Source organism: Ceratotherium simum, chromosome 3, assembly GCF_057802395.1.
Source record: "Ceratotherium simum simum isolate JZ-2026a chromosome 3, ASM5780239v1, whole genome shotgun sequence".
Classification (NCBI taxonomy): Eukaryota; Metazoa; Chordata; class Mammalia; order Perissodactyla; family Rhinocerotidae; genus Ceratotherium; species Ceratotherium simum.
Window position 1 is genome coordinate 86,557,938 of NC_141902.1, and position 72,089 is coordinate 86,630,026.

At 40.4% G+C, this 72,089-nt stretch overlaps 1 long non-coding RNA gene across 2 annotated transcripts; it reads right to left on the minus strand.

Moving 5' to 3' along the window:
• Positions 1–16,370: 16,370 nt before the first annotated feature.
• On the minus strand, positions 16,371–53,965 carry LOC147917675 (uncharacterized). 2 transcript variants are annotated; one of them, XR_015551624.1, is made up of 5 exons: positions 53,629–53,965; positions 49,388–49,523; positions 19,453–19,760; positions 18,766–18,814; positions 16,371–18,224 (listed from the first exon to the last, which is right to left on the minus strand). It is a non-coding gene; the product is annotated as an uncharacterized LOC147917675 (long non-coding RNA). The 2 variants fall into 2 exon arrangements; XR_015551623.1 differs by lacking the exon at positions 53,629–53,965 and having other exon boundaries at positions 49,388–49,607.
• Positions 53,966–72,089: the final 18,124 nt, after the last annotated feature.

Genomic DNA, 72,089 nt, shown 5'->3' on the forward strand with positions numbered 1-72,089 from the left:
AATTCTTGGAGACTTTGTGGGCCTTCAAATTGTTGAGTTTCTCCCATCCTGAAAATTACTCTTTTTACTAAGACCCCTGAGAACAAACTCTGATTTATTACCTGATACTAAACATGTATATCAGCTAGATCATCCTGTCCTGTTCCCTGAAAATAACACTTGACTCCTGGTAGTCAGTGCTGCGCTCTAAGCCACACCTACTGAATTAGACCCTGCGTTTTAACAAGATCTGGGGCTTGTGTGCACATGAGTCTGGGAAGCGTTGGTCTAGACTAAGTAGATCCAGACCGCTCCCTATCTCAGGACCTCCACAGCAGCAATTCTGTGCACAGGAGGAATCGTGGCCATATGAATTGCTTGGAACTCAGCAAACGTTGTATTCTTAAATTGAGGCCTTTAAAGTGAAAAATCTTGGCCTTTACATCATCTGCATTAATACCAGGCTTTCTGGCAGAGGCTCACCATCTCAAAAATATTTAACGTCTCTGTTTGGAGAAAAAGACATCTTTTTTCCATTTTGCCTTTGGCTCAGGAGTGACTACCCTGCGTTACATTGTGTGACGGTCTAGTGTGAACACCGGGGACTGAGAGCGCGGGCCCAAGGCTCCATCTGGACAGTTGCTGTGAGTCCCTCTTGCTCTAAAATAGTAAAGAGAGAACTCCCCTACATGAAGTCTAGGAGGGAAAGACCAGTGAGGGGGGTGGGGTGGACCAAGTCCTTGGCCTGGACACATTTCCCCTTTTTCCAAACTATGAACTCGGCTCCTTTAGATAATCTCCAACATAGACAGCCCTATTAAGAAACACAAATTTCCAAGGTTAGCATATCAACCAACCCATCTGTTCTGCTCTTCCCAATCTTCAAAACTCACTTTATGAGAGAAATCAGAATTGTCCCTTCTGCACCCACCATTTCCTAACCCACCTCCCAAAATCCCATTACACAATAATTTTTACTGGCTCTCTAAGGCTTTCAAAGCATACTCTTTGTTCAGCTGTAGAATATCACCTGCCAAAATGGTATTATTTCTTTGGATTTTGTAAGAATGAATGGCCTTGAGCAGGGGATGTGAACATAATATTAGGACATAATATTAGGAAATTTCTATATTCCGAAATAGAAGATAAATTCATTTCTGAAATATACACAGCAGAGCTTGAGTCTTAATTGCTTCTGAGTATCTAGCTGTCCAAGTATTTGCAAGAATACTCCATTAGCAGTGCAACAAGGATCAGCGAGAATCAGAAAATGTGCTTAAATCTATTATACATAGATGCTCCATCACCCATAAAAAGAATATGTCTTTGTGTTATGATGCCAGAACCTTTGTAATTAGAATATTTTTGTTTCTGAACATGAATCTTTGTAATTGGAATATTTTTGGTTCCAAACATGTTAAGACATTCCTTCTTCTACCCTCCATGCTTAAAATACATGCCAGTTAGTATTTGGGAAGAATTAAATGAGATAATACATGCTGTGTTCCTAGCATAGTTCCTGCTACAGAATTGGAGATCAGTAAATGTTGCCCCTCCCTTCCCCCTTCTCAAAGGTAGAAGATGGAGGAAAACTTCATGGAGGAAGGGGCATTTTAGTGGAAACTTGAAAGAAAGAAGGATTTGCATAGTTGGAGAAGTTGGGGATGAAGGGAATCCCATGCTGGCCAAGCATAAGCAAATTCAAGTAAGTATGGAAGTAAGCAGAGACCAGCAGGAAGTATCATGTGGCTGAATGCATTTAGAAGTACAGTGAGGGGGCCGGCCCCGTGGCTTAGCAGTTAAGTGCACACTCTCTGCTACTGGCGGCCCGGGTTCAGATCCGGGTGCGCACCGAGGCACCGCTTCTCCGGCCATGCTGAGGTTGCGTCCCACATACAGCAACTGTAAGGATGTGCATCTATGACATACAACTATCTACTGGGGCTTTGGGGCAAAAAAAAAAAAGGAGGAGGATTGGCAATAGATGTTAGCTCAGCGCCGGTCTTCCTCAGCAAAAAGAGGAGGATTAGCATGGATATTAGCTCAGGGCTGATCTTCCTCACAAAAAAAAAAGTACAGTGAGAAACAACTCTAGTAAGACAGGCTGGAGGTAATTGGTGAAGAAAATGTCTCTTGTCACAAAGCAATCTTTAATCAAACTATGTATTATGAAGACGAATTTTTTTACATCCTAACAATATATGGAATGTTCCAAGTCATATTTTTCTTTATGCTATGAAAGTTCATACTGAGAGACTTCTATTTGCCTAAGAACACGGTGAACCACTATTTAGAGTTGAGCAAGTCTGTTCTGCAGCAAAGCAAGAGAGGGCTTTTTCACCTCACCTTCCCGGGAGCTTAGAAGCTGGAAAACTCCAGCAGTGATCGTCATTTCATCTCAAGGCTGTTCTTTTCCACAAAGCTTGCCACTCTTGGGGATGTTTGATGAAACAATATGGAACAGACCAAGCACTGGAGTAGCATAGACTAGGACCTCGCACCTAGAAAGGGTGTCGTAATTTATTTTCTTGGACATAGACTTGATTTTAGTCCTGATCCAGCAGTCCTGGCCCATTCTTATTGCTAACTGACTGAATGCCTTTGGGTAAGTCTTGTAAAAATAAAACCTCTAAGCCTCAGTTTCCTAATTTGAAAAAAAGAAAGGGGGGGGGTATTATAATCCCTATTTCATAAGGATGCTGAGAGAATCATGTTAGATGGAATACATGAAAGAGCCAAACCCAATTTCTGCCCGTAGAGGATGGGCAGACAATGAAAGCTGACGGGCCCTGATCCCTGATTCCAAGGTCAAACAATGCTCTGGGTTGGAGCTCCTCTCTGACCCACAACACCAACTCATAGCCAGCTGGTCTTGAAGGATTCTGTCAAGATAAGAAGTTTTCTTTCAATCGTTCCTCTCTTTTTGGTTTGGACACTGCTGATGAATTTCTTTTATAAATCCATTCTTTCTGACCTAGCTCAGAGAAAGGATATATGGTGAAAATAACCCTTGACCTCTATTTTCTCATCTGTGTAGAATGGGGAGTATAATCAAGTGGACGGCCAAGCACTTTCCAGCTCTAATTCTCTGAGCCACATTTGATGGTGGACAAGACATGTACATGGAGCCAAAAGAGTTATATTCATGTCCTTTTCTTCTTCAGTATGTATGTATTTTTTTAAATTACTGTGTTGTAAAAAAATTGTACTTTAAGTTTACAGATTTCATCTTACTTAATGCTCACAAAAACCCTGTAAGGAGAGATTTGCAATCTCCATTTGTTTTAGATAAAGAAACTGGGACTCAGAGAGGTTAAGTGGCTTGCCCAAGGTCACACAGGAAATGAGTCACAGAGCAGGAACATGGATACAATTATGATATTCTGACCCAAATTCTTTCTTCTGTACTGTGTCCCTGGAACTCAACATTTTGGGATCATTTGTTCAGGAACCTTTTATAATTTTAAGAAGTTGCTTTGGGTGAGAAAACTGAGTTCTCAGGTCTGTTTCTTGTTTGTTTTTATATTTTTATATATCTCTTCCTTTCTGTCAAGCAGAAAACTATCATTTCCCTTTCCTATCAATATGCCTACCTATAACAGTCGCATCTCTCTGATCTTCTTTTTAAACTACTGGGGCTTGAAAAACTGCAAAACAGAGGTTGTTAGCAGTGCGTGGAGAGGAATAGATCTCAGAGGCAGAGGCCCCAGGGTTTCTCCCGTGGTAAAGTGCACAGACTTGAGCTTCCTCAGACCTCTGTTGAGGAGGCTCACAGGTCTATTCTCATTCCTTGGTGCTCAGAATAAATTAGATTAACAGATAGGAGAATGCCTAGTAGGTGAGGTTTTATTGTAAAATGATTGGTCCTCTGGTTGTATGTTTGCTTTGTTTATTTTGCTATTGCTTTTCCTCCACTGGAATCACTAGACTGTGAGCTCATGCACAGAATGTATCTGTCAGTCACTTCTCTCTTCTGCCCAGCTCAGAGACAGCAGCTTTTATTCATTCATTCATTCTTCCATTCAACGTACATATTTTGAGAGTCTGCTATATGCCAGGCGCCATACTAGATATTGGGGATGCCTGGATTAAGAGGAGACTCAGATCCTGACTGCTGACAATTTAGAAGGGCCATGGATAGGAAAACAGACACTATAATGAAATGGACTCTGCATGGTCAAGATATGTCTGAAAGACACTGGGAGGGCTGCTGATATCTCACCAAGGGAGTCTTGCATCTTGTATTAGCAGTAGGTGTTTTTCAGGAACACTACATAAAAGAAAATATTCTAGGCAGAGTGAGCATCCCGTGCACAGGGGGCAGACCTTGGGGAATGAGGCTGGTTTGATTTGTAACCGCAATTATCTTGCTGTCACTAGAGTGTAAACGCGCCATGTGCTGGCAAACTGGCTCTCTGAAATTAAAAGCCCTGATTTGCAGTGTTTGCTGATGTCCAAGGGGCAAATCCTCCCTCTATGGCCAGTCTCAAGCTACCTATGCTTTGATAATGACCTTACAAAATTCTTAAATATTTAACAATTGCCTCTTAGGTTGGGCTCCAGCACATGATTGAAAAAAAAAATCACTCTCTCCAAAGAGGGTAAAATAAAGTTGTTCCAAACTTGCTATCCTACATCTGCTTGAAGTCCAGTTGTCACCTACTAGGGGCCTGGAGAAAGTCAAAGGTGGGTTTGGAAGCAATTAACTGCTTTTCCATGTTGTTTCTTTTCCTTTTGTGTGTTAAGGAGATGTAACCACCAGCCATCCTGAAACTGGCCAAGTAAGGCACTCAAGGGAGATGTAAGCCCAGCCATCCTGAAACTGACCAAGCCAGAATGTAACCACCAGCAGTCCTGAAACTGATCAAGCCTCACCACAGGAGCTATGCCCATGACCTTCGCCGTAACTTGAATGCAAGGATCTCTCCAGGAGGAGCTGAGGCCTCATTATGTGGAAGCATGTTCTCCAACTGAGCCTGTGCAAGCGAATACCCACCTCTCTCTTTTGAATATTCATTCCCCAACCTAATAAAATTTCCCGCTTTCCTTTGTTCAGGGACACCATGACCTTGGAAATGGTTCTTCATGGCCTCCTATTTGCTGCAAATACACTTGACTTTGTGAGACAACTTCCACTGGTGTAGAGTCTTATTTAACTCACCAGGAGGCAAGGCCACTTGGTTCAGTATCACAGTGACCTACCCTGGTTTGCGCCCTGCCTCAGGGTCTTAGTATTTACATGCCTGTTCCTCACAAGGCACACAAGGAACTCAGCTCTTCCTTATTTTCCCAAGAACAACACATTCATGGCACTTATAAGTATAGAGATTTCTACTGAAGATTTAAAGTTCATCTTGCAGGAAAGCAAATAACCTAGAAGTCGATATTCGATCTTGTTCTTTACAAGTCCGTTGGCCACCCCGTATGATGGAAGTGCTGGGCAGGTTTCTCTGCGGCCTCCAGGTACCTTGTCCATCTCTCTCAAGTCTTTCCCCACGGGACTGCACTGGTTCCCTTCTTTTGGCTTCTCCAAGAAATTCAATCTCCCCCACTCAATCAAACAGAGCATTTTACCTCCCTAGGCTATATACTTCATGGCCTACTTTGCATACTCAGATGCTGGGTTGTGATCCTATCAAACTAGCAATACAGGGCAAGCAAAGATTTTGAAAATGCAATCTTCCCTTTCTCATGCCTCCCCCAGTCTCTGTACATGGAAGAGTGATTGTTTCAAAAGGACAGTTTCCCACGTATAAAAATGATACATACCTTACTCTTTAAGTCCATCATATTTATAAGCAATAAATTCTTAGCCATTGTTACATTACTTGACTACACTAAAATTACAAGACAGTGAGCACCAAACGAGAGAGTGAACAGGTACGTAAGAATACCAAAGACTTTAGTAGTAAATATTTGTCAAATGTACTACCTGTTGTTGGACTCCTAGAGAGGGTCTTATAAGGGAGGGCAAATATGAACTTAGCCAGTGCCTGTCCCGTTAACAACAAAAAATGTTTTTGTTTTATTTCGTTTTGTTCTGGACACTTCATGTAGACCTGGTAAGAGAAAACACTGATTTGAAACCAATATTTTAATAAATTTTTTGCAAGGTCAAACCAGTTCCCTGATCAATAAAATAACTTCCATGCTTGCCTGTTCTGGAAGATCCCTTTCCAAGTGACGTAAGTGTCCTGTCTCTCCCAGAGAGCGATGGTGCAGCCAACAGCCATCTGGTTTGATTAAAGGAGCATCTTTAAACAACTTCGAACATTTCGAACATTCGAGTGCTAGAAATGCTAAGGGACATTTCCATTTTGCTTACAAAGAGGTGGAACTTGACTGGAAGAAAAGACGGTTCTTTAGCAGGAAAAAAATTTAAAAATCCCCAAAGCAGTGCTCACTGAGATACTTCCACAGCAATACACAATGGACTATTGCTTTGAGGCTAATAGCATGGATTGGTTTCTCTGCGGACTTTTCACACTTAGCAAACCCGAAGAGTAAGATGAATTCCAAACAAAATTAAAGGCGTGCTTGGGGAGTTCCCTGGGATGTAACTCAACGCTGTCTTAGTTCCTGGTGACATCTATGGAGCTATCTGGGAGAAGAGAGCAGCTTAGCGATGGGGCCCGATGTACTTCGGGTCCATCCTGCGTGGGCCGTGTCTGGTGCCTGCACACATAGAGGGGGGCTTTGTGCACACATACACCCCCCCACAGACACCCACACTTACAGAACAGGTTGCAAAATAACACGCCAGCTTCTCATAACGTGCTTTGCTTGGCTTTTGGAGCCCAAAAGCACAGCCAGGACACAGCTCAGTTCAGATGGTTTTTCCTGCAGCTTGAGAAGCAATCCCTTCTAAATTAAATGCCAGGTGTGAAACAAGTTTTCTTCTTTATGCTCCTCTACTGTGAATAAACAGAAATTCTTGTGCAAGTGCAAGATAATCCGTGCATAATTCATCCCGGGGCTCCGTTTTCCAGATGTGCAGCCTCTAGCGGATTCCCATGTCTGCGGGGCCTTGTTTCTTGGAGATGCAATAGTCCATGCAGCCGGATCTGACTCCGGAACACCAGCCTCCCTGGCAACCTCAGCCCAGCTCTGCCATCTCACCTTCCCCGGGCCCAGCCACCCAAGCTCCCCAGTGTGCTGCTGTCTGAGATGCTCTGCTCTTTGGCTAACATTGACTTTTCCTGCTTCACTTTTTATACTTCAAAGCTGAAATTAAATTTACCTTTGTAAAGTAAATATTTCTTGTTCAGTGTGGAGGATTTATGGTTTCCTCTTACTTGCCTGTGGAAAGCCTCTTCCAAGATTGAGAAGGAACTTCTGAGGTTTTCAAGATTATTATTTATTTTTATTGTGAAGGAAAAGAGCTATAGAACTGGCTTCCCGCAACTCTCATTTTTGTGTCTACTCTGTGCCAGGCACAATGAAGCATTTTACATGTGTCATTTACATGTAATATTTCCGGGAAGACAAATGTCGAATGCTTAGTGCTGTTCAGCATTCTATCCATATCTGCGGTGAATGTGCTGCGGAAAGGATCATAGACAGTGCTAGAGGCTGTGTGGGTTTACATTGCTGCCCCAGTGTTCACTAGCTGTGCGACCTTAGGAAGCTAACTTAACCTATCTGTTCTTTTTCCTTGCCTGTTACATGAGAATTGCAAAGGTTGGTATGACGGTCAAAAGAAGACGTGTAAAGTGCTCAAAGCAGCGTCTGAAAATAGTAAATATTTCATAACTGTCCTCTATTGCTATTTTATCCTATTTAGTCACTGAAAGTTTCCATTTGCATCCTTGTTTTCACCTATAAAAACCTTGAATCTTGGGGGCCGGCCAGGTGACGCAAGCAGTTAAGTGCGTGCGCTCCGCTGCGGCAGCCCGGGGTTCGCCAGTTAGGATCCCGGGCACACACTGATGCACTGCTTGTCAGGCCATACTGTGGCGGCGTCCCATATAAAGTGGAGGAAGATGGGCACGGCTGTTAGCCCAGGGCCAGTCTTCCTCAGCAAAAAGAGGAGGATTGGTAGATGTTAGCTCAGGGCCGATCTTCCTCACAAAAAAAAACAAAACAACAACAAAAAAACATTGAATCTTGGATTTTCCCCATGAACTACGAGCCCAGGGACCCAGCTAAATTCATAGGCACTATGTCTGAATCCGAATCCTGTGGACTTCATGCTAACCTACACCACCCTTCTCTCTGATTTTACCTCTTCTGTATTAATCTTGGAACCTTGTATTATTTCCAAGTTGGCAAGGAAAGCAACAACGAAACAAGCTGTATTGAGAATATAATTTTCACCAGTGCAACATCTGTCTCCTTGGGATGGGTGTGTAGTTATTCTTCTAATGTTTTGGCAATTTAAATCATATTTTGTTTGTTTGGATAAAACATTTCCATGCCTTTCTAAAGTAAGTTCAATCCTGGTAAAATTAAACTGTCTGCCTGGCCACACTGTTCATTACTCCACTGGATATCACAGGTGCCATTTCAAAGGGACACTGGCCAAGTGTGATTGTTCAGTTCATCCTTCCTGGCAATATTAATAGGCATCAGTTTGGCATACTCTCTCGATGACCATTTCTAATCTTTGACTTCCCTTCCCCTAACAACCAACAATGAGCTTTGCATTCCCATTCTATGCCATTTGTTTCAGATTTACTCTTTGACTTTGTGGCAACCAGTGTATGAGAACATTCTGCATGTAGAATGTCTGCTGGAAACCCAGGAGGCCACATACCATCACTCCCCTCAGACTGGTTTCACTTTAAATTGACGACCCCGAGCTTTATAAGGGTACTCATCACTGCCCAGACTATTTAAGGCTATATAAATAGAATCAATCAGAAATACTTCACTTTATGCAAAAAAAATTAGTTGGAATGAGTCTCATTGAAAATTCACAACAATTCATGATATTCGGTTTATCCTCATTCTATTGATTAGAAAACTGGGGTTTGGAAACATTCAGTACACTGCCAATTACCCACAGCTACTACAATGTGGCGAGGGCCCCCCCAGCCAGCCTGGCTCCAATTCCACTCTCCTTTTTCATGAGAGCGTTACTCACTAAGGTCGTAGGTTTAACATGAGCCTCATCATTTTAGAATATGACCCAGGGTTTGATTTCTTGAATAAGCAAAGTGAGAATTCCAAAACTGGTAGGGAATGGAGGAAGGGAGGCGCTGTTTTCTTTTATTTTGCAGAGGGTGAGAAAGACTGACTTCTACCACAGAAAATAGGGCGGGGTAGAGCCCTAGCCTCTTACTCAGCTCTTAACATAGTGCTCTGCTCCCCAGGGAACACTACCTCGACAAAATCAAATGAGGGGGTTGCGCTGCACCACACAAGGAGGGCCTTTGCCTCTGGGAAGACAGAAAGGCAGAAGAAGCCTAAGATTTGGAGCCAGATGAAACTACCCACTATGTGATTGCTGTAAGTCAATGAACTCCTCTGAGTTTGCCAATTACTTCATGTATAAAATGTGAGTAATACCACTTACCTCTAAGAATTAATATGCAAATTAAATTAAATAATATGTAAAGTGTCTGGCATAAAGTAGTCACTCAATATTTTAAAATTCTTGTGCCTGTGACTTGCCTAGACTCCTGAAGACACTGTCTGCAGAGGAATCGGTTTGGTCTTCTGAGCCAGGACCCTAGACTACCATCTTGCTATCAGCCATTACTATTTGTCATCACTATTGATTTGTCTGTCCAGAAGACCCCTTCCGGGAAATGCTCTTACCTCCACTCTAACCTTGTGATTTGAATGGGGTATTCTTGTTGATTGGGCCAAGGATTGGCACTTACTCAAATCAGAGTGTTTCTGTGGGATTTGGAACTTGGGATGTGGAACAGACTATTGCTGGTGGTAAAGCTGGCAGACAGGAGGGGAAGGAACTGAAGTTGCTGTTACCACTTTCCCGCAAGTGGAGAAAGAGGGTCTGAGAGGCAAAGCAGAGACAAGCCTGGGAGAGGGAGTCCCTAAGCCCTGCTGCCCCTGCCTTTTCTTGCTTTCTGGAAACTTCCAACACCTCACAGTCCCTCCTCTTCTCCTAAATCCTTGAATAATCTAGTTCAACTTTGGTTGCTTTAACATGCAACTAAGGGAATCTTAAAACAATATTTTCCCCAATCATTGAGGGTGGATATTGTTCTCATTTACCAGTCGCAAGTCAGGTTGTCACCTGTGCTTCTGACTGACCAGCTAAAAGCTGGAGGTTCCAACGACCCCCTCCTTGGGTTTTTTTAATTTGCTAGTGCCGCTCACAGAACTTAGAGAAACATTTTTCTTACTATATTACTAGTTTATTACAAAACGATGTAACTCAGGAACAGCCAGATAGAAGAGATGCACAGGGCAAGGTATGGGAAATAGCATAGAGCTTCCATACTCTTTCTGAGCACGCCACTCTCCCAGCACGTCCACATGTTCACCAACCCGAAAGCTTTCCTACTCTTGTCCTTTTGGGGTTTTATGGGCTGATTCAACCACCAGCCCCTCTCTCTTCCCTAGAGGTCAGGTGTAGGACTGAAAGTTTCAACCCTCTAATCACGTGGTTGGTTCTCCTGGCAACCAACCCCAATCCGTAGATGGGTCCCAAAAGTCACCTCATTAGTATGACAAAAGACACCTTTTCTGCTCCATCACGTAGGAAATTCCAAGGGTTTTAGGAGCTCTGTGCCAGAAACTGACGAAAACCAAATATATATTTCTTATTATACATCACAATATCACAAACATGTATGCGTGTTGAGTATCTGTGTACCAGTTGTCTTGCTAATCATACCATCTAAGAGGTGTTTCGCAATCTTCACCTGAAAGTTCTTGAACATCACCTATTCAGGCACCCAGATAAGAAGCAGAGGTCTAGTACTTCTTGAAATCCAGACTCCTTACCAAGAGGTCAGAACCAGAGCTACTGGCTACAGTCCAACTTTTATGACACTTTTGCCTTGTGCTGATTGGAGGAAGTTCCCCAGCTAATGTCACTGGAGAAGGATCCAGCTTGGAACGGCAGTGCCTTGCAGAGAAGGGTCTCCTTCCTCTGTTCTCCTTGCCTTCACCTTCATCAGGACCTCCCGTTGCTTGCCTGATTGTGTCTCAAGGCATGTTCACTTTGTCTCAAGTACAGCTAATTCATCGCCTCAATATTAACATTGCCCTCGACATAAAATTTCAAGGGGAGAAAACTAAGAAGGTGGGTGGAAGACAGGATGACATGACAAACTACACATAGCTGACTTCTTGTTGAAAAGGTGCCCCTGGAGGAAAATTTTAGATAGAAATCTATAGTCCAGCATCAATGTGTATATACATCATTTTGTAATTAATTTGGAGAGTTGAGAAGAAACATTAACTATTGATTCCAATTAGCTTTGGGGTCTAAATTAATTGTTTTCCTACTTGAAAATTCCTCAGCTAATGGCTATGTGGGGGGGGGGGGGCAGCAATGCTATGGACCCACAGTATGGAGTTAGAACAGGAGCTCAGAGGATTCCTTCATCTGATTTTCCAACTGCTTCCTGACTGCCAACCCACTCAATGTTAGTTCTTCATAAAGTGCAAAAGATTAAGAGACCTTAGACCATGTTGCAGCCACAGTCCCTGCTAAAGACCAGCATATTCAAAGTCATTTAGAATTTAGTGGATTTTGCCATTTGTAGAAAATTAGCACATGAGAGTTAGTGATCATTGCAGTGAGATGCTTATGAAACATCCTTTCTTACTTCCTAGGCTCTGGAAAAAACTATATTTGGAGGCAGATCTAGGTCTCTGGTGTCTTGAGGGCTGTTGTACTCAATATGTCCCCTTGGTTCCAGGCGTGAAGTTCACCCAGCCCACTGAGGCCCCTACAGTGTTGCTTCCCCATGTCCACAGCCACTCCTTAAGCCCAGACACCCTGACATCTACCTTAGTGAGCTTCTTCCAAAGGCCTTTATTTGTGGTTTACAAATACGCATTTCTCCTCTCCTGTTTATCAGTCAGGGATCTTTTCCACTTCTTTATTGTCAAGATAATAAATTTACCCCAGACATAGAAAATAATCAGATATTGACACTTATCATTTGCAAATACTTAGCTTTGTTGAGGGAGAAATGGATTTTCTTAATACTTCTAAGGCTGACCTTTTTGTATTAGGAGCCGAGTCAGAAAACTGGAGCAAAGAAGTTCTCTATGTAATAATAAATATATAAAACTTGAGGAATGAAATGTTAGATTCCTGCCATATTGGAAAAAACCCTTCATGATGCTCAAGGGAAAACCCAAGAGTCAGCGAGAGAAGGAGGAGGGCAAGGATTCCAACCTGAGGGTGCTGGCTTCCCCATCAGAATTCAAGCACAGCAAGTAAGGGCCTTGTTTCTTTGGGCATGTGCTGCCACTGGAGACAGAGACCTCCAGCGAAGGCCTGGTTCCAACTCCAGTAGGGTTCCCAGTGACACGTGATGATGGCTGATGGAGTTTCTTGGGCTGGTGGGCCTAAGGCAGCAACACAGGGGGCTGCTTGTTTCTCTGTAAGACAGAAAAGGTCACCCAGAGTTACTGAGACCCCGAGGAAAACACAGAAGGACTAAGCAGGCTTAAGGACTGGAAGGAGTTGGCACAGGAGACCACAGAGCACAGGGATGTCGCAACCTGAGGCAGTAGCAAGAGTGGCTGTCGGCGATAGGCATTACCTGCACGGCGCTCAGGTGCGCATCAGCAGATAGAGCAAGGACAGAGGTTGAGGGCTAGAAATGAAGAGGGGATAAAACCCTCAACTGGAGGCTGGCAGGACCAGATGTCTCTTTTCCGATATCCAGCAACTTGGGTCACTCCTAGGGAAAAGGCAGGAGAATGGTCAGAAGAAACTGTGGAATTGAGTATTTATTAAAAGTGACTGAAAGCAGAACTGGACAGCATATGGGTTAATAACATTGTGATTTGCTGAAGAATCAGCCTATCAGTCAGAATAAACCAGAATGGGATAGATCAAGCTGACTTGTTCAAGGGTGGATATGCCCAGTGCTCAAGCGGAAGGTCAAGGTCAGGCAGAGAAGGATGTACCAGGAAGCCAAGGATGCCTACCCCTCAGGGCCTCACTTGCACAGCCCCCACCATCACCTTCTGCCTCCTTTTGTGCTTGTCATTTTATATCCTTTTTTTTCAAGAGGGCTTCGCAAAATCAGGATCAGCCTCTGAGCTCAGATGCAGAAATTAAAGGTAATTCTTTTTAAATATCTGAGCTTCAGTGAGAAAATTGGGACTCTCACTTCCTATCTATAATATTTGATGAGAATTTCAGGTTGTTTTGGTTCCTGTCCCATGAGCTTCATGAAGTCAGAGGCTTTAACTTGTCTATGTATTCCCCTGTGCTTTGCACAGTACACAATTCTCAGTACGTAGTAGAAGCTTAAATGAGTTGTAAAGGAGGAGGCTAGGCTTAGGCAGAGCAATCAGAAATGGTTTCTTGGGGAGAAAGGCTTAAGTTAGCTTTGCTATTGGCATTCAGACACCTGAGAAGTAGCACAGAACATGCTAGGTGGAGAGACCAACAAATTCAAGGAGAGGCATGTAACTGGCCAGAATGGGAGGTTCTAAACAAATGTCATCTAGTCATGATAGGATGTGCTCGTAAAGACACATCATATTCTGGAGCTAGAGGTGGTCAGAAAGGAGATTGATCCACCGTATCCACAATCTTTAATATCCACTTAAATAGGGTGTTCAGATAATACGACAGAGAGGACTTAAGCTTCCTCTCTAGGTCTCTTTGTTCGGATCACTCAGCTTTCAAGAAAACTATTCAATAATTTTCCCTGGAGAAGCGAAATTGAAAAAACAAACTAAGTAATACCTAGAAATCACTTTCAAAAGTAGACCTTGTTTTATTAAGGAAAAAATGTGATATATAGAAAGCAAACATCCCAGTGACAGGTTTATGTTTCCTTCCAAATTATAAAATAACTAAAATTCAAAAGGATATTGTATATCTCAATAGATTAAATTGTTTAACTTTGCTGACAGACAGCCGTGCTGGAAATTCTTCAGCATGTACGAGAGGGTTCCTCACCTGCTGGGAACCGACCTGGACAAGCCAAGCCCTGAGCACCGAGTGACAGGCCACGAGCAGGGCTGTGCCGGGGTTTCCCCGCAACGTGGAAGCCCAGTCCTCCACTCACACATCTCTACACAGCAACACGGTGTTATTTATCGGCTCACATCATCCTAGGAAATAAAAATAAAATGGAAGGACTGCTCTTTAGGTACGTTTTCTCAAAAAAGAGCTAGGACTGTAACTACTGCTCAAACTCCTGACTTACCTGGGCTCACAATTCAGCTCTGAGGAAATCCTAGGAGGTTTGAAAGGCACCTTTCCCGCTTCTCAGTGGAGGTCATTTCAGGAGGTTCAGTGAGCACTGAGAGAAAATTTTCCCAGCAGTGCAAATGGAGAAAAGTGTGTGTGATTGTGTGCTGACAGCCAACAGGTCATATCTAAGATACATATAATATTTTTGATCTAAGGGACTCAGGGCAATCATTTTATACTGTAGAAAAAGAAATTATACTCTGCCTTCTTTCCAATATCATTAAATCCTTCGCTTGCCACAGTCAGGGAAAAAACAAAAACACTTTGCCTCTGAGAACTCTGAGATAAACCAAAAATAGAGAGGTCACCCTGACTGGTTCTATTTCCCCAAATAATAAACCCTTGAATATTTCCCATTAACCCAAACTCAATCACCATGTAAATCAGTTACTCTTTTCCAACCGTGAACAGACTAAGATAAATTTAACAACCTGGAGAATTTAACTTTTTTTTTCTTTAAATACTTGTAGGGTTTTTTTAATTTGGTGATGGAATATTTCACTCTTTCCAAAGTCCTACCCACTTGCACACACTGAAAATAAACTTTCTTAATATTTCTGACTCTGTCTTCCTTTTACAGTGGTTCCCAGAGATGCCACTGAGATAAAGTCTACCTGAGTCCAACCAGTAATAATTTACCCTCTTTCCTAACAGAATATAATTGGATAGGTGTGATTTGTAAATATAAGCAAGCCCAAAAGCTCATTTAAATAAGTTGGACATTGGGGCCGGCCCCGTGGCTTAGCGGTTAAGTGCTCGCGCTCCACTGCTGGCGGCCCGGGGTTCGGATCCCGGGTGCGCACCGACGCACCACTTCTCCGGCCATGCTGAGGCCACGTCCCACATACAGCAACTAGAAGGATGTGCAACTATGACATACAACTATCTACTGGGGCTTTGGGGGAAAAAATAAATAAATGTTGGACATGCTCAGTATTAAGGAATAAGGGATATGCTTCTCACGTAGAAATTATATCTACAAAGTACTCCAAGGGAGAATTGACTGATACTAGCCCCATGCTTACGAAAGCTCCTCACAGGGAGTAAATAATGTCATTTCCTGACAGGCCAGGGAAATTAATACACACGGGGGTCCCAGAGGAAGAGGACATCCCTGTCCTTAGAGGGACACAGGTGCCACCTACAGAGGTCAATGAGATGGTTCCTGGTGCCTAATCTCAATGAAGCTGATAAGGACACTAAAATACTCGTGACACATAAAACTAAATTACAAATCCAGGGTCTTTTTGAACTTTCAGAGAGAAATTAATGTTTAAGTTCAATATCATACATCCCTAGTTTTGTTAACAATACAAAAGTATGTATTAATCAACATTTCTTGTTACGCCTATATAAAAAACTATTCAAAAACCACAATATCAAATTAATGATACAAAATCAAAAAATTTCTGAGGGACTTTCGTGGTCAAATCCACATCTTGATGGCAGGAAATTGACTGCAAGAAAGGATTGTACCGCTTCCAACATGACTAAGAAAATCGTAAACCACAGGTAGACAAGAAATAAAACATTTTGTGCCTGAGATAAACCAAATATAGCAGGGTCACCCTGACTTGGTCTGGACCCCAAATAATAAAACCTTCACTGTTTCCCATAAATCTGAACTTTACAAAAGCATCTTAATTCCTGATGCTGCTGTGCTGATACCTGAAGATATGTCTTGACACTTCTAAATTTGATAATCATGTGAGAAACCGTTGTGTTTTTTCCTTGAACAAATCAATATAACTTGGAAACCACAGTATTTTTTGTTTTTGTCCTTTTAATTTCTGATTATTTGCTGAGTGGTTCTTTCTGAATTCTGACTCTCTTACACTCATTTCCTTCATAAATGTTTCTGTCTCTGAGTCTTCCTTTCACAATACACTCTTCCTTTCACAATACACTAGTATGAGCTCAAGTATTTCGTGAATGACTTTAAATGGAATCCTGCCAATTATCCACTATCTAAAATAGGTTACCTAAAATAATTTTAGATTAGACTATTTTTCATAATGGAAAATTTTTATTTTTCTAATTAAAAACATGTTGCATATTCATTTTAAAATCAGAGAACAAACAATTATTTTTTCAAAAAAAAACTATAAACTGGGGCTGGCCCAGTGACATAGTGGTTAAGTCTGCATGCGAAGCTTCTATGGCCCAGGGTTCATGGGTTCAGATCCTGGGTGCAGACCTATACACCACTCATCAAGCCATGCTGTGGTGGCATCCCATATACAAAGTAGTGGAAGATTGGCACAGATGTTAGCTCAGGGACAATCTTCCTCACCAAAAAAACTTATAAACCAAAACCAGAAAAAAAAATTACTGATACATATATATTTTATATATTCAGATGTATATATATTATATATATACACACACACACTTATACAGTATGTATATACTGGTATATATGTATAGAATATATAAGGAATACAGAGAGAGAATATATTTATATTCCATTTAGCAAAATCATATTGGTGGACATATATGTTGTGTTCAAATTTTTAGTGTAATAGATTACGCTATTATTAATTCTCCCGTATCTGAACTTTTTCTCTCACTTTTTATTATTTTCTTAAATTACATTTCTAGAAATAGAATTGCTGAGACTATTCACAGTGTTAAAGTATTTGAAACACACTGTCAAATTGTCCTGCATAAAGATAAAGGCTGCAGCAATTTATATAATTTATGAAACATTATGTTTCCCCATCTTTTCATCATAGGTATTAGAAATTTAATTTATTTTTTCCAGTCATACGGAATCTAAATAAATTAATTATGACATTAACTTTTTAATGCTAGCATTTAACTGTGTTGAACAAAATAAAAAACATGCTTATGTTTGGTTTTACTTGTATGTCTACTATCAAAATTTACTATAAATAAATTCTCATGCATTGATTGGCAGTGTTAACACTCCAAAGTATTGACTAACATTCAAGATTTCGTGTTTTCAAACATTTACAGAAATTTCAACATATTTACCAAAAAAAGTCATAGCTACTAATAAGCACTTTAAGTCGTGACTATCATTTAAGGAAACAATTATTTTTTGAAATAGAAGTTTTAATCAAAACCACATGGGTGAATTTGCAAGTTATTCTTTCCTACCATGTATGCCAATTGCCACTTGAGTTTTAGCTCTGACATATATTAGGCCATATGTATGCCATGTATAAATACACAAATCATAGTCATGGTAATACTAATTCAATCCTGAATTTTGATTCTCTAGAGATTTAGCTTTGTAGTTGGAGTCCATATTTGTGCTAAAGGTCATACAAGTTATGGGATCGAGTAATAAATATTAACTCAATTTCCTGGTTGCCCCTCTTGTACTAAAGACCTGTTGATAACCGGTCCACACAGAGGCACCTTGGTGCGCTGATATTTCAGGAAGGCATGGTCCCTGTTCACTCCTCCCACACTAACACGGACAGGCCACTTTAAAAGGAACCAGATGTGGCGTGCGTGGCTCGGGCCCTCCAGCAGAGCCTGCCCATTCTGGAGGCTCGCTTCACCGGGTGTCTCACAGTTTAAGAAGGGGCAATCGATTTCCTCACAGCACTATGCAAAGCACCATGAAATGCCAGGGAACTGGTTGATCTTCTTTCTGTAATACCACGTCCACACGTTTTATAAAATACGACTTTAATAAAACACATGACGGCGTGACAGCAGTGGTCAGTAAGTCACCCACGTGGTACGGGGTCATTGAGATTCCATGTTAGGAATTCACGTGGCCCATGCCTGGAACACCATCAGTTAGAGAGCTCGCTGAGAAGCACGGAAGGATGAAGAACGCGTGGTGTCCTCGTTCACCCACTGGCACTTCAATTTTTTTCAAAGTCCCCTAAGTGGTTTCCTAAAAATGCAAATTACGTCTCAAATTAAAATGTGAGAAGAACCCCAGAGACACACTTAGAGGCTAGACTGAAGTATTACAAATGGCTTATAAATGCCTCACATTGATTAATTAACAGATTAATAAAACAAATAAAACCTGATAATTGAGGAACAAATATGCTACAATTTTAGACACAGAGGGCATTCCTATTTTGAAAAAATTAGGGAACTATGCTCCTAATTAATAGGATTTTTGAAAAATTTTCACTTGTATTCTTTTATTAATTCTTTTTTTTTTGTTTAATTTTGTCTTCATTTTATTTTTACTATATGGAAGGTTCTTGGTAACGAATAAATTTTTTCCTTCTAGTTTTGGCAGAATTCCCTGCTCTCTGTAAGGGATCAATAAATATTGCTTCTTGCTTTTGAAGATAATGTTCATCCCTGTGTCCTATCTGGGGGGGGGTCAGGGAGTCTCCGGAACAATACACACACACACACACACACACAAACACACACAGACATCGTGCACACACACATACTTTATCCTTTATCTTTACCTGACATTGACTGGGAAAGCACTAGGGATGTTGTTCACTTTTACACCTTCTGTAAGATAAACGGAGTAAGATTTATTAAAATTTACTGGATACCCTGAGGGTTATTCAAGGTTATCAGGCTAGGTAGATAACCATCAAGGTTGGGCTATTAAGCCTGATACCCACAGGCTTTTCCAGACTTGACCCTCATCACCAGGTGGATCAGGCACCTCCATCGCCCACACCTGTGGTTCCTCAGATACTCCCTTCCCCATCCTGGCGCAGTCTGGAAAGCCCTCATTCTCTCTGCTAAAACACTGCTGTGAAGCTCACCCCTCTCAGGAACCCCAGAATTACACCCCCAAGGGCACATCTGATGGTGCCAGGCATCTGACCCTTGACAAGTCCCAAACTAAAATCATGACCTTCGCCCCAAATCTGAATGTGCTTGTCCTTCTCTGGTCCCTTATGCTGGTACATCACGGTCTGGTCCTGCCTCCCATTACAGGTGCACTTCCTGCTCCTTGCCCAGCCATGCCACCTGCAGGCCTGCTGAAATTCTGGATCATCTCCGAGTAGGCCACTGTGTTCGAGATGCCTGCATTTCGGCCTGGGGAACTCCTGGTTGTCTATCCACGCTCACCACCAGGAAGTTCCTGCCTTCTCTTGGTGAGATGACTGAGCTTCCAACTCGACTTAGTATCTTACCTCCAACACAGCATGCCTTTGTTTACACATGTCTGTTACCCTCTGGAAAGTGCTTTCTGCGGGAACACGCCATGTCTTATTTATCTTTGTATTTCCAGCACCAGACACAATGCTGTCACTTAGAAGATGATCCAGAAGCATCTTTGAAGTTTTTTTGTAACTTTCTAAACTATCCCTCTGCTGGGCTCCAAAGGGTGAGTTTGACTTCCTTAAATTCTCTTCATAGCTGCTTTATGTTTGTTGTATACAAGTTGGTCAAGAGAAGAGCAAACTCACTCTCCCAAGGCTTAGCATAACATCTTGCTCACCTGTAAAATGACAAATTAAAATAACCAGTATCATGTCAAACCATTGTTTTGGGTATTAGAGATAATATGTGAGAGAATACATCTTTTAAAATGTATTATAAAACATTGACTGAATAATTAATTATATTATTGATTAATAATTAAATTTTTATTTATTATTATTAAGTGAAACACTTTAGATTATCTTTATTATTGGGTGTTATTACTGTTCTCCCAGGAATTATTCTGAAAATATTATTTTTTCCAAATAGAGAAACTGGAGATACATGTCATTTATTCTTTCAAAAAATATTTTTTGCATCTCTGTTAAGTGTCAGGCTCTCTCCCAGACACTGGGGAACCAGCGGTGAATGATTCAGATCCAGTTCTGCTCTCGGGAGAGTGAGAGACTGGTTAGAAAACCAGGACATTAAAACACCATGGAGTTGGATTAATGGAAACAGACAAGAGGAGCATAAACAGGTCAGGGAAGGTATCTGCCATGTAGAAGTCACACTAAGTTAAATCCTTAAAGTGTGACAGGACAAAAATCTGGCACTCGAGGGGCCAGCCCAGTGGCATGGTAGTTAAGTTCATGTGCTCTGCTTCAGCAGCCCTGGGGTTTGTGGGTTCAGATCCCTGGCGCAGACCTACACACTGCTCATCAAGCCATGCTGTGGTGGCATCCTACGTACAAAATAGAGGAAGATGGGCACAGATGTTAGCTCAGCGACAATCGTCCTCAAGCTAAAAGAGGAAGACTGGCAACAGATGCTAGCTCAGGGCCAAACATCTTCACCAAAAAAAAAAAAATCTGGCACTTGAAAAAAAAAAGTCAACTTTGGGGAAGTCCAAATCTCCAAGGTAGCTCATCCAGCCTATATATCCTTCAGTGTGACAGTATAGAGCTTAAAGCAAGTTGAGTCAGAGCAAATATTTGACAACAAATTCCTCATGTACGTGCCTGCCTGACTTCAGGTGTCCTTCAGGTTACCTTTATACCTTGAAGAAACTAAAGAAAGAAATCATCTTACAAATCACCTTCTTTAATAGAATATTACTATCATTTACATTATTAGGGGCTAAAAGCAATAATAAATATTTTTGCGTGCATTATTTCACCTGCGTGGTACAGTTCTATCCTGTCACTTTTTAAATGCTCTTGTTTAAGATCATACGAAAAGTTACTAATAAAATCAGGACTTGGACGTAGGCCTGTATGATCCCGAAGCCTTCAAACTATATTGCCTCCTTCTAGTGAGTGGAAATTGTGACTTGCTCCCTCTTATTAAATGCACACTCAAGGAGCAATATAGCTTTAAAAAGAAGAGTCAAGATGTTTAAACACACATTTAATATTTAAATAGGATATTGAAACAAGGCCTAAAATTTTGGATAGTTAACATTTATAATTGATTAACTTCATTTACATAATGGTTTAATCTCACATATGTTTGCAATAAATAACTCAAACCAGGAAAACATACCATCTAAATGCAATTAGAGTTTAAGAACTTTAGCTATGTCAATTGTAACATCATAAAAAATATATATTTGGTTTCTGCTCCCTGATCCTGGCACAGAGCTCTGAAAACCCTTGTAATTTCTTGAGAAATTGAGGTGCTAGGAGCATCTTTTGCTCTAATATTTGGTCTTTGACTCCAGTTCCTGACACAGAGCTCTTAAACTCCTTGGAATTTCCTGGAGGACAGCAGCATCTTGTGTTCTAATGAGACAACTTTCAGTGGGCTTCAGGATAGGGCCTGGTCACCAGAAAGACCAAGCCATGGTTAGAAGCTTGGAACTTTCAGCCCCATTCCCCATCCTCCAGGGAGGGGAGAAGAGCTGGAGATTGAGTTAGTAACCAATCATGCCAACACGTGATGAAACCTCCATAAAAATCCCTGAAGTACAGAGTTCAGAGAGCTTCTGGATTGATGAACACATCCACGTGCCAGGAGGTTGGAATACCCCAACTCTACAGGGACAGAAGCTCCTGTGCTCAGGACCATTCCAGATCTCATCCTATGTATCTCTTGCTGTTCATGTGTATCTTTTGTAATATTCTTTGTAATAAACTAATAAACATAAGTAATTGTTTCCCTGAGTTTTATGAGCCATTATAGCAGATTATCAAACCTGAGGAGGGGGTTGTGGGAACCCCTGATTTATAGCTAGTTTGTCAGAAGCACAGGTAACAACCTGGGACTTGTGATCAGCCTGTCAAGTGAGGTTAGTCTTGTGGGACCGAGACTTTAACCTGTGGGGTCTGACGCTAGCTCCAGGTAGACAGTGTCAGAATTGAATTGTATTGTAGTACACTTAGCTGGTGTCATACAGAATTGGACAATTGCTTGGTGTAGAAAAAACCCACACATTTGGTGTCAGAAGTGTTGTGAACGTATAGGAAAACAGTTTTTCATATATTAATTCACAAAGCAAAGAGGATTCAGGCTATTCAAAACAGAAGGAGACAACGTTAACACAGGTAACTATAAATCCGGGGACAAAAGGAAAATCTTGAAAAGGAAGACTCCTTTTCTTATTCTGCAAGATTCCACACATAGACTCCAAGCAAATATTAAGTGATACATGCCCTCTATGAATATTAATTTTAAAATTCAACATTTTAATCTTGGTATTGGTCCAAAGTCTGTACTTCCCTTGATGCAATCTGGAGGTGATGAACACATTATGCAAGCTTGCTAAAGTTTGGTTTATCCATTTATAAACACTCTAAGTCATAAAAGAGTAGACATTGCTTCTTTCTAAGGTTGTGGCTAATTACAAAAATAAAACTCATCATTTTTTCCCCAGAATATGTTTCTCTTCCTAGCAATCGAGCTGCACACAGCAGTCCACATTTGCTGTCACAAAGACACTAATTGCAAGTCATGAGTGCTTCTTTCTACCAACACCCACTCACCTGCCAAGTCAGGCCGACGTACCTTTATAAGTCTCCAACACCAGTCAGCTCCCCTCGGCTCTGGGTGCTGCAATACCTCTGCTTGTGTCCCCTGGGAGAGGAGATTCTCCGTCTTTCTTCTGCTTCTCTGATTCCAGGAGGAATGGGATTCTCTGAGCACCTCAGATGCTCTCCCTCACTTTACTGTACCTCCATGGGCATGTGGAGTGACTCTGATGATAGGTACCTTTAGGAAGAATCCCCAAGTTTGTGTGGCTCAGTCAAGATCTTCTTTCTTAGGGAAGTGAGCTGCTTTTCAGGGAGCCTCTGAGCCTTGCTCCATCTCTGTGGATGGCTGTGCTGGTTCAGCTCCATGGGGACCAGGGAAGTTCACTTAATTCTACTAGTTACCAGCCACCCACTTGTCTCTCATACAAAGCTATACTCTTCGATGCAGCCATAATTAAGAAGAAAGGTGGTTTTTTTTGTTTTTGCTTTTGTCTTTTATCTCCGATATGCCTTCTCTGTTTTATTTTTCCTATTTGTGTAGAACCTGACCTGAGCATAAAATTGTGATTTGATTTATTAGGTATCCCCTTAGAGATCCCAAAACATCTTCGCTTCTCTGATTCAAGTATTCAGTCTCCTTATACTCTAACAACTTGAAAGGCACTAACACAGTATTTAAGAATGCATGCTTTGAGGTCAGTCGGACCAGGGTTTGACCTGAAGCTCACTGGCTTTGGGCAAGTGGCTTGACCTCTCTAAGTCTCAGATTTGCATCTTTAAAATAAAATACTACTCACCACATAGGAATTTAGTGCAATAAAAGTTACACTGTGTTTAGCACATTTCTTAGTGTGTAATGAGCACTCTTTAAGTGATAGCTAGTAAATTAAAAACCAACTTTTCAGTTTGATATTTATGACCTTCCAAAATAAACTCTTAATCTAATATCTCCAGCCTCTTCTTCTGCTATACCTGCACCACTATATATATGACTATATATATATGTAGTCTCAGTCAGGTTAGGCTGTTATAACAAAGTACCACAGACTGGGTGGCATATAAACGAGAGAAATTTATTTCTCATGGTTCTGGAGGCTGGAAGTTTAAGATCAGGGTACTAGCATGGCTGAGGGCCCTCTTCTGAGTTGCAGATGTCCATCTTCTTGTTGTGTCTTCATGTGGTAGAAAGAGAGTGAGAGAGCTCTTTGGGGTGCTTTTATAAGGGCACTAATTCCATTCATGAGGGCTGCACCCTCACGACCTAATTAACCTCCCAAAGACCCACCTCCAAATACCACCATATTGGGGGTTATGATTTCAATATATGAATTTTGTGGAAACACAAACATTCAGTCCGTTGCCCATATATATACAATATAATAATTTTATATACACAGTAGAGATCAAAGGAAGGTAGGGTCCATATTAATCCAGGAGAAGGAGAAAGCAGAGGATGTTGATACCTGAACTATACCTTGAAGATGTACAGGCACTCTTCATGTATTCAAGGACACTCCAGCAAAACGCAGAATAAGTAGGGATAGGAATACAAACATCTTGATAGTTTAGGTAAATACGAGTAGTTCAGTGTTCTCAAACTTTATTATGAAAAAGCATCTCCTATGGAACTTGCTAGAAAAGCAGGTTCCCAGTACACACACCTAGAAATTCTGACACAGTAGGTCTAAGACATGGCCTGGACATGGTTATGTATTAGATATAATTTATATGCAATAAAATGCACACATTCTCAGAGTACCATTCTATGAGTTTTGAAAAATATGAACACACCTGTATCCACCACTCACTCAAGATAGAGAATATATTTATCACCCAGAGAGTCCCCACTGGTGCCTGTATTTTTAACAGCCACTCCATAAATGACACGAGAGCATAAGACAATGAAGTTTATAGAGAAAAACAAGGTTGGAGGGGTAGCAGAGGCCAGATCTTGGTGGACTTGCACGCTCAAACCTCTCCATCAGAGTCTAATGAGGAGTTCTTTCCAGTCGTCTCTCAAGCTGCCCCGCCTATCCTCCCATTCAGGCTCGTGTCGCCTCTTCTGCCTGAAACACTGTCTTTCTCTTCCACCCATCTCTGTCTGTATGTCAACACGTTACCTACAGATAACAGCTTGTATCCATGACAAATTTTGACTATAAAGGAAAATGGGGAAGAGAAATGATGAGAAAATTCACAGAAATAAATATATATCTATGTTCAGGCCCTTAATTATGTGGAAAGATGCTTAATGTCAATTGTAATAAAAGAAATATAAGTTAAAACTATGAGATGCTATTGAGATACCATTTCCCACCTAATAGGTGAAATCATCAAAAACTTAGAAGTTTGGCAACATATTTTGTGGCTTATCTGTGCGGAAACAGGAACTCTCATATGTTACTGACGGGAATGCAAAGCAATACAACCCCTGTGGGCAGGAATTTGGTATGTCTGGGAAATTATGTTAGCAAAATTGTGTAGGCATGTACACTTTGACCTAGCCATCCCCATTCTGGGAATAAATTCCAAAATTACACTGCCAAAAATATAAAAAAAAATATGTTCCTGGGTATAGATTGCAGCATATTCATAATAATAAGACTGGAAACTTCTCAAATGTTCATCAGTAGGGGACAATAAACCCATGGCACAATCACAGACGCAGTTCTATGCCGTCATAAAAAGGAATGAAGACTTGCTCTATCCTTGTAGGAAATAACCTTTGGAATATATTGTTAAATGGAAGAACAAGGTGAAGAAAAATGTTATGATATGAAATTACTTGTCTGCAAAAGAGGGGGAAAAATACACATACACATATTATCTTATATTAACATAGTTGATAAATAGTATTTTCTTATGGTAAACCTAAAATACATATACACATTTTCTTGTATTAACAAAAAACATATTTTTACATTAAAAATAAAATAAAAGGATAAAAGATTAACAAATGACTACCTTTGGGAAGGTAGAGAAATGAATGAAACAAACAGGGAGAGAAACTAGACTTCTCTGAATATACTTTGTTTTGTAGATTTGACTTTGGTATCATTTAATATTTTGTATAATTATAAAAATAAAAAGCAAAATTGTATATCAATTTGGTGATACAATCACCCAGAGAGAAATCTGATTATTTGACTATTCATTCTTGTGGGATATTTCCTAAGAACTGATTTTTAAAAAAGTCTTAACATGTCTTCTGAAAACATTTTAGTGGTAGTGTTTAAACTGTAATTTTGAGACTGTGGCCTTTTTGGATAAAACAGATGAGAAATTATGTTGGTTTCATTGATAACTGGGATTTTCAGTATGGGTGCACACCGGCATATTGAGGAGGTTGAGAAAAGAGTTGGTGGTTCTGAATTTAAATTGGCAATATCAGTATGAACTCATGAAGTATTTTCCTTTAAAACACTTCCTGGTTCAGTTTACTGAAAAACAATGGAAAACATGATCAATCCAGTAGGAAAGAGCACCCTCGCTCTTCGAATGTGGTCTGTAGATAGAAACCAGGGCTCCTTGGATAAACAGTGATTAAGAATAACAGAACCTAGGAGGTATGCACACACACAATATTACAAAGACAAAAGGGATATAATTACAGGTATAAGAGATATTTTTTAAATATCATGAGAGAATATTCTTAACAATTTTATGCCAATAATATTTTAGTAAATTATACTTTACCAAAATTAACTCTAATTGGGAAAAAAAAACTTGAATAGATTAAAAAATACATTTTGTGCAGCCAAAAACCAGCTATTTAATTCAAAACTATAAGGATATACCTTAAAATATGGATTATTAACCTACACATGACAAGATTATGGGTGTTTTTTATATGGTTCTTTTTGCTTCGAGGCATTTTTCTAATACAAATTATATATATAATGTCCAAATTAATCCAAATTCATACAAGTAATTTTTTAAAGACTAACTTTTAGATTTAATTTTGTTCCTTGTCTTTTCTTAGTTTATATTACGGCAATTCTAGCAACTGCCTATCCTTGAGAAAGACATTATTTGTTTCTCCCAGAGCCTCAACCACATTTAAGTACTGCCTGACAGAATTGTCCTACTTCATCCAGAAGGTTCCAGTTCTCCACCTGTCTTAGGTACCTACCTAGAACACTGTCTTGCTGGTCTCCCCCCATCACGCTGCTCCTTACCAGGGATTTTCATCCTCCCTAAGCCTGGAGAAGGTGACTCTCCCACCTCTGTTCTTCTTTAGCTGTGGGACCTTAGCCCAGTTGCTCACTGCTCAAACCTCAGTTTCCCCATTTTCTAAAAGAGACAGCAACCTATTGTGAAGATGGGGTTTTCTGTAAAGCAGCTAGCATCTTTCCTGTCACAAAATAGATACTGACTATACCATAGTTAATTTCATTCTTGGCTTTAAAGGGGCACAGCAGAGCACTTAGCACAGCCACTCTGACCAATTGTCAGCTGAGCAAAGTGTCACAGAGACACTAAAAGACTACCGAAAAATACCAAAGCTGGAGGAGATACATTTTTTCTTATCACAATGGCAGGACTTCTTTCCCACTTCTGTGGACCAGCAGTGCGTGGAGCAGCACCCTGTGTGAGTGTGTGTGTGACAGCGTGCACATGTGCACGCGTGCCTGGGTGTGTGCACACATTTATGTCCAAGCATCCCACTCTCCCTCTTCTAAAGCTGCTTCCACACTTCCAGCTTTTGCCCTATACAGGGGGAAAAGTTGGGGGCCAATGATAAGAAAAAGTTCCCCTACATCAGAAACATTTGACTCCATCACAACGTCAGCGAAAATAAAACAACACAAAAGGCCAGCCCACGGCATGCCCTCTTTCTGGAGCCCCAGAGCTCTGAGTGTGGTAACAAAGAGTGATGAAAAATTGACAGCACGCCACCTGCTTATGGTTGCTAAGAGAAAACATCCCTTTCATAATAATCGTATTAGGGGAAGAGAGTGGGTTTTTGTCTCCCCTTTGTGAGGAGCAATTTATTTTTATGGATATAAAAGGAAATAAATTTTCCTGAAATGGCTCCTTTGTGGATCAGGGTCCACGAAGCTCATTCTGCGTTTATAGATAAGCAAAAGGTCAATTGAACGTTGTGTCTTTCATGGTGCGGCGGGGATAGACGCCGCTCAGCGCGGCAGGGAGCTGGTTGGCTAATTCAGCTGTTCTTCTAGTCCCCTTTAGAGACTGATTTGAGGGGAGATTTCTGTGCCAGGGGCTGTCAGGAGAAACATCTATCAATCACCTGTCACAAGGCATTTGTTTGGCTGGTGGGATTTAATATGCTGTAGATTAGAATGTGTTGCTTTTGTCACTGTGGAAAAAATACAGATAATTTTTCAGGCATGTTTGACAGGTTCCAAAGGAATGGCATACTTGTCTCTGATTAATGACTTCCTCCTGCGTTCCTGAGACTGTTGCCTCAGGACATTTCATTAACATAAAAAAGCAGGGACCTGTTTGGAGATGGTGGAGAGAATCTGGGTCCCGAGCCCATTCTGGGTGAGACTGAGGGGTTCACACTCAATTCCTCTCCAGACACAAACCGTGTCAAGCCGCAATCAGCTCTCACTTGGGAGTGCCCCTTCTTTCCCAACCACAGTTCTCATTTATTCAGCAAATATTTAATTAGTAGACACCATGCACAAGACTCTACATGCCAGACTCAGCGAGGACCCTGCCCTTGAAATGTTTAATTTCTAACAGAGACGGGAAGGAGAATTAACTCAGTAAGCATCGAGTGTCTTTGGTGTGCTATCTCCCTAGCTATTGAGAGTCTAACAGGGAAAGAAGCAAGAAAGGTCACTAATATTTAGTGAGCATCTATAATGGTCCAGGCAACATATTAGGCAAGTGCATAAGACTTTTCTCATTTTATACTCGTAAATATTCTTATCTTCATTTGGGGGGGGGAGGGGAAGTGAGAAAACTGAGACTCAAAGAAATCTTTGCAATAAGAGTGATATAAGAATCCAAATCCAGATCATCCTGCCGCCACTGAGTGAGAAAGACAGGGGTGGGATGGGATGGAATGTAGGGGGGGACATGGGTGAGAGGTGGGCATGTGCAGAAAAGCTTCTCAGAGGAAGTGGCATTGAGTACTGAAGAGGAACAGGACGTGAAAGAAAGCACTACACAGGCTCTGAGGACAAGGAAGATGTGAGGCTGCTCTGGGCAGACTGCAGTGAACCTCTCTGTGCCTAGCCCGTGTGTTCTTTCTAATGTGGCAAAGACACTCGTGACACGGAGCATTTCTCTCCTCCGCCAGACCCAGCCCACTCTCAGGAAGGGATACAGGGGGTGGTGGAGCACCCCAGGACTGAGGTATAATAGGCATCTGTGTGGACCACTCATTTCCCCCAAGCTCTCCCTCTGTGGTGGCCCCTGTGGTTGTCGCTTCCCTCACCATGGTCTCCTTCTCTGCTCCTCCTGCCTCTCTCCCTGGGTCTCCTCAAGCCTTCTCACTCTGCCCTTCATATTGATGTTCTCAGCAACCTCAAACATCACCTCCATTCAGCTCTACCCTGGTGACCTCACACCTCTCTTCAGGTTTGACCTCTGACTCCTGACCTCTTGTAATGTCAGTTCAGACTTTGTGACTGCTGTGAGCCCTCCTTCTTTCCCATTCCCATTTCCCCAGTTTATTTCAAGTCTGAATTCCATCCCACCTGGACTATAGTGGGCCCGTAGTAGATCCTCCTTCTGGTTCCTTGTTAAAGCCCATGCTAATGGTGGTGAAACTGTGTTCATATGCATTTCTCTTACTATTCTACAATAGTAGAGAGATTATTCTAGACTCTCTTCTAGACAGACCAGTGTCGTGTCTCTTTGCATTTCAGGCATCTGTCCCTCTCTAAGCTCTCAGTGATGCTTGTGGGATGAACAGCCCATCCTATGGCCCGCAACCTGTCCTGCACACAACTGCAAATTCAATTTGCTAAGACTCTGCTAGGAAACTTCAGTGGCCCCCATTACAGACAGAATAAGGCTTAAATTCCATAGTCTACCATTTAAAGCCACTCACAAACTGGCCCTGGTTAACCCTTCCAGTCCTGTCTCTTACCACTTTCCAAAAGTAACTCATTATTCCAGTAAATTCTGCCCCTCCTCTCACCTACCACACCTGTGCTTTCTTGCCTGCCTCCACTGTATCCTCTCTTCCTCCCTTCCTAATTAAATCCTACTCAGTTTACAAAGCAAAATTAAAATCCCAGCTCATTCACAAGGCTTTCTAGATTTCCCTAGCCTTATCATCCCTCCCTTTTCTGAACTCGCTTGGCATCTAAGGTCTAAAACACTCATACCTCTTTGCCTAGTTGCCTTTTCCTGTGAGGCATCATCCATGGGACTCAGGCTTTTCTCTCTACTAGACTGTAAACACTGTGAGGACCAGGACACTGGCCCACGTAATATTTGTACCTCCAATGTGCTCTGCATGTTCAGGATGCTGAATAAAGCTGTCATTATATTATCGCCTTCTAAAACTTACAAAAGATAATTCTTCAAAATGCACCCTTTCCTTTTTGCATGAGTCAGATTCCATCATTATTCAACACACAGGCACGATGCAAGTCAACTCAGATCCCACAAGCCAAGCCTTTGCAAGGCTTCTTCCGAGGTAGCCATGTCTGCAGGGCACATACCTGCTCTGACTAGCAAACGGGCTGGGAGTGTGACAGTTCAATGGCAGGTTCAGTTAGGGACTGCGATCCAATTACAGCGTCTGATATCTGTAATGGGAACCACTTGTTCTTTCTGAGCAAACTTGGAAAAACAGCCTTCTTACAATCAGAAGGACTTGCCGAGCCAGCACTTGGCCCACTTTCCACTTATGTCATTCCACTTCATCCTAAAACTCATTTTATTCTTTTGATACGTTATGGCCCAGATAGTAAATGGTTTATGCTAGAACATACTGCCCGATGGATGGTACACTGACTTTCTCAGCTTAATTAAATATCTACCTGGAGGGATTACAGCCAAGCAGTGGCTGAAGCTTGAAACCCTACCCACCTGCTTCTGCATACTTCCTGCACCTGAATGGCCAGGCTGAAATGCCCCAAAGAAAGAAGGCTGTTGTTGTCAAAAGAGGTTGCATTACCTGCTCATCCAGTGGGATGAATTTTCATCATGCTAAAAATCTTTAGCTGAGCAAGATGGGGATCATTGCAAGGGGAGAAAAGTGAATGGGAAGTTCCACTGACTTTGCAAACTAATCCCTGCCCTGAACACTGATCCGGGAGCAACCTCTCCACTTCTTACCTGTCCTAAAATGAAATACAGGAATTATGAAAGAGGGTGGAATTTCAATCGCGGCTGCTTTTAATTCTTTAGGTACCTACATAATTTCCCTCAGACAATGACCTTGTGTTTCAGAGCCTTGTATTAGTATGGGTTTGCTCTTAAATCAAAGATTTCCAGATGCATACACCGTTTGCCAGTTGAAGGGCCAATCTCTAGTTCCCACACGTCTATTCACTTTTCCTCCCAAGAGGCCACTGGCAGCATCTTCACTGGGACAGCATTCCTGTGGTGACGCCCAAGGAAACTGCTACCTTAAGATAGGGGACAATTCAATTTTATATTAAGGTCTATATGCATAACTCCAAGAAGCTATGTAATTGTGGTACTATTTCTAAATGAAAAGTAGTTTCATTCAAATTACAAATTGCCCTACACCTTGCCACATGTGCAGGTCTGTGACAACCAAATCTATATCCCACATCCTCTTATACTGACAGTTCAGTAGCAATTTTGACAAAGGCCATGAAGTTTGGGATCAGATGAACCAGCGTTCAAATCCTGGGCGTGAGACTTTGGGGAAGCTCCTTGATGTCTCTGTTTTCTCCTTTATACAAAGGGGAAATAATACCTGATTCCCAGGATTGTGGTGAGGATTAAGGAAAGCTATGGTTTCAAAGTGCTTTGCACCATGCCTGGCACATTGGTTTTGAATAAATCGTACTTAATTTCTTCTTCCTTCTCCAGCAGCGAATTAGATGGTGTTCATATAATGCCAAAGGAGCATGTTACTTTAGTTTGTAAACATTCCAGTAATTTACTATCAATAAGTAACAAAAGGAAAAAATCATGGCTTACTGGTGTCTGATACAGCTTATTTGTAACACAATCAATCACTGAATTGTCTGGTTGTGGCTATTGTATCAGGGAGCAATAAATTAGTGACTCCCAAGTTTGATGGAAATAGAGAGTGAAGAGGTGCGAGAGATTGCTAAACAGAAAATAAAAGCTTTTCATTGAGTCCCTATTTTCATTGAAGAAACTGGTGTTTTCTAAATCAGTGCACACCTGTGTTTATTTGCCATGCTTTAATTTCATCACATCTGTCTTTCTCAATTGCTCAGCTGCAACATAGTCGCAAATATTTTATGATACTTAATTTCAAGAAAATTGTTCCACCATGGTAGCAAAATAACAACAAATGTAATGGAAAATATATTAAATATAATTCCCTACTGCACAGAACTTTGTAAAAGTCATCAATATTTATACAACATGTAAGTGGGAAAATCAAAGATACCTAGACTGAGGCAGAGAGCATACACATACAGGGTCCCTTCCTGATAGTGGGATTTTCTCTGCTTAGATTATAGGAAAATATTCTGGGATGTTCTTCTAATATAACTTTTCTCCAGCATGTCTGAAAATTGCTCTCTAGTCTAAATGCATCCCATTTTTGTCACTAGAGCAATTATTCTTACTTAGTTTTTAAAAATGAGGTTGCCTTTGGCCAAATCATCATGGTATAACAAATGAGACAATATTAAAGAAGGGAGGTGGGGGGAGTTGGACCAAGATTAAGGCTTCTTATGCAGGTATTCAACTGTAATCATAAAAGAGAAATCATTGGGTAAAAAGTGGACTTAAACTTCTATTGAGTCATGGTGAGTTGGTGGGTCTTTTTCCATCATAGCCATTGGGAATCCAGCCTAGTTGTCACGAAATAGTATCTTTGAAATCGCTGATAATGGAGCAAAATGTGTTATTTTGATAATGTTGTATTAAACTACCGTTGACATCTTGGTCAGAGCCTCCTATTCTGACCTATTTAAGCCACCTGCTTTGTGCCCGCCACTGTGACATTTGTTTGCTTTCAGTTAAGAGAGACAAGAAGCATGTGTTCCCCTCAATTTCTGTATCACAAAGTATGCACTGAAACTTGTTTCTTCTTTATCAATTTATTTTAATTTGTTGTCTGCAATTAAGGTAAATAATGAGATTACAGCACACTGCTCAGTGGTGGTCAATCCCTTGGCTTTCAAAAGCGGGAATGATGGCCAGCATTTATTGGGCGGCAAGTATGCTTGGCGTTTTCCATATATCACTTCAGTTCATCCTCGCAACAGCTGTTTGAGATAAGTATTACTGTACCATTTTACAGCTGACAAAGTTGAAGTTTAGCAGTGTCATGGAACTTGCCAAATGTCACCCAAGAAGTGGCAGAATCAGGGTTCAGGCTGAGACATGTTCAAATACAGACCCCTGGTTCTTTCTACTGCATCAGGCTGCCTCTCTCAGAATTATTGCAATTCCCTTTATATGGACAAAAGACCCCCTCAAACAGCTATTGGTGGTTTCCTTTCCCCAATGACATTCCAAGGAATCTGCTCCAGAAAGTTTTAAGTAAACACAGGTTTAGCAAAGAGATAGTATACTAAGTGTTTTTATTTTGGAGAAAGAAAACTACAATATGCTTAATCCACCATCAAATCTGTGCTTATTTGTTTTCCTGGTTCTGTACGAAGTCATTTTCTTCTACAGAGAAAAAATTAGGATTAGGCTGTGAACTCTGCAGCCACAGGTTTCCTAAAACAGTATGTCCTCAGAGAAGAGGAATCACATCAAGGATTGCTGACTGACAGCCTTTTAATCTCAGAACTAGTACCTCAATTTCAGGAGTTGCCAAAACAAGACAAAAGATATATGAAGACAAGGCTAACTTTGGGGAAAAAGGTCATCCCCAGTGTTGCCAAGAGCTGAGTTAGCAAGCAATGCTCATAAACAAGCTCCATTATGTTTTTACCTCCTCTGCACAGCTGGGTCACCCCGCCAAGTGATGTTCCCATCACCAGATGTGCCGATTCCCCAGTGCAATGGCAGCTCACAGTTTATCTGACACATGTATTTAGTTCCGAGGGTCACCGCTCTCCTAGGTCAGCATTTTTCTCACTTCTCAAGTAAATCAGGCATGACAAACCAGTGTGTCATCCGTGTTTTTCTCTCTCCCAAATATGCTGTTCAATCAATACCAATTCCCAACGGTTACAACAAAGGCAAGTGTTTTCACTCTGTGCTGGTGCGCTCCCAGCCTGGAGGCCTCATGATGGTTGAATGACATTGAATGGACATGTTAGAAGTAACACATTGTCCCAATGGGATACACTAGGAATTCTCATCTTCCTTGAAGTATTGCAAGCCCAGGTAGGGCAGGGAGGAGAAACCCACACTCTTATAGAACTTCTTCCCACATAGCCCTTCACTGGTCCTCTGAAATATTTTTCAACAATCAGACTGTAAGATTACATTTTTCAAAGCAGACAGCACAATAGAATATTGACTTGAAATTTTGTGAGTTAAATATAAAACTGCATTGCCTCTAAATGAGAATCTCCTGATTATTGAGGGGACTGCCCCTGAATGTAGGTAGTGTAAATGGTTACCTATTCACCACTGGCTTACTAAATCATCGAAACAGTCAGAGATTTTGCACATTATACCTGACGCTAGTCCCAGGCCTTGTCTTTTCAATGGAATTGCAAATTATCTTGTGGTTCCTTTCACAAAGAAGTCTTTTATCCTTATATGTCATTGCTATGCACTAAATGCTTGTGTCGACCCTCCCCCCTCCACTCCAATTGATATGTTGAAGCTCTAATCTCCAAAGTGATGATATTTGGAGATGGGCTTTGGGAGGTAATTAGGATTAGATTAGGTCACAAGGGTGGGGCCCTCCTGATGGGATTGTGGGCCTTATGAGAAGAGGAAGAGAGAGCTCTGTCTCTGTGTGCACCCACTCAAGAAAGGCCAAGTGAGGACGTAGAGAGAAGTCAACCATCTGCAATCCAGGAGGTGGAATCCTGGGTTTCACCAGGAACCAAATAGGCTAGCACCTTGATCTTGAACTTCCAGCCTCCAGAACTGTGAGAAATAAATCTCTGTTGTTTAAGCAGCCAGTCTATGCTATTTTGTTATGGTAGCCTGAGCTAAGACTGTCATAATATCACTTCAATAATATCACTTCAAATCAAATTTAGCTACTACTGTTACCCAAAAATAAATGAAAAAACTTAGAAGCAATGGGGTAAAGAGCTGTGCAAGGTCATGGTCCAGGTAGGTCCAGGTCTAGAATGCTCAGTTGTCATCTAAGCAAAGCAGAATTCCTGAACATGATTCTCACCACATTCATCCCCAAATACGTTTCTGTTCCAGAGCAGGAACAAATGTAGGGAGGTAGGTTTGGGGTACAAACGCGTGTCAAGTGACTGTGTCTTATGAATTCAAATTCAGAACACAGGGTAGACAAGTGTACTTCTGGGGACTGTAGGCCAGAAATGCACAGGACAAGAATGCACAGCGATTGCAATTATTATGCGTGGAAAACATTTTCTTCCCTTTTTTTTCAAAATGTTTGTATGTGAACATGATTTCACTTAGCACTCTTTAGCCTGCAAGTGACTGAAACTCATCCGCAACTACTTAAACATCTGACGGAAGTGCAGGGCTGTGGCTTGAGGCCCACCGGGTCTGGGTGTTCTCTCTGTGTATCAGGTGCCTGTTTCTCACCAGCCCTCAGTTCTGTTTCCCCTGTGTTGGCTTTATTCTAGGGCAACTTCTTCCAAAGTGGGTGGAAAGAAGGGCACCAGAAGCCTCTGGTTTATAGTCCAGCCATGAGGGAGGAAGAGATTAGGGGTTGACGGTCACTGGCCAGTCTGAGTCACTTGTACCCCTGACCAAGCCTGAGTAACCATGGGCCAAATCCTGTCCCTACCCTGAGAATGGGTGTGGAGACAGGGATCTGCAAATCACAGCCTGAGGCCAGGAGAAGGGCGGTTCCCCAAGGAAAAGTAATGCTGGGGGAAAAGTAATGCCGTCACCTGCGTAGGAGGAAAAGCTACAGCAACAACAGACCAACAGACGGCTGTTGCTTATTCAACCTCTTTCTGTTTAAGGTGCCTTATTTTATTGTATTCTATGTATCCTGTCTGAGTTGTTTTATTCTTCTAACGCTGAATGTCATGTAAAATGCGTGATGTGCTACAAACTCCATTCAAAAGACATAAGGTTAGGCCATAAAGTAAAACTCTAAAACATTTCGTGTAAACTGCTCAAAAAAATGTTTCAAATTTATGCTTTCTCATCAAAATGCACAGCTTCCTGTGTAAATATACACGTATATGTGTGTACATATGTGTGTATATGTGTGTGTACATATATATGTACACATAGATACTTATCATGGTATTTACTAGAAACAACCTGCATCCTTTCCCCTTTCCTCTCCTGCCCCTCTTCCTTCTTCCCAGGCACTGTTCTAAGAGCTGGGAATACAGCCTTGAACCATAGAGATCAGCTCTTTGCCTAATGTAACTTGCTTAATGGAGGTAGAAATGGAAACAAAAAACAAGCCGACATGGGGAATGTCATCTGATGTCTGTCCCCCGTAAAGCTGGCATCCCAAGCTTTTAAGAAGGCTGGGACTTGCCCGTGTGGGTTCCCTGCCTGTGCTACGAGAGGAGAAGGGAGAGCCCAGGCCGGGTCCCCTTCCTCCCGGAGCTCCTTCGTGGGCAGCTGCTCCCGCCCCGAGCTCGGTGCATCCCTCCTTGCCCTGCCCGGCCGCACCCTGCTCCTCCCCGCTTCTCCTGAAAGCCCGTTTAGGAGGAACAAGCTTCAGTTTTAATGTTCCTGTACCGGCGTTAAACCAACCCCAGGCCGCAGCGTCTTCCTGCTTAGGGAAAATTGCCCTGCTGTTACTGCTCCGCGTTGTAGGTAGACATGATTTGTATGTCCTGCATCCCCCAATAAATCCTCTAAATTGTTTTCTGTGTGTGTCTTTTCATCATTTTACACCTCCACATTTGCTGTTGCTGTTGTTGATGTTTTAGACTGGACAAAAAAGCTAAGATTGCGGACATGACTAAATTGTTAACCTTCGGGACGTTAGCTCGGAACTGGCAGGGGCTTCGCCTGTTTTGTTGATAAGTGTACCCCAGGGGTAAGAGTGATGCTCAGCATTTGTAGAATGAACTGCAGAAAGTCCCCAGTGATGAAATTGCGCCTTTCAGCAGGTACTTGAACCGTTTCTGATAATCCCGCGTTCGCTGCGGTTGATACCCCCACCCTCCTTGCCCGCCCTCTTCTCGCTCACGCTCACCCCCTTAAGGGCAGCGCATGTTCCAGCCAGTGACCGTTTTTCCCACTCCCTCTGACTAGAGTTTGCAGAGTTGTAGCCTCCGATTCTCTTATTTAAAAATTTAGACAAAAATAAATGTATGCATGCATCCGGAATTGTTTGCTGAATTCAAATCTCCTTCCGTGTCTGTGCATAATGTCATTATATCCTATAATGCCTCAAAGTATGATTTTTGATGCGTTTCTGTTTCAATTCATTGTATCATTACATTTTAATCTCCAGGAAGGATTCAGAATCCCCGAGAAAAAAAGGGGGCATATAAAATGATATAAGCCTCAGAACCTTGCGAGGTTGGCTGTGCGCGATTATCCCACAGCACTCCAGTCTTCAGAGTAATGCGGCTAAGCCTTTATCAATGCTTTTTCAGGTTTTTGCAGTTTGAGCATAATCTCCCTGGAATGTTCTGAATCTTATCCTCCACATGACCTTGTAAGAAACCAGAGTATGCACAGATTCAACATGGGAAGTGCTCAGCAACCTGTTTCAGAATCTCGCGGTAGAAGTGGGCCGGTATGAAGAGGAGGGAGTGACTTCAATTCAATCGCCCTTGGAACCTGGTGTTACCCATGTTCCTTAAGGATCAAGATACAGCAGTTATTTCACTAAAAAAACGAAAAAATCCTATTTGTTATCTCACAAACAAGAGATAAAACCTTAGACTGTTAGTGTGGCCGACTCTCCTTCCTCTCTGTTCCAACCCCGAGGCAGGGACCTCCATCGTTTCAGACCATGCCTGTGTAGAGCTATGCTTCGTGGACCTTCTTTCCACCTTTGAGAACTTGGTCTAGTTACTATCTTTATTTCTCAGCTTCCTCGTTGGTAAAACCGGGGTAATAACAGCACTCAACGCCTTGAGTTGTCAGGATTAAACGGGAGGATTCTGTGAAAAGGCTTAGCACATGTTAGCCTGCGCCAACACACAGTAAGTCTTCAATAAATGCAAGCCTTTGTAGTTGTGGTGAAAACCTTCCCTCTTGTCAAAGAAATAATGTGCAGGATTCAGGATGAGGAAAGTAGGAGGTTTTATGGGGAGAATAATTTGGAAATTGGATATGATTAAAAATATAAAAGTAATAATGTAGTGGTGAAGTAGTTCTGGACCAGGAGTCGGGAGGTCTGGACGTAGTTCTGGCTCTGTGGCTAATTAATTGTGTGACTTGGGCTGAACAAATATTTTCTGGGCACCTACCATGTGCCAGGCACTGAGGATTCAGAGGCCAAAAAACACTGTCCCTGTGCTCCAGACAGTCACAGACTTGTAGAAGAGAAAATTACGTGAACACAGAAAGAAAACACTATGTGATCCACACAATAAAACAATTTTAGAAAAGGGAATAATTTAAAGTCTCTGGAGGGTCAAAGAAGGCTTCCCAGAGGCGGGTTTGAAGCCAGTCTGGAGTTAACAGATGTGAACACAACTGAGGAGGGGGAGTCAGACAGACTTGGGTTAAACACTCAAACCAGCATGTTAGAGTTGAGTGAACTTGGATAAGTTATTTACCCTGCACTGAGCCTCAGTTTCGTCTTCTGTAAACCACCTGTTTTGTAGGATTCTTAGAAGGATTAGAAATAATACGTATAAAGCATCCAGCTGGGATCGGTAACGTAGGTTAAGTTTTGGGCATGTGGTAGAAACACAGTTGTACATTCCTTCCCCTCTGAAACACTTTCAGCCCTCACACTCTAAGCCTTTATGCATCAGACCCGAAGGAATGTTATGCTGTCACCTCCAAGTGCAGTTTTAGAAGCTGCTGTGAACTTTACTGGAACTGAAAGTTTAATGTGGAAAGTTTCACGAATAGTTGTTGGTTCAGGTAGAGAGCCTGGGTGAATAAAGACATAAATATATTTCTAAATTTCATCAGCTTTTCCGCTAGGGCAAAGCAAAGGTTTAGTTATTTGTTCTGCCTTTTCCTTCTTTTTCATTTTTTGTGGGAAGTCATTCCATCTAACAAATTATCATCAATCCTATTTTCTCCTTCTTGGTGGGCAAGATATACCACCCAACATTCTAAGCCTGAAGGGAAAACATCTTCTGTTTCTACAGAAAATTCCAAGTCTCTCACCCCACCCAAACCAAGGGAGACTCCCTTCCCTGGATTAGGAAGCCCAAATTCCAAACTGCAGTCTTATTCACAAACGCTTACCAGTTTGAAAACTCAACTGCATTGCACATTCTACCATCATAGAATTGTCAAGGAGAAGGATGCTTACATCATTTGGTCCTTCTTACCCCTACAGATGAGGAAATACAGACTGGGAGAGATGCAATAAGGCACCAAGGTCCCATGGCTAGCTTAGCAACAGGGTCAGGAAGAGAATTTGAACTCTAGACTCCTAGACAGTGCTCTTTCCCCTGCAAATTCAGTCTTTCCAAATAATCATCAAGTCAATGTAAAAATCCAAATGTAATCAAACACATTTAGCCCTTCAGTTGCATTTTCTGGAAAGTCCTGATAAATGCAATACTGACACAACAGGAGGGAAAAAAAAGAAGATTAAAAACAAATGTATAGGAGTTAAGTCATGTGTTAAACTCTAGCAAGATGTTTGCTATTTTTCATTCATTTCCATGAAGCCCGTGAATCATGGGTTTCATGATTAGATAAATATTAATTACGAGAAAAGCTGAAATATTCTTGGATATTTCCGGGGGACAAAGTGTTTTTCCCTTAATTTCAGTGTGAATATAAAATGAAAAGTGACATTAGGTAAAAACTGAGGAAATCTGAATAAAGTATGGACTTTAGTTAATAATAATGTACCAACATTTGTTTATTAATTGTGATAAATGTGTCATACTAAGGTAAGATGTTAATAATAGGGAGACTGGGTGTAAGGTATATGGAAACTCTCTATACTTTTTCTAATATTTCTATAAATCTAAAACTGTTATTAAAAATAAAGCATATTTTAAAATATAAAATAAAAAACAAACAAGCAAGAACCTTCCACTTATGTTTCACCGTGATCTTATATCGTGGACCATCACAATAGTGCTAAGTTAGAATGGAACTGTGGGAGTGTTTAAATGGCATGAGACTCCATATAAACATGAGTCTGTATTTCAGGCTATGTGCAAGGCAAATGGAAGCGACTTTTAAGTATCTATTGTTCCTCTAGCCTCACTTCATTACAGTATATTGCTGTGAGCAAACTATTAGTGGAGAAAGAGAATGGCCTTCAGGATGCCAAGCACTTTATGTACATATTTCACCTAATCCTCAGGACAACTTGCTGAGATGTACATTGCGTTACCCCTATTGTGTAGACGATGAAATTATGTTCGGGGAAGGTAAGAAATTTACTTAAGGGTTTTCAAATATGATAAAATTTATTCAAGATTTGTTTCCACATCCCTACATTATTTTTCTTAAACATTCGATGTTCTTTCCTCTTCTTAGTATCGATGAACATAGACAACATTTTCTCAAGAGCTGGCCAAAATATGAGATAGCTGTTGCTAGTTTTTAGTCATCATCTTTTTTTTTTTAGATGTGACATATTTCTCAGACCTTCCTTATTTTGGGTGACTTTGACAATATTGAGAAGTAACGGTAAGGCAGTTTGTAGAACGTCTCTTGATTGGGGTTTGTCTGATGTTTTTCTCATGATCTTAATGGGCTTAGGGGTTTTGTGAATTGCCCTTTTGATCACATCATATCAAGGGGACTTACTGTCAATTTGATGTATTGCTGTTGATATTGATCTTGATCACCTGGTTGAGGTGGTATTCATCAGGTTTCTCCACTGTAAAGTTACTCTTTTCTCCCCTTTCTACGTGGTATTCTTTGGAAAAAAGTAACTATATGCAACCTACACTTAAGGAGTGGGAATTTATGCTCCACTTCCTTGAGGATGGAATATCTATACAAATTACTTGGAATTCTTCTACATATGAGATTTATGGATTCTTACCCATTTATTTATTTATGCAATCATTTATTTATAGCAATATAAAGTCATGGATATTTACTTTACACTTTGAATTATAATCCAATACTACTTGAGTTATTTTATTGCTCAAGTCATTCCAACTTTTGCTCATGGTGAGCACTTTCAGTTGGCTTACATGTCTTTTTGACATACTCCCAACATTGTGGTGGTGGTGTTCTTTTTCTTTTTGAGAATTTTCTTACTTTCTGGGACTATAGGATGTTCTAGGCTCATCTTGTATATTTCCTGCCCCAGTATTAGAATCTGCCATTTCTACAAGAAACCTTGATTCCTTCCTTAGAGAATGATATTAGAAACCAAGATCTGGGTAGTAGGTATATCATAACTTGTGCATATATGCATATCTATAAATATTTCTATATGTGACCACCTGTATATATATTAAGCTCAGCATAAGTTCATGCTGATGTCTCTAACTTCGGTCCCTGTCCATTATGACATGATTCATTCTAGCAAACTTCCTTCGCTTTTCTGTAAAATCCCTTTTGAACAGTGAGAAACCTGGCTCCCGCCATCCACCACCCATTTACTTAATTGTTCAAATCCAGGATACATGTATAGTGGTATTAGAATTGTTGATACCTACCCCTATGGAAAACAACTTCCTCAACTAGAGCACTGTGCTTATATACAGTTTCTTTTGCCCTTAGTCTTACAGACTCCACTCATTTCCAGAATTATTTAGATCAGCACCTTTTCTCCCATCACCCTCAGTGACGTTGTTTCACAGACTTGTAATATAGTTAGATTCTTTTGTCAATTTTTGTATTCCACCTGGGATCCTCTGGCCTCCTAAATGATTTATTTTTAAGTTGCATACATAAAGGTTCATTCTTTGGGCTATAAAGTACTATGGTTTTGACAAAAGTATAGTTTGGTTTCACCAACCTAAAAAATCTCTTCTGTTTCACCTATTTAACACCCCACTTTGCATCCCCACCTACATCCTCCCCACCTACTGAACCTCTGGAAGCCACTGATCTTTTAACTGTCACTCTGGTATTTGCCTTTCCAGATTGCTGTATAATTGGAATCATAAAGCACTTAGCCTTTTCACACTGGCTTCTTTAACTTAGCAACATGCATTGAAGTTTCCTCCATGTGGCTCTTTTTGTGGCTTGATAGCTCATTTCTTTTTATTGCTGAGTAATATTCCATTGTATGGATGTTTCACAGTTTGTTTATCCATTCAGGTGAAGATTTTTTAGTTGCTTCCAGTTTCAGGCTTCTATACATATTTGAATGCAGGTTTTGTACGGGCATAAGTTTTCAATTTAGTTGGGTAAATACCAAGGAGCAGGATTACTAAATCATATGACAAAATGATGGTTAGCTTTATAAGAAATTGCCAAACTTTCCTCCAAAGTGGCTGTATCATTTTGCATTCCCAGTAACTATGAATGATAGTTCCTCTTACTTTGTATCCTCTATAGTATTGGGTATTGTCTTTTTTTGGATTTTAGCCAGTTTAATAAGTGTGTAGTGGTAGCTCACTGTTGTTATAATTTGCAGTTCCCTGGTGATAAATGATGATTTCTGATATTAATTTCTAGTTTAATTCCATTGTCATCTGAGAACATATTTTGTATGATCTCTACTTAAAAAAATTCTAATGTTGGGGCTAGCCCAGTGGCCTAGTGGTTAAGTTCATGCACTCCGCTACAGCTGCCCAGGGTTCACGGGTTCTGATTCCAGATGTGGGCCTACACACCGCTCATCAGGCCATGCTGTGGTGGTGTCCCATATACCAAAAAAAATAGAGAGATTGGCACAGATGTTAGTTCACTGACAATTTTCCTCAGGCAAAAAGAGGAAGACTGGCAACAGATGTTAGATCAGGTCCAATCTTCATCACCAAAAAGAAAAAGAAAAAATTTAATGTGGGTTTTATGGCTTAGAATGTGGTCTATTTGGTGAATGGTCCATGTGAGCTTGACAAGAATGTGTGTTCTGCTGTAGTTACATAGAGTATTCTCTAAATGTCAATTGGGTGAAGTTTATTGATAGTGTTATTAAGGTCAACTATATCCCTACTGATTTTCTTCCTGCTTGATTACTAAAAAAGGAATGTTGAAGTCTACAGCCTTAACAGTGAATTAGTGTATTTCTCCTCACAGGTCTATCATTTTTTGTCTCACATATTTTGATGCTGTGTTGTTAGGTGCATACATGTTTAAGATTGTTATGCCTTCTTGGATACTTAGCCCCATTGTCATCATTTAGTGCTCCTCTTTATCCCTGATAATTTTCCTTATTCTGAAGTTTGCTTTGTCTGAAATTACATAGCTACTCTGGCTTTCTTTTGATTGGTGTGAGCATGGTATATCTTTAGCATGGTATATTTTCCTCTATCCTTTTACTTTTAACATTTCAGTGTCTTAATAGTTAAAGTGGGTTTCTCAGAGACAACATATATTTGAATCTTTTTTTTTTTTAAATCCACTCTGGAAACCTCTATCTTTAAACTGGCATATTTAGACAATTCACATTTTAAATGGTTATTCATGGATTGATATCTACCATGTTTGTAACTGTCTTCTATTAGTTGCATTTTTTTCTTTGTTTCTCTTTCCCTTAATTTTCTGCCTTCTCTGGTTTTAATTGAGCATTTTATATGATCCATTTTATCTCCTCTTTTAGCATAGCTAGTACAAGTTTTTTTAAAAAGAAATTTTTAGTGATTACCCTAGAATTTGCAATATACATTTTATACTAATCTAATTCCACCTTCAAATAACACTCTGTTGTGTTATTTGAAGTGCCAGCACCTTATAACACAGTGCTCTCAATTCCTCCCTCCTATCCCTGATGACGTTGCTATAATTCACTTCACTTATAAATATGCTATAATCACCCAACACATCATTAGTATTTTTACTTCAAACACTTAACTTTTAGATCAAGTAAGAATAAGAAAACTCCTGAGGTCTGCAGTATTAAGAACTCTTTCCATTTCCCTTCCCCTGAATTGTTCATTTTGCCTTATGTATTCAATTTTGTTAGCTCTTATTTCCAGGGCCAATTATGCTCTCTATGTGCTTTCATAATCTCAATACCTTGGATTTTTCTGTAATTCCTGGGTCTTCTCTAACCCAGAACATAAATTCTGTGATCCAAAATCCTAAACTGTTTCAACCGAATTCCAAGTTGAATGAAATTATACGATATGCCCAGAAAATATGCCCAGAAAATAAGATTGAAAAAGCCCTGAACAAATGATAATTTTCTAATACTTTGCCTTCATTTTTTAATATGGTCATGACATCTATGAATGGTTAAGATAATAAAGATAATTGTAATTATTGGAATGACTTGATTTTTCTAATTTATAGAGACATAAATTTGATGAACATATGTGGGAATGAATATTAAGGATGTAGGATAATGGTGAAAGGAAAATAAAATTGGATCAGGCCCAATGTATAGATGTGGGTTCACTAAGCAGAGATTCTGAATTTTACATTGCCGCTTGAGGAGTTGGAAAGGGCTCTAACACTTTGTTTGGCTGAAACAATGACCAAAAGTGGCCCATAGTGAACGAGATGGAAATCCAGTACTGTCTTGTTGTAATGTAGAGGAAGGGATACAAAGATTCTAGTGAGATTAGAATGTTAGAGTGGATTTTTCATTTAAGACCTACTTATACACAATGGAAGGGTCCAGAAGACATACCTTTCGCCATAACTGTGAGAAATAAATTTGTGAGAGAAGCCCTAGCATCCTTGAAGGGTTCTGTAATTGCTCTTCTCTGCAGGCCAAACCTCACAATGGTAACTGCAGTTACTGAACTGGGAAACGTAAGTGCAATGAGAATGATTGGATCCTGAGGTGCAAGGGCTAACTGGTGGCACTCGACAGCCAAGGGCAAGAAGGGTGTGGTTACTGTAAAGGACAGCAGAGTCAGAGTAGCCATCAGAAGGCTTGGGGTGGAGGGAGTAAATTGACAGCAAAGAGTCACAGGGGAAATTTTGAGAGTGAGGGAACTGTTCTGTATCTTTATTGTGGTTGTGAGTACATGACTATATGTTTGTCAAAACTCACTGAACTGTATGCTTGAAAAAGGTAAATTTTGCTGTATGTAAATTATGACTCAATAAACCTGACTTTTGAAAAAGCCATACAGATAAATCTGACACAATGGAAAGAAAATAAGGGTAGGATTCAGACATGCTTGAGTGTGATTTCCAGCTTCTCTGCTTATGAGCTCTATCATTTAACCATCCATCCATCCACAGTCCATCCATCTGTCTATCCATCCACCCAGTCAACATTAAAAAAAATTTCACATGCTAGGGATGATTGATTAACTAGGACAGAAGAATGGAAATTGATGGATTGGTCATGATGAATGAGGAAAAGAGAGGCAGTCTTAGGATTCTTTACTGAATCTACTTGAATTCTTTATTTTTAATTTTGTAAAATGGATCTAGTAAAATGTATTTCACAATGTTATTGAGAAGATTACTTGGGACAATGTAAGTAGTGCACCGATCACAGAGTCTACCACAGATTAGGTGCCCCAAAATTATTTGCTACTTTTTCCTCCACTAATATTTTATCAATATGAATACCAATAGCTATCTCTGTCCTTCAGAATCGGTGACATGCTAATGTTTTATTCATTGTCAAATCTCAGTTTCTCCTGCCCTATTGCTCTAAGGCTAAACTACCATCCAATTTGAAATAAGCAAATAATACCTAATTAGGATTGAAAAGTTGGCTTATTGGTGGGGACTTTGGGAGGGCAGATATCCCTTGTATTGGCTTAGAAATGGGAGTCTTATTTCTAGAAGGTAAGAGCTATATCATACTTCTCACTTAGTACTCATTAAAATATAAATACTGCTGGAATTTATATTTTAAAAGTAGGTATCTAATTCTTCCATAAGAAAAATTGCTAAATTTTACTTAATGTGTGGAAAAACCAGTAAAAGTAAATATCATCAATGTTGTATATACTAGATTTTCCTCCCAAGAACATTTGACTTTTTAAAAAATATAAATATGTGTGTGTGTGTATATATATATAAAATCTATTTTAATTCCACAGAACCATAACCAGGTTCTGATAATTTGATTTTCTGTGTAATAGCTTTATGATCATAATGACGGGATTACCAATTTGTCCCAGACATGCTTGATTTACTTCCTAAATTCTCTGAAGCAACAAATGCCTTCAGTAATTTTCTACACATTTATTTATTCAATCCTGCTTCCATTTATAGGTTATTCTGAGGGGCAGTATAATGATACATTAAGATGCCTACATCAATAAAGCCTCAGGTAGCAAAGGGATATAAAAAGTGTTCTATTATTTGAGCTGATGAAGAAAAGAATGAGCAAAATTGAAGATAGATTTATAGAGATTATGCCATCTGATAAACAGAAGGAAAAAAGAATAAAATATTAGCAAAGATTCATAGAAATGTGGGACACACCGTTAGGTACACCAACATTCACATAAAGAGAGTCACAGACTGACAAGAGAGAAAAAAAAGAGCAGAAAAGAATTTTAAAGAAATAATGGCTGAAAAATGTCCAAAGCTAATGAAAAATATTAATCTATATATCCAAAAAAGCTTGTAAACTCCAAGTAGGATAAGTGCAAAGAGATCCATACCCACACACATCATAGTAAAAATGTTGAAAGTCAAAGACAAAGAGAAAATCTTGAAAAGAGCAAGAGAGAAAGGATTCATTACGTACAAGGGAACCCCAATGAGATCAACAACTGACTTTTCTTCAAGAAAAATCGAGGCCATAAGACAGTAGGATGACATATTCAAAGTGCTGAAGGAAATGAAAAACTGTCAACCAAGAATTATATCCAGCAAAGTAATATTCTAAAAGGTTAAATTCAAATAAGGATATTATGAGATAAATTAAAAACAGAAAATGCATTGATAGAAGGCCAATCCTACAGGAAATATGAAAAGAAGTTCTCGGGCTGAAAGCAAGTGACACCAGAGAATAATTTGAATCCACATGAAAAAAGGAAGTGCACCAGCTAAAATAACTGTAGATAATTGTAAAAGACACTATAATTGCATATTTATTCTTTTTAAAATTTGATTTAAAAAACAATTACTTCTAACTATATATGTATATTTGTATTGTTGGGTCTATAACATACATAAATGTATATATTAGACAATAAGAGTGCAAAGGAGCAGATGGGAACAAATTTGTTCTGGAATAATAAAATGACACCATAGGGTAACTCAAATTCATAGAAAGAGTTAACCAGAAATAATAAGGTTAATATAACAAAAACTTTATAAATATATACTTGCTACTTTTTCTTTCCTCAGCTTCTTTAAAACACATAAAATTGTATAAAATAACAAACTTAGCAATGCATTGATGAGCTTGTTTTATAGGTAGATGTAATATGTATAACAATACTAGCAAAAAAACAAGAAGAAGGAGTATAGCAATAGAAATATCAGACAAAATAGACTTTAACATTTTTTAAAAGATCATTGGAGATAAAGAGAAATATTTTATGAAAAAATGGTCAATCAGGAAGATATAACAATTACATATGGATATGCACATAAAAAAGAAGCCTCAAAATACATGAAGCAAATACTGAAAGAAATAGAAAATTCAACAACAATACTGGGATACTAAAATGGCCCCCTTTCAATAACATTCAGAACAACCAGACAGAAAACCATCAAGGAAATGGAAGACTTGAAAAACACTATAAACCAACTAGACATAACAGACAACTATAGAAACACTGTATTCAACAACAGCAGAATATACATTCTTCTCAAGTGCACTTGGAACATTCTCCAGGATAGCCTGTATGCTAGGACATAAAACAAGCCTCAGTAAGTTTAAAAACATTGAAATCATACAAAGTTTGTTTACCAACCATAAAGGAATAAGATTAGAAAAAGCACGATAGGACCTCAGTGTACAGTATGACAGTCTTAGGAGCTTTGTCAAACCCTTCCCCAGTGAAACTGGTGAAAATTATTTTTTAAAAAATTCATATCTCTCAAAATGGTCCTAAGGCATATAGCAAAATAAAAAAAAATTTATTCAAGAAAATCTACTGGGCCAGCCCCGGCAGCCTGGTGGTTAAGTTCAGTGCACTCTGCCTTGGTGGCCTGGGTTCGGTGCCTGGGCATGCACCTACACCACCCGCCTGTTTGTGGCCATGCTGTGGTGGCGACTCACGTATAAAAAGAGGAAGATTGACAACAGATGTTGGCTCAGGGCAAATCTTCCTCAGCAAAAAAAAGAAAAGAAAAGAAAAGAAAATCTACTAAAATTTAGTAAGAATAGCAAAAGTTTCCGGTATTTGAGCAGAGAGCCACTCTCTTCCTAAGTCCCTCCCAGCTCAGTGAGATAGAAACCCCACTCCAGACTCGTGCAGCCAAGGACACAGCTCCCTCTCTCTCCAGCTCTCTGTCAGAGAGCTGTCTTCTAGGGAGGAGCAGGTCATCAGCATTTCTTATTCTTCCCCCAGCTACCATTGCTGAGGCCAAGTTCTGGGTGGGTGCACATTGTAATACATTAGTCCATAATGAATCTCAAAAATAGAAGAAAGTTAGGTAGAAATATTTCTGGAAATACCACTACACCAAGAACCACCAATACAAATATTACCAATGTAAAACTGGTGTTACTGTCATTATAAGTACTTCCACTAGAGACAGCCTGACTACTGTTGATGTTATTACCATCACAACTATCCTTATTGTGAATACTTTTTCTACTACTCCAGACACAATAATTGCTGGTACTCAAGACTTTACTACTTCCTCATGTATAAACACTACAGATATTGAGTGTACTACTAAAGCTACTAGAAATGCCATTACAGCATATGCTACCACCATTGCTACACATATTTTCAGCACAAAAACTACAAATTCAATGGCCACTTCTGATACAGTACTTACAGACACTTACATTCCAAGTACCACAGCTATTCCCACCACCAAGACTATAAACAGTACAGGACATGCAGTAAATATTACTAAAATATAAAAAATAGAGGGAGAAAAACAGAGAGAGAGAGAGAAAGGGAAAAGGGAAAATAAAAAGAGAGGAAAGCCAGGTAATAAAGAGAGAATAAATGCTAGCACTGAGAACTTAGTTTGCTGTAACCACCAATGTAATAACAGATGGGGCAAGGAACACCAGTGGATGATAAAACCATTCAGTGAAATGTTGTTGGACAACAATATAGTCACCCCACAGATTTACTTATTAATTGGAAAGTGGAAAAGAAAAGGACTTTACAGTGGAGAACCTTTGCAGGCACCACATTCTAACAAATAAGCTAAACTGATGCTTGCTAACGGTGGGCAATCTCACCTCGGGAACTCCTGATGTGATGAGCATTAAATTCACAGCATCACCTAAGAAGGCTCTTGCCAAAAAAGTGTTCAATCCAAATCAAATCAAGCTTCCAGGCCTCACTTCCACTTATGGAAAATGCAGACGATGAAGACTAAATAAAATGACACAAGGAAGAAATAATGAGAACCAGACTGTGAGTCGTTTTATATGGTGGGTTTGGACTCCATGAAAAGTCAACATTATGAAAGAAAATGTAGAGAGAATGTTCCAGAATAAAAGAAGTTAAAGAGCTATTAGAAGCAAATTCAATATGTGAACTTTGATGGGATACTGTTTCAAAAAACCCAACTATAAATGTATTTCGGAATTATTGGAACATTTGAGTAAAGACTAACTCCTAACTTATACTATGTAATTGCAATAATTTTAAGTCTATTAACAATATTGTTATAAAGTACATAAAGAATGTCATTATATTTAGGAGGTACATGCTTAAGTATTTAGGAGTGAGGTGCCATGATGTCTTCAACATATTTGTACAGGGTTTAACAACTTTGTGATAAATAGATATGAATAGAGAGAGAAAAAAACAAATATGGCAAAATGTTTACAATTGTTGAATGTAAGAGTAGGGTCTGTGCGTGCGAATTCACTCCACTTTCTTTTTTCCCAAATTGTCCGTACATTTGGAAATTTTCGTAATAAAAAGTTGGGAAAATCACATATATTTGGAATTTTAGAAAACACACTTCCAAATAACTCAAAGAATAAATTGAAAGGAAATTAGAAAAATATTTAGAACTGAATGATACTGAAAACAATCCTGAGCAGTAAGAGTTAACCAGAAAAACACTGACCCCTTCAGGCTGGCATCCCAAAATAGAGATTAGTTAGTCCCATGCAAAGCTCTAGGAACCCTGCTCCGACCAAGCACTTCAGGTCAGCCAGAGCTTAGGTCCCAGCCCTGGATTGTGCCCATGGAGGAGCTGGTGCTTAACCAGCCGTGAACATGGAGCAGGCAAGAAAGGACTGGAGAATGAGTTCTCCCACATCATACTGCAATTGTGTCCCAGCTCCTGATACCATCAGGGGATGAGCCAGTGCTTTCCTAGTTTGTATACTCAAGAGTTGGGGTTCCCCTCCAAAGGATGACATCTGAGCCTTCCAGAATGCTATTGATACCAGCTCAAGACAAAGTTGACATAAGGGAAGCCATATTGTAGAAAAGAAACCATATTGTACCTTTGAATGACCTCTGATTAACTAACCCATACATGCTCTGTAGATTTTATGGCCCCACCCAGCTGCTATAAGTTGATAACTTTGTTCTTTTGAGTTCCTTAGGAATGTGATGACCCCTGGGCAGAGAGTCTATGCTGATAGCCATCATCAACGACAACTAAAAGATCAGGGTATAGGGCCTTAGTGCAGTCTCTGATGCATATCCAGTAAAACAAAAAACTATCAGAAACAAAGACCAGATGTCTGACCCACCCAGAGATCAGATGGATGCCCCCAATGGGAGACCAGCCCCCTATATAACTGGTCTGTTGTCTTTGTTCTGTAAGATGGTTCTTTCGGACATTAGTCGGCCATCTTCCCCATTGCTAGCAAGCTGTTATAAAAAACCCTTTCTCTGCTATCACTTTGCCTCTTGACTATTGGCATGTCTTGCAGCTGGGCAGACAACCCCCTTGGGCAGCAACACTGTGAGCAGCCCCAGAACGGGATAGAGTAATGAGGGACCTTCACTTGTTACCCTATCCTGTCCCCATGATTTTTTTCCAAATGCATACAGTTCCTGCAGCCTGATGTATATGCTGCTTGGCGGTTAGTTGCATGATAAATATGTATTAAAACTTGTGAGACAGAGCTAATGCAATATTTAAGGGAAAATTTATAGCTTGAGCAGTTTGTATTAAAATAAAACCTGATAATGATTTAGACAAAACAAATTGAGAAATCAGAGAAAAGAGAAACAAAATAAACAAAAAAGTAGACAACAGAAAATAATTAAGAGAAGAAATCAATAAAAAGAAAAATACCAGTACAGTATAGGAGATTAACAATGTCAAAAAGTTATTTCTTTGAGAAGAATAATAAAATACAAGACCCCTCCAAGAGTGATTAAGAAAAACAATAGGGAGTCACAAATAAAGAATTAAGAATTAGAAAGAATACAATTTATAGATGTAGTAGAAATTACTAAGATAAAACATTTTTTGTAATTCCAGGCCAATAAATTTGACAACTTATGTAAATGGGCAAATTCCTTGAAAAATATGGTTTCTTGAAATCACTCAAGAAGAAATATCTAAAAGCAGAATGGTATTATAATCTTTAAATAAGTCAAGTTATCACTCACAAATTCAGGCCAGATAACATTAGAAAGAGTTCTGTTAAATATTCAAGAGACAAATAATTTGAATATGATATTAAATCTTTTAGAAATACTTAAAAGATAAAAAACTCTATCCTCTTAATAGGTGCAGAAGAAGCATTTGATAAAATTTGACAACCACTTATGACAAATCTCTTTACAAACTAGGGATGGAAGGGGATCCATCATAAATCTACAGCAAACAGCTGAGCCAATGATGAAACATTAAAAGCACTCATGTTAAAATCAGAAATAAAATAAATGGCTGCTATTATCTCTTCTATTTCACAGAATACCGAAGGTCCTAGGTAATGCGATAAGACACAAAGAAATAAAACATACAGTTTGAAAAGAAGTAAAACTATCATCATTAGAAAAATATATGATTACTTATATAAGAAAAACTGAACTGAAAAAATAAGTACAAATTATTAAGGTTTATAGGAGTTTAGACAGATTGCTTAATGTAAAAAAATAAACAGTCAACTGCATTTTCTTCAATGGAAAAAAATAATTAGAAAATTCAATTTTAAATAAAGCAGCATTTATCAGAGCAACATAGAGTAAGGTAAATAAGAATAAATGTAATGTAGGATGTGAAAGACCTTTTTGAGGAAAATTATAAAACTTTACTAAAGAATATTTAAAAGAGTCAAACAGAGAGGCTGAGCTTCAATAACCTAAAGATATTGGTTCTCCCTAATTGAATTCAATGCAATTCCAATAGATAATCCAATCTTTCTCTTTTTCGTGGATTTTAATTTTCAAATTTACATTGAAGAGCAAAGAAACAAGATTAACAAGATATCACCAAAGAAGAAGAAGAAGGTGAAAGAAATTTCCCTATCAGTAATCAAGACTTTTTATAAAACTATGGTCATAAAGAAAATGCATCATTTGTGCAGGAATATACAAATAGGCCAGTGGAAAACAGCCTCAAAACACACACACACATGCGCGCGTGCACACACACATGGAATCTGATATATGACACAGTGGAATTGGTTGTATGGTCAGAAGAGAGCATCCACGTTTTGCTTCTTCGCTTTTACATCATTTGGGTTTTCTCTTTTTTTAGCAATCACATATTAGTTTTGAATTTAAAAATAAGGACAATAATAATGTTTCAGTGGAAATCTTTGTCTATGGTTAGGATAAATTTTTAAGAGTCTCAAGATAGAGTAAGTAAAACAAAACCAGACCAAATGTCCTTCAGTGAGTGAATGGATAAACAAACAGTGGTACATCCATAGGAAACACTGCTGAGCACGGAAAAGGAATTGATAGGTATTGATACATGCAACAACTCAAGGACATTATGCTAAGTAAAAGAAGCCAGTCTCAAAAGGTTACAAACTGCACAATTCCATTTTTATGACATTCTCAAGAAGACAAAACTATAGTGAACTACAGTGGAGGAGAACAGAACAGTGGTTGCCAGGGGGAAAGGGTGGGAGAAGGGAGGGAGTTTTTCAGGGAGATGGAACTATTTTGTGTGCTGATTATGGTGGTGGTTTCCTAAATGTACATGTGTGTTAAAAACCATACAACCATACATCCGCCAACCCACATACACAAAAGTTCGTTTTACTGTATAATTAAAAGAAAGAAAGTAAGTGAGGGAAGGAGAGAGAAGTAGAGGGGAGGGAAGGAAGCAAAGAAGGAAGGAAGGAGGGAGAGAGGGAAGAAAGGAAGTAAGGAATCCAGTTTTAAATACAACGTGGTATCCTGGATTAGATCCTGGAACAGAAAATAGACATTGGTGAAAAAACTAACAAAGCCCAGATAAAGTTTATAGTTTCATTAATAGTAATGTACAGATTTTGATTTCTTAGGAGAAAGTCGGTAAAGGGTATACAGAAACTCTCTGTATTACCTGTGTCACTTTTCTGTAAATCTAAAATTATTCCCCTGAAACCGGCAAACAGCCATTGATGATTAAGCAGCTAGTAACTATGGGGGATTGGAATTTGCCAGCTCAGAATATATCTCTGCCTGAATGACATTTTGGCCCCCACCCCCACTAACTAACCAAAGGAGTTTGGGATGGGAGGCCTGCCCCCAGAATAGGCCATTACCATAGACATCTCCGGTGTCTGGGTGGGTCCATGCTAAACCCATTCTTAGTTCTGGTTACCCTTTATGAGAGACATTTACATTTGAAAAGAAAATCTTCATCTGTAAAGGTATCTTCTTCCCTCTACCAGGAAGAAGGGGCGATGGCCTCACCTAGAAACTTATCAGAACAGAAGATGAGGACTTAAATCTGCTGGATAAACTTACCAATTGTTAACTGTGCTGTTTAGGTAATATGCTATCTGACTCCCACTAGGTCGTCGGGGTCACCATGGTAATGGATGTTTGAGCTATTTTTTCAGGAACTGAACCCCTTGTCCACTTCAGGCCGGACTGAGACCACCAACCCATCAACTGGCCCTTTTGACGGCAAGAGGTTGGAAATCCACCCTCAGGGCATGCTAATGCCGCCATTCTGTGAACATGAAGGCTGACTACACTTGCGCAGATCATCAATCACCTCATCTCCCCTCAGCTCCAGTCATTTCAGACCACCTTGCCCCCTTCTCCATAAATACCCCTGAGTCCCTATTTTCGGGGAGGCGGATTTGAGACTTGTTCTCCCGTTTTCCTCACTTGGCTGCCTTGTGACTAAACCCTCTCTCTCTGCAATCTCCTCATCTTGGGGACTGGCTTTCTGGGCGGCGGGCAAAAATGCACCTGGTGCAGTAAGACCCCAAAATATTTAGTTTAAAACAATCCAAGGAAAAATGGAGATGTCATAATTTTTATTTTAAAAAATGGAAGGGGGAACATATCTGTGTATTTGTTTGCATAATCCATTTATATGTCTAGAAGAAAACACAAGAAATTAAACACTAGTTGCTTCTACGGAGGGGAAGTGGGTCTTCAGAGGACAGGATTGTGAGAGATTTTTAATTACGTACTTTTTTATATTTTAAATTTTGAATCATGTGACTGTATTCACTGTTTAAAAATAAAATTAATTTTTAAAAATCCCAGGTGTTGAATTAGTTGGCCAAAGGTTCTGTATCTTTTACGCTTTGATACCCACAGCCAGATTGCCTGGGGAGAAGTGTCTCGTGAATTGATAAGGAAATAGCCCCAGGTTTATTTCCACTAATTTCCTTAGTTCACAGTAACAGTTGTGCAATTCATTATTAATCTTCAATTGTTCCAATGCTTCTAGCAGCTTCTAATCTCTGAAATCTAAACCATACCCAGCCCAGGACAGCCTTGTCAGGGCACTCGGGCTGCAGGAATGGAATTCATCTGGGAGGGTCTCACTGAGTTATGATTTGAGGACCCCAGTGAGACTGCTATATCGTAGGATAAAGATCGTCTGCCCCTGTGGACAGCATTTGTCATTAACTGACAACGCTCGTAGAGAAAAAAAATCTCTAATGTTCTTCTGAGCATCTGTGGCAATGAGGGACTCTTCCAAACAGAGGGGAGGAAGCTAGTGGGTGAAACTGGGCTGAAATCAGCAGTTCTTTCTGCAGGAGATGGGGAGGGGCAGCTTTCTTCCCCACTGAGCAAATCATTCAGTGTCTTTCCTGTGTCTATGATATCAATTCATATTTCACAGTCACCTTAGAAAAAGGTAAGAGAAAAAAATACCGGTAGTTATCTTCTAAAGTGGTTTTATTATTCACTTTTTAAATCTTCACTTTTGACAGAGCCATTCATAAGTTTCAAGTGCCAGAGAGTGACTAAAGAGCCTTTAAATACCTGTTCCTTATCTCTAAAAGTGGAATATAAATGAGACATTTCTTCACTGCTTATATAGCAGCCCAGACTTCGGTACTTCCATTGGGAATTAATTGCATACCCACTGAGGGTTTCATTCAAAGGGACCAGGGAATCATTCCCTCATTTCTAATAATATGTGTTGTTTATATCTCTCACTCTGAGGGCAGGCACCCACGGCTGCCCTGGTTGCGCACTGGCAAAACTCCAAGGATGGTCCTTCATAAAGACTAGGATATGAATAGCATCCCCTAGAGTTGTGGGAAAAGGCAGTCTTGCTCCCTGTGTGCATTGCCTGAGAACAGTGAAAGGATTATAAAAGACCACCACCATAGTGATGTCTCATTTCACATTCTGTGGATGACAGAAAGGGACCTGACACCCTCATGCATAAAGCTCTTCCAAAAGCAAAAGCTGTCAGAGCAAGTATTCTGAGAAACAGAATACTTTCTCCATTGATCAGATGGAAATGGTGAGGCACAGCGTGATTCAGTAAAACTATTCTTTATACCTTTGATTTCATTCAAAGATTACACATTTCAAAGGCATTTTTTCATTCTGCTTTCAGGATTCCTATGTTGAAGATATGTTGTTAGTGCTGTCGAGTTAATTCAGACTCCTAGTGACCCTGTGTGCCTGCCCGGTCTTTTTGAACCATCTTCTCACCCTCCAGTGCTACTCAGACAATGCTCCAGTTGCCATTCATAGGGTTTTCACGGCCAATTTTTCCGAAGTGGGTGGCCAGGTCCTTCTTCCTAGTGTGTCTTCATCAGGAAGCTCTGCTGAAACCTGTCCACCAGGGGTGACCCTGCTGGTATTTGAAATATCAGTGGCCTAGCTTTCAGCATCACAGCAACACGCAGCCACCACAGTATGACAACTGACAGACGGGTGGTGTGGTTCCCTGACCAGAAATGAACTCAGGCCTCGGCAGTGGTGAGAGCCCTGCATCTTAACCACTAAACCGCTAGGGCTGACTGTGTAGAAGATACAAAACAACTATTTCTCTTGTTAATTCACTATTACTGCAAAAAGAGAATCACTTAGCTTGCCACAAAAGTTTTTCAGTGATTGTGACAAAACAGACTTTACCCAAAGCATCTGGGATTCAAGAAGCCCTATGATGTAGCAGAGGAATAGATGTGACCAAAGGTGAATGCGGAAGGCAGGGAGCAACTTGCTAATGGGCCAAGCATCTCCTTTGTCTGTGCTTGGAGGAGTGTTTTATAGAAGGAGAAGCTCTTGACTGGATATATAGCATTGAAAGGGGTACAGAGAGAAGAGAGATGCAGGACGTACTCATAGAGAATACAGGATCATTTTAGAGAAAGCCCAGAATAGAAGCTAACTAGTAAATTCCTTAGAGAGAACCAGGCTACCTGTGAGGTACGAATTTAACCTGAATCCAAAAGGAATCTTTGAGAGGGGAAAAGGACCCTGTGTTCTCTATCACAAGCAACAGAGACAGGTTCTAGCTAACTCAGGCTGAAAAGTAATTAATGGAAGACTATCTGGCAGGAAGGGAGGTTGTAAGACCAGGCTCAGAAAACGAGCAGGGAGGCTGGACATCAGAAGCAGAGTCAAGGGCATGTGGAAGGAGAAGACTGACTAGAATAATATCACCAGCACCACTGACCCAGTCACTCAGCGCTGCCAGGGCTGTGCTCTTGACCCCACTACTTCTACTGCGAGTATTTGGGCAACAATCCCTATGTTTTTGTGTCAGTTGCTTAAGGTGGAAACATCCAATAGACCAAACCTGAACTATGTTCTAGCTTCCAAGGGACAGCCAAAGAGAGAAACTGGTTCTTTGTTTGGGCATCTTTAGGGAAGGCAGGGCTCTGCTTCCCACCAAGACTCTCTGTCAGGGTCAGGAATCTCCTGCATAGGACAGATGTTGGTTGTTGGATACCCCAAACGAACAGATCAGCAAGCAAACCAATGCCCATAAATACCGTTATTACTTTGTAGGAGAATAGGAGACATGGACATGGAGCATTGGGAAAGAATGGAAGGAAAAGAGATGGAGAGAATAAATATGGAAAATCTAGACCCAAGGGGAGAATTGGAAAGATAACTCTTAAAGATATTGCACGCTGCTTAAAAGGGAGGTAAAACCAAATCTGAAACAAAGGATGTCTTATCTTGGACTCCACCCTGCTCCCCAAAGCAGAGTCTAGAACAGGACTTGCATGTGTTTTGTTCATTTGAGGAAGTGACCAAAGAAGTAGAATGGGAATCTGGGAAGAGTAAAAGAAAGAAGGTAGAGAAAAAAGGGTATAGTCCTGATGGGTCTACTCTGCGGGCCACTAGGCTCAGTCCCACTTACACTCTCTGAGGAGCTGCATAGAATACACCTGGGAATTGCTCACCTGAGCGATGGAAGAGACCAGCAGTCATCCATCTTCTCCAGTTTCCCATTGGTCGAGATTATGGACATTAACTCCTTTATATTTGTGCATTTTGGCTGGCTTCCCTTAGGAATCCCATATACAGAAAGCAGAAAGCAAGACATACAGTGTAGAGTTAAGGATATAGCCGCTGTGCAAATCTGGTTTCTAAAGCACTGGTTGGAGTATAAGTTGGGTGGGAGAACGTGAAGCTGAGCATAAGAGATGTCCAAAAATTACAGATGGAGACATGCAACTTACTACTGCCAAAATGTGACCATGACTTTGAATGTCCATAATCTCTGAATGGCAGGATAGGGTTGAGCTCAGAAGAATTAACAATGATCTTTGTGTGTGTGTGTGTGTGTGAGAGGAGATCAGACCTGTGCTAACATCTGCCAATCCTCCTCTTTTTTGGCTGAGGAATACTGGCCCTGGGCTAACATCCATGCCCATCTTCCTCCACTTTACATGGGACGCCGCCATAGCATGGCTTGCCAAGTGGTGCGTCGGTGCATGCCGGGGATCCTACCCGGCGAACCCCGGGCCGCTGCAGCGGAGCGCGCGCGGTTACCCGCTTGTGCCACCGGGCCGGCCCCAACAATGATCTCTTAATGGTATGGACCTCCTACGTCTGTACAGATAGTTTGTGTGCTTGATGTCATGATGCCATAGTGGACTCACAGAGGAAGGGATGTTGCCTAAGGAGATAATTAGAAAAACTAAGGATCCTGGGATGAGAATAGGCAATGGGAAGTTACCCTGAGAAACAGCAGTGATCACCAGGTTGAGCTGGTCCTCTGTTAGCTGCTCTTTAGGCAGAACTCATTCAATCATAATAATGGTCAGAGAAGGGAATGAAGGATCAAGGCTTCTAGAAGTTTCTAACATGGCCCTCTGGTCATCATGGACACCAGATACATTTTTAGGTGAGACAATCCCTTTCCAACTTCACAAAATCAAACACGGGAAGAAATAAAGCAAATATGTATTTGTTGCCTCTCTAAGGAAGGATACTATGGAATCCACCCATAGAGCCTAGCCTGGAGGCTAAAGTCCTGTTTGTGAGCAAACCTCAGTCACAACCATATTCATAAATGGTGCTGGCAGTGCAGATGTGCTTCACTCTTAGGTAGGGCATTAAAGAAGGAGATAGTTAGCAAGTCCATAAAGGAGACTGCGTAGAAAGAGCCAGGGATGTAGGCGGAGATCCAGAAGAAGTGGGTCCTGGAACCCAAAGAGAGGAGGGCTTCAAAAGAACAGATGCTGAACCATCTGTTCTCCGTGGAGTCCTTCTCCCTGTTCACCCAGTGCAGTCAGATGCATGCAGCCCCTCCCACTGCCAGTGTGGCCTTCTGCTGCCCTTTGTTCATAGACCCTTAAGTGAGAAAGATGAAACACAGCAGATGGTTTGACATCTCCAAGGAACTAGCAGCATCTGACATTTGACTGGCTTTTGAGAAAGATATTGTCCCCTCTCTTTTTCCCCACTGTTTGTTATAACCACTTCTCTCTAGGACACAGGTAGGAGTCTTTCCAGAGTGGACTGAGGGACAGTCTAAATGATCTGTACAATGCTGGTCTCAAAGCTTGTCTTTCCTGGTGAACAACCTTATTATTTTGGATTAGGAATTGTGCATCTCAACTTATTCCACACTTGGTGAATTTTTCCCCACAAGTCTCTGCAAGCTGATAGATCTTACCAAAGAGATCCTCAGACAAAGCTCAAAAATGTAAATATTTAGAGGGGATACGCAGTAGTGAGCCACCAATGGGACCCAAGTTGCACAAATAGTACTTAGTCCTGTGAATACACTTACTTTATACAAGCCTTGTTTTTTAAAGGAAACTGGAGAGGAAACGTGGCTAGCATTTAAATGGTAATGTAATGATTCCTCTAGGCATGGATTAAATAGCAAAAATTAGGTGTACAGCTTCTGGGTTAATGTACCTGAGTGCTGTGTTACTACAAAGGAGCGAGGAAAGGGGGAATCTCGGGGGGTAGGAAGGAAAATGAAAATATCTGAAAGAAACAGAACTGGACAAGCTTCCCTTTCCTCTGCTTTTGCCCAAAAGAATAGAGTTCACAAACAATAACTTTTTTCCTCCACACGTTAAAATGCAATTTTTTCTTCAAATTATTCAGATCTCAGAAATTGAACAGCACACTCCTCAATGACACTTTTCCTCGAACTGCCCTGTGTGATGGTAAACCCACTGACTGGCAGCATGCATTATTCATCAGGTCTGAAAAGAGCCTAATCCTCCTTTCTATTGTTAATGGCCTGAAAATAGTTGCTTTTGACAAGAACCTTTAACACCAGCAAGAAGGAGGTTCGAGGAGGGCGCAAAACTTAAAATAACAGACTTGAGAAACAGTTCAGAGCTTAGTCATTATGGCAGATGGAAGCTAGTGCTAGAAAGGCAGCCCCTCATCCTAAAGCTCATGGCAGATCAGGTGAATAGGTGCCCTGGAAGAACGGGGGAGCGAGTTAACCAAACCATGTGGTAGAAAATGAGAATGTGTTTGTAGTGATGCCTCATGGGGGGACAGGTGCAAAGACCACCCACGGCGCTGGGTAGAGACACCTCAGGCTTCATCTCACACTCTCTGAGCACACCTTTCCCTTTTTGCTCCTCAATCCCTTTTGCCTCCCTGGAGCTCAAGAATAGACTGTCTTTCCCTTTTCAGTTTCCCTATAACCTCCAGCACCCCAACTCGGTGTTCAGTAAAATGCAGAGGAAAGAGACCTGGCTTTGCTCCAGGGCCATTGCTGGTCAGTCTATCTCACAAAACATGTTTTTGAGCCTCAGTTTCTACTTCTGGTCATGAGGATAAATAATACCTACCTCTCAATAGGGTCATGAAACTTGAATGGGAAAAAGCAGGCAAAATTCCTGATATGGTGCCCAGAATGCATTCAGTTCTTAATAAATGTTAATATTCTTGCCCTTTCCCTCATCTGCAAGTCAGATATTACAACACTTTTCTTGGAGGCTTGCAGTGAAGGTTAGAGGCAATGATGTTTGAGAGAGCAACACAGGGTTTTGTTTAGGTGGAGCAAGTTATTTTTTTGTAAGTCTAGACACTTAGGAATAGGGTTTTCTGTATTTCTCTAAAAATGGAAAAAGCCCATGATTGGAAATACAGAATTAATGTGTGGCACACACAGTCCTGGTGAAAAAGCAGAGAAGTAGCCAGCACTTCCCAGGCATTACCCATTTGTAGGCGGTTTTAATGGAATCATTCACCCTCCTCTGGAGGGTGGCTCCTGCCTACAGGCTGCAGAACCTCCAGCTCCTCACACAGTCCCTCCTGATCATTTCTAGGAGGTCCTTGGATTCTTCCACATGTGCTCACAAATCATTCTTCTGTGTTCTTCTGCCCCAGGCCTCTTGCTGATGTCACTGTCTGAGAACCTAAGACCTTTCTTGAGAAAATTGACCTTCATGCTAAATGTTCCATCCCCTCGGACCTCCCAAAGTCACCAACCCAAATAGTGGTTCCTTCCTTTTGGTTCTTGGCGTACCAGAGACAAAATATTTCCAAGAAGGGAGAACCTCCTTCCCAACTTCATGTCGCATTTTGTTTCCTGGAACCAGAGCAAGGCTGCTTGTGTTCCACGTCTCACAGGATCACCAGGGAAAAGCGTTTCACCTTAGTCTCCTGTCTGCCTTGCCTTCCTCCAAAGGACTCAACCTCAACCCAATGAGACATTCCTGCAAACAGATAGCATCCAGGGCTCTCCATTTCCCTGCACTGCCCCGCTGCTCTCCCCCATCTTTGCTTTGAAGCACGTGTGAATTAAGCTCCTCGCAGGGACTCCTCCCTCCAACCATGCAAACAAATCCATGCAAATAGTGCCCGCAGATTAACAATGCCATCAACTCACAAATGCCTGAACACTATTCCACTACAACCACAAGATGCGCGTGCGCGCGCACACACACACACACACACACACACGCTTGATTTAAACCCACAGGATAAAAACTGATTCACATTCACACAGGGGCATTCTTCCTCTGTTACTCATTTTCACCTTCTTTGCTCTTAAAATGTAATTCAAGTGAATTGTCTCTCTCTTCTCGTGCAATGAAGGCTGGAACATTTTAAATAAAGCAAAGCTAATCCTGTATCCGATTTAGTTTTAAAGCAATAGCTACTTAACCCTCCTTACTTACTGTTGGCTTCACAGATACCAGATGTGGATGCCTTAAAGCTGCTTCATTCAGTGACTTGATTTCAGGGAGTTGTCTTAACATGTCTAATGGGGGACAGTCCAACCCTGCAGCGTAGACAGCCAATCTGCTCCTTCAAAGCTGCTTTTTTTTTTTCAGCTACACCAAGCAAAAGCAGGCTTGGTGCCTACTTGAGGCAAAGGACTGCTATATCATGGATCTGGCAACAGAATTTAATTGGAGCTGAATGGCCCCCTATGGAGATAAAACCAAGGGAAAGTCAGAAAGCAAAAATTATAGGATTTATATTCATTTGCTTAATCACCACTCCTAGGTCCTTGGTGCCTGAAAGTAATAAACACCTCACTGTATTCATGTCTGTATTTATAGTCACTGCTTTATCTGGCTCTTCACCCACTTTACATTTCAGTTCACCATTTCTTCTTTTCTTGCAATACCTGCACTGTGAGAAGGTCTTCTCCCTGGCATCTTCTGCCAAGGCTGCCTCAGATCATTTAAATGAAGCCCGCTCTCTGAAATGAAGTTAGGGGCTGTGTTCTGCACATTTATTTTTCTCCAAACAATCCACATTTTGCTCTTTATGACACCTTCAGTTTCAGTAATTGGAGGATAAATATTTCTTTTATAGAAAGGGGAGTCTTAATCGGCCTTTTAGAAGGAAAAATTGCCTCTGGAAAGCTTTTACAATAAAAATAATAGAATAACAGAGATCTGAGATGGGAAAGATAAATGTACTTATTTGGCCCTCTCTCTGAGGCAAAATGCTATTTAATTCCTTCAGACTCTCAGATGCTGGGGCCTGTGTCTTTGACCTTCATAAACAATCTCTCGGTTAACTAGTGAACCTATACAGAAAAAGCACATTTTTTATCGTGGTAAAATATACATAACATAAAACTTGCCATTTTCCCCATTTTTAAGTGTACAGTTCAGTGGCATTAAGTACATCCCCATTGTTGTGCAACCATCACCACTATCCATCTCTGGAACATTTTTATCTTCCCCAACTGAAACTCTGTATCTGTTAAATAATAACTCCCCATTCCTCTATCTCCCCAGCCCCAGGCAGCCACCATTCTATTTTCTGTCTCTATAAATTTGACTACTCCAGGTACCTCACATAAATGGAATCACAAAGTATTTGTCTTTCTGTGTCTGGCTTATTTCAAACATCACAATTTTTAAATTGAGGGCAACACAGGTAGAAGGAGATAGTTGATATTTTGAAAAACACAGCCCGGGTTTAAATCCCACTTCTGCCACTTACTCCTTTTGTATTCTCAGGGAAATTCTTCTAAACCTGTTTTTTTATCAGCCCCCAATGATGGTATTAATAAGGCTGGGTTGTGGGACCGTCAGGAAGACTAATGTGCCCACAACGTGGTATATGATATAGAGTGAATACTCAATAGATATTATTTCTTCTTCCAGCTACTAAACCTCAGGAATTTGAGATAAATCTGGATGTCTAACTTTCAAGATACTAAAGTCCTAGGTTAAACTACTACTTCTGTGCCTACCAGATAGACACTGAAATTGACTCTTTAAAATGGGAATGAATAAGAATATCTTCCTCAAAGGTTTATTGTGGTAATAAAATGAGATTAAATATGAGAGCTCGCTATCTAAAATTCAATGACAGTTGGTCCAATCTCAGTCAGAGGGATTCCAGAATGGCATCAGATGATCTGTGATCCACATGATGAAAGTGATACAGTTATCAGCATCCCCAAGACAAGACAGAAGAAACGATGACGCAGCATTCATAGCATAAAAGGAGACGGGCATGGACTCATAAAAGCTCTGTGTTTCCTGCAATAAAAATACTGTTGATTAGAAACATATGTTTGATAGAATCTTTTTATTTTATTGTTGGAGTAAAAGCTAAAGGTCATCTACACCAATTTTGTTATTTCACACAACTGATAACAGTTCTTGCCCTGTATCTCTAACTTTTTTCATCAATAGACTGCCATTTGTTTTACTATAATCCTGAAAAATGACCCTTGTTCTTGCCTTCCAGCCAATGCAATGAAACTTTCTCTTGCACTAGCATATTCTTGTTATTGAGCTCCAATCTGCTTCTGCCATTTCTGAGAGGGCTTGATCTCTAAGAAACTACACTGAGTTGTACAGTCAGCAGGACCTAACATCTAACTCAGGGAGTTAAAACATTCTGGATCTGCTCCCTATGACAAGGGAAAAGCAAGATATCTGAGTTTTCAGCTCATGTACTCATGGAAACTTATCCGCAACAAAAGTTGTGTTGATTCCAATAAAGCAAAATATTTACTTTTATATACATTTAAAAGTTTAAAATGAATTGACCCGTAAAATCACAGAATACATATACAAACATACATACGTATCTAATGCAGACCCTAGGACAGGAGCCAGGAATTCAGCAGTGTGGTAGGCTGAATAATGGCCCCCAAAGATATTAGGTCCTAATCTCTGGAACCTGTCAATGTTACTTTATTTGGAAAAAAGGTCTCTGCAGATATGATTAAGTGAAGGATATTGAGATGGGGAGATGACACTGGACTATTTGAGTTGGCCCTGAATGTAATCACATGTGTCCTTATAAAAGGGAGGGAAAGAGAGATCAGACAGGCACAGAGAAGGTGGCAATGTGAAAAGGAACAAAAAGAGATTTGAAGATGCTGGCCTTGAGGATTGGAATGATGCAGCTGCAAACCAAAGAACGCTGGAAGCCACCAAAAGCTGGAAGAGGCTAGACAGGGATTCTCTCCTCAAGCTTCTGGAGGAAGTGCAGCCCTGCCAATACCTTGATTCAGTCCCAGTGATACTGATTTCAGACTTCAGCCTTCTAGAACTAGGTGAGAATAAATTTCTGTTGTTTAAGCCACCAAGTTTATAGTAATAGTTTCAGCAGCAATAGGAAACTAATACAAGTAATATAAAAAAATACAGTACAATCTCTTCTCTCATGGATCTTATAATAAAGAAAATTAAAGAGAGAAGATAAGATAGAAAATTAAACAAATTAAACTGACAGTAATGTATGATGGGAGGTATGATAGGGAAGAACAGGGTGTTTTGAGAACATATTAGCAGGGGGACCAAATCTAGCATTGGAGGTCAGGGAGGGCTGTGCTGAGAGTGTTTACAATGAGATCTAAAGATCTAAAATCAGTGGCAGTTATATGAGAAGGTACAGGGCAGTGTGTTCCACTCTTTGCAAGAGCCAAGAAGCCCTGGAGAGCATTCCACGTTCTAGCCCTGAAAATAATCCAGCTGGCCAGAGTGTGGAGTGAATTGAGTGATAGAGATGAGGCAGAGAGGCAGGCAAAGACCATACTATGGAAGGACTTGTAACCACGGTAAGGAATATAGAGATTATCTTAAAAGCAATGGGAAGTCACTCAAGGTTTTCAAGTCAGGGGATGGTATATTGGATTTCATTTTAAATGGATAATTGTGGTGTCACTATGAAGAATGAGTAGAATTGGACTGGATCAAGACCAGTTCAGGAGGCCATGGCTCTGATCCAGGCAAGAAATGATTGTGACTTGCACCAACACCAAGGAAAATGTCAGGGAGGTTAGAGAGGAATGAACACTTGCAAGAGAGGTTTACTTGGTAGATGCACTAGGATTCTGCAATCGATTGGATATGGGGTATGTGAGAAAGCAAAGAGTCAAGGTGGCTCCATTTACAGAGATATGAAATGCTGACACTTCGGGGAGATAATTATGAGTTTGGTTTTGAATGCGTTGAGTTTGACATACTGGTAGAAAATATAAACGGAAATATTCATTTGGCAACTGGAAACACAGTTTTTATAAGCAAGTCAGAATGTCAGTCTGGCCTAGAAAGGCAGAAGAAGGATTTTCTTTCTAAGAAGAGGGAAAGGAGAGAGGAAAGAGGAAAAGGCTGGGATAGAGGTGAGAGGAACACTCAGGAAAGGCCACAGTGGATGCTAGTCCCACCAAAGCATCACCATGAGGAGAGGCTCTATCCACCAGAGAACCTCTCCATTACTCAAAAACCACCCAACGCTGGGCTGAATTTTTTTTCCCAACTTTTACCTTTCAGTTGCTTGATTTGAAAGTTCACTTCCTTTTCACATGACCGCGTTCCTGCAGACTCTTTTTTGAACTGTCAGAGAACACAGTTACATCCTGCTTGGAAAATACCTGTTATTAAAGTGAGAGCTGAATTTTTCCAGGTTAAAGTATTTAGAAGAAGAAAGAGGAGAAGGAGGAAGGAGAGAAGAGTGGGATAACACATAAAGGTGATAACTGCAATAGTATTAGAAAAATATTGTAACTCACAGCAATTTAACTTAATACACCCATCATAATTTTGTAAGATAGCACTTTCAAATAGAAAATTGGATTATTTAACATGCTTCCAAGATATTTCAGGTCGAAAGAAAAATAATTTTCACCTATAAAATATAGAAAATGGACCCAAAGATTAATTTGGATTGAACGTTCTATAAATATGGCTGAATTTCCCACTTCTTTTATTTCTTCATTTAAATTGCTCATCAGCCAGAAAGAAAAATAGATTTCTTAAAGACTATGCTTACACAGTGCCTTACAAATGAATTTTTCGTTCATTTCATTTTTTCATTCAAGGATGAGATGACAGGCATTGCAAAAATAAAAAGATGAACAGAAAATGATAATTGCCTTCCTTGTTTACAGTATTAAAATAAATATGCTCGATATTGTACATCAGTGCAATCATATCCATGTTAAGCCATGTGGCTAATATTTACTGAGTGCTTACTATATGTTAGGTGTTTTGTCTGACCTTCAGATTGCAACAGTGAACAAGATAGACAAGGATCCTGTACTCAATGAGTTAACCTTCTAAACAAAGTACTTTGGGAGCAGAGAGAAGGGTGCAGATGCTGGATAATTTGCATTAAAAAGTAAAGGGAGCCACATTTTCTACCAGGCCTGGGTAGTGTTTGGAGAAATTGGAGAAGGCTGCTCAGACAAGGTGACATGTGCTTTGAAATTTGACAGATAAAGAGGAATTCACCGGCTAATGGTAGGAGAGGGCATAAAAGGCAGGACATATAACAAAATAACAATGCAGAGATGAGAAAGTACCTAACATCTCCAGAGAACGGAGAATCAGCTAATACAGCTAAAGCATTGGAGAGTGAGGTCAGATTCTGAATAACATTAAACACTGTGCAGAGTGATTTGGACTTCAAGTATTTCTAACCAACCAGGAATGAATTTTTTTTCATCTGTTAATAGCAGAACACTCAGCATATCATAGATTTCTTATTAACCAGTTTAAGCCATGCTCAATCTCTATAATAAACAATTAAAATAAATAAAATGGGTTTGTGTTATGGGATGAGATCTATTCTTTGTGTGTGTGTGTGTGTGTGTGTGTGTGTGTGTGAGGAAGATCAGCCCTGAGCTAACACCCATGCCAATCCTCCTCTTTTTGCTGAGGAAGACCGGCCCTGAGCTAACATCTATTGCCAATCCTCCTCCTTTTTTTCCCCAAAGCCCCAGTGGATAGTTGTATGTTATAGTTGCACATCCTGCTAGTTGTTGTATGTGGGATGCCGCCTCAGCATGGCCGGAGAAGCGGTGCGTTGGTGCGTGCCCGGGATCCAAACCCAGGTTGCCAGTAGCAGAGCGCGCACACTTAGCCGCTAAGCCACGGTGCTGGCCCCTGAGATTCATTCTTTAACTAAAAACTTCTGGCTACTGGTGGATTATACCGTGGGATGAAGTAGATTATCCATCCCTGGGGTTCTCAGTCTTTGAGACAGTTTCAGGCTCGTCTTATCTAGAGCTGTGAAGCCAACTCATATGACCACTTTAGTCCCTCTAGAACTCAGGATTTTTATGATAGTGAGACATTGCGACATATCAATGGACAAGCTAAAAGCAGATTGCTGAGGTAAAACTAAAACAATGAAAGGATTTTATTTCATATTCGTGCCCACATTTATGGCTCTTTTACAAACTAGGGCTTTTGCAGAACCTTGGACTCAGACAAAAATAATATCTTTTGTGGTTCCTCGACTATTTTATCAGGCATCCAGCAACACAGACTTAAGTTTTATAATATACTTGCTGAGCTTTAATTAATACAAACCCTTTATAATTATTCTCATATTGAAAGATAAGACCATTGTTATATATCAAACAATAGAAAATTAATTCTTGTTTGTCACTGCTTTCTGTTAGAGCAAATATTGTCTTTCTCTTCAATATACATTTGTGAATAATTTCACAGTTACATACAGCTGTAATCTTTCTTCAAAATGATGAATTTCAAAGGCTAAGACTTATATGATAAATTCCCACTATATAATTTAATGATCTAGAAGAATGCTTCGACCATCATTGAATTTATAGACTCTGTGTATTAAGAAGCAGACATGAGCTCAGACTTTGCTAGTGATGAATAGGTACAGGGGCATGAACAGTAACTATTCATTTAAGGCCAGGATCTTCTCAAGTCATTCCATGTTTGGGTCAAGATGTCCACAGACTATTGCAAATTCTCTCATCACCTATTAAAAATGTAAACACTATGAGGTGGCAAAGCTCATAGCTTAAAAGAAAGGAAGTTTCATGGCTTCTCGCCCTTAGCCAGCAGACCTTTAGTGGGATGATGTAATCCTGGGCACAAACTGGTTTTTAATGTGATGTAGGTCACACTCCAAGCAGACTCTGTAAAGGTCCAATGGCACAGGTTATGGGACATCTTTCACTGTCAAAGCTTGGTTGAAGGTTGACAGTATGACCAGCATGACCCTGGGGCTTTGGGGAAGAATGATAGCCGGCCAGAGCAACAGCACCTGAGAGCTGTTTTAAATTCAGAGATACTGCGCATGGTGTTTAGAAAGCATCAGTTCTACTCTTTTTCATTCCATAATGGCTGTCTGTTTTTTTTCTGGGAATGGCTCTAGGAATAGGGTGAAAACAAAGAAACATAACACTGCATCAAGATCAGCAGCTTATAAATGAAAAAACTCAATAAATCAATCGATTTACTGCATCTACACAAGGTCAAATTGCAAAGCAGTTTGACTTTTCCCCACTAGACTGTCCAGCTCAGCCTCTTAGTGTCACAGTCCTAGGAAGGATAATTATTTTACATCTCTACAAGGGAAAGTGATCAGAATGAAAATGAAATAATCAAAGACCAAAAACCAACCACCAAAGAATGTCCCCCTAAATGATATTTAAAGTCACATTTGCTTCCTTATTTTTATAACTTGGACAAAAGAAGCTACCAGGAAGGCTGAGAAGGTGAGTGAAGTGTGAACCAAAACAAAGGGACATGCATGACAATAAGAGAAGGGAATACAAGGTAACTGCCATTTATTACTCAGCAAGTATGTGTCAGTGACTATGTGTGATATGTGATATGTGTGATATCACATATGATTAAGTGATTATGTGATATGTGTCAGTGCTCCATGAACATCATTTTGCCTGTACAATAGCTCTGTGAGATAGTGTTAATCTTTGTATTACAGATCAAACATTGAGGGGTAGGGAAGTGATGTAATTTACACAACAACCCACAGGGAGTAAGTGATGGAGTCAGGATTCAAATGCAGGTGTATCCAGGGGCCGTGGCTTAGCGGTTAAGTGCGCGCGCTCCACTACTGGTGGCCCGGGTTTGGATCCTGGGCACGCACTGATGCACCGCTTCTCCGGCCATGCTGAGGCGGCGTCCCACATACAGCAACTAGAAGGATGTGCACCTATGACGTACAACTATCTACTGGGGTCTTGGGGAGAAAAAAGGGGAAAAAAAGGAGGAGGATTGGCAATAGATGTTAGCTCAGGGCTGGTCTTCCTCAGGAAAAAGAGGAGGATTGGCATGGATGTTAGCTCAGGGCTGATCTTCCTCATACAAAAAAACCAAAAAACAAAAAACAAATGCAGGTGTATCCCATAGGAAAACCCTTGTTCTTTTCCAGTGTTTCATGCTTCCTCCCCCTTCATCTGGTCATCTGAGTTCTACCCCAGCTTAAGGCAAGGAGAGATGGGGAGAGTGGAGTCACAGCAAAGAACTACCAAATGCAAACTCCATCTCACCTGTGAGGTTACATTTGGCAGGCATCCAGAGCACATTGCACTTTTCCCCAAATTCTCTCTTTCACGTTTCACAGGTACCATCTCTGAGCTCCTCCCAGAAGCCCTTGCTCCTCAGAGATGCGTCTTCAGAGCACAGTCAGAGAGGAGTCAAGGATGAGGTGAGGCAGCACAGAAAGAATTTGCTGGCATTTAACACACCCCAAATAGGCTATAACTAAAGACACGTTTTCACGCTTACAAAAAAAAAGAAGCCCCAAATTTTTCAACTTGGGTAAGAAACAAACTTGAAGAAAAACAGAATCTCTGGAGATAAAATAAGATAACCTATTTTTAGGTTATTTTTAGAAAAAGCTTTTGGCATTTGCATTCTAACAAATTAACCAAGAATTATACAAAGCAGGACTTATTTAAACTGGAAGGAATACACCAAAGCATCAGCAGTTTTTTCCCTGGGTGGAAAAAAATGGATTTTTTTCAAATTTCTTTAATGTTACATTTTTTAAATGAGTCTGCATTACTTTTCAATGGAAAAATAAAAACAAACTTCAGTTTAAAAAGCGGTAGGGGGGCCAGCCCCGTGGCATAGTGGTTAAGTTCGCTCACTCCGCTATTGGCAGCCCGGGATTTGCAGGTTAGGATCCCAGGTGTGGACTTTTGCACTGCTCATCAAGCCACGCTGTGGCAGACGTCCCACATAAAGTAGAGGAAGATGGGCACGGACGTTAGCACAGGGCCAATCTTCCTCAGCAAAAAAGAGGAGGGTTGGCAACAGGTGTTAGCTCAGGGCTAATCTTCCTCACCAAAAAAAAAAAAAGAAAGAAAAGCAGTAGGAGAAAAGTTTCTGCTCTGACAAGCTCACCCTGAAAGTACTTATTGGGGATTTTGCGATAGACATGCCATGAGATATGGCTTTTAAGATTATCTCTGACATAGATTGAGTTACCTTAGTCAATAAATTTCAGTTCAGGAAGGAATTTTCCTCAAGGCTTCTTGGCAGGAATCTTGCATACTTTTTACCTTTCCCCAGAGTCCTGGACAGGGCTCTTCCTCATTTGTTCCTGTCTACCAATTTCTCATATTTGACAGAGAAGCCACACAGACAAAAATTCAGCTGCCTCCAACCGAAGCTGCCCCAAGCCATCTAGTATAGCTCCTTGTAGGTCACAGAAAAATGTCTGAAAAAGTCAAGAAGAATTCAAATTAAGGGGCAGAATGGGAATCATCCAGATAGAAATTTAAACAGCTGTTATGTCAATCATGTTTAAATTCTTAATTTGAGAATAGTTTTAGATTTATAGAAAAAAATGCAAAGAGGGGACAGAGACTTCCCACATAGCCTACACTCAGTTCCCTCTGTTATTAACATCTCACAGTAGTTTGGTACATTAATAAACGAACCAATATTGATACATTATTATTAACTCAAGTCCATAGTCTATTCAGATTTCCTTAGTTTTTACTTAATGTCATTTTCTGTTCCAGGATCTCATCCAGGGTCCACATTACACTTAGTCATCATGTCTGTTTAGGCTCAGCTCGGCTGTGACAGTTTGTCAATTATATTTTAATCTTTTGAAGCCTGGAAGAGATAAAGGGATGTTGTCACTGTTCTAACACTTTACAAATATATGAACAGCTAGATCTTCCCAGGAAGGTATCTGAATCCCTAAGACCCTAAGATGTATATAAGCTACCAATATTCATTCAAGTGCTAAGCAAAGTAGAAAATAAAAAAAGAAATTTGCCAGCATATTTACAGAAGAATGAATGTCCTTTATTTCATCAGCTGTCTGGTAAATTTTAGGGAGGGAAAAGCCCATCTGGTTGACATCCCGCGCTTTTTAACAAGTAGAATTCAAAGACAGTGTCCACCCCCCGGAGGAAACAGAAATCAG